The sequence below is a fragment of the Dipodomys spectabilis genome, unplaced genomic scaffold (genome assembly GCF_019054845.1).
Source record: "Dipodomys spectabilis isolate Male_0828 unplaced genomic scaffold, ASM1905484v1 ptg000017l, whole genome shotgun sequence".
Classification (NCBI taxonomy): domain Eukaryota; kingdom Metazoa; phylum Chordata; class Mammalia; order Rodentia; family Heteromyidae; genus Dipodomys; species Dipodomys spectabilis.
The window spans coordinates 20,195,848-20,267,713 of NW_024870694.1; the positions used below are offsets into that span (position 1 = coordinate 20,195,848).

General features: G+C 42.9%; 2 protein-coding genes across 4 annotated transcripts in view; one reads left to right on the forward strand and one right to left on the reverse strand.

Annotated features, from left to right (window-relative positions):
- Positions 1-2,460: 2,460 nt before the first annotated feature.
- Positions 2,461-57,477, forward strand: CUNH3orf70 (chromosome unknown C3orf70 homolog). Its single transcript, XM_042670062.1, has 2 exons — positions 2,461-2,705; positions 55,293-57,477. The coding sequence occupies exons 1-2, from the start codon at positions 2,510-2,512 to the stop codon at positions 55,847-55,849; spliced, it is 753 nt and encodes a 250-aa protein (XP_042525996.1). The 5' UTR covers positions 2,461-2,509; the 3' UTR covers positions 55,850-57,477.
- Positions 57,478-71,281: 13,804 nt separating this feature from the next.
- Vps8 (VPS8 subunit of CORVET complex) overlaps positions 71,282-71,866 on the reverse strand; it is a 229,142-nt gene continuing 228,557 nt past the window's right edge. For 2 of the 3 annotated variants that reach the window (XM_042668229.1, XM_042668220.1), the window contains one exon: positions 71,282-71,866. This exon is cut by the window's right edge and continues 22 nt beyond it. In XM_042668229.1, the coding sequence (XP_042524163.1) occupies positions 71,739-71,866 (128 nt within the window). In that variant the 3' untranslated portion in view covers positions 71,282-71,738. The other variant, XM_042668236.1, reaches the window with a different exon arrangement.

Consider the following 71,866-nt stretch of genomic DNA (forward strand, 5'->3'; position numbering starts at 1 on the left):
AACAAGATTTTCTAAATGCATTAGTACATATTAAAACCAGGTGATAGGTTTAGGGTTTCATTCTACTATTCTCTCTACTTTGGTAAAAGTGGATTTTTTATAACAAAACCTTAACAATTGTATCCTGACAACCCATCCTGAGAGTTGTATGTATGTGCATCTTTAGGGCTAGGAGATGGGATGCAAAAATGTATGGACTTCTCAGCTTCCAACCATGTGGTTAACCTAAAACCGCTATCTGGGTAAATTACCTTGCCTCTTGGCTAACATGATGAATTGCATTCTTTTTCATGCTCATTTTTCACTCCTTGAGATGGTCAATTTCATCTTCAGTGAAATCTTATAACTTGGTTCACCCTAGAGTAAAAGCCAGGGGAAGAATACTATGGAAGCATTCCTGAAGGGATTCTCTTATTAAGGCCTTGTTTGATATACGAGGGAGTGTAAAATTGGAGAAAAATAGGGTAGAACTATTGGAAATCCAATTTGTTAAAAATATTTTTTTGTTGGATTGATGCAATCATGAGGTAGCATGTATTGTTTGGTTTTCTCTTCCTTTTGCTCAGGTTATTCTAAGATAGGTTAGAATATGAGTTGAGCAGCAAGGATGCGTGGAATTTATGAATCAGGGAGGTACTTCTTTTGGATTTAGTGGGAAGAGACACTGCCTCATATTTACAACTGTTTTAATGTGAGGTTAATGAGGAACCAGTTAGATCCTGCTATTTCTTGAAAATAATTTTTGCTGCCAAATTGAGTCTCTCTCCAGCCCCTAATAAATGAAGATTTTGCTACAGTCAGACATATGCAAATCACATTTCCCTTCTCAAGCCAAGGTTAAATAAAAGGGGAAATTATGAAAGATTGCTTAGAGCAGCACGGATTTTCAAGGCTTGAGGATGAATACTGTTCTTTCAAATTTAGGGTGAGTTGCCCATTAGGGCAAAACAGGGTAGGAATTAAATGAAGGAGGAAGGGGCCCTGGGCATAAACACGTTCCAGTACAGCATCTGTGTTGAAAGGTTTTGTTGTTCCCTGAACCTCGGTAATTACAGGCATTTTTCTATGCCCTGAAAAGTGTTTGGCAAATAAGAAGAGGCTGTCCCCTCCTTTTCTGTGTTCCAGGCTGGAATCTGGCACTGTTGCAGGGAAACACCAATTCCCAGCAAGGCTCCCTGGGAGCAAATGCTTTGTTTTCTCTTCACTGAATCCAGCCTAGGGTCCTTTCTCTGTAGCAGAGCCTAGCATGGAAAAATCTATTTGGAGCAACTTGTCGCCAGGAGGGAAGAATACTAGCCAACTCTATGGGGAAGTGGCAGTCATCCAGGCCAGTCACACTGGCTAGCCAGGGTGGGCATGAACACTGAAAAGCAGACAGACATGAGACCTATCTGTGTGCCCACACGTTTCACCACCATCCTTAGGTACCACACACACATGTTCACGATGCCAGTCACACCCACCCCAAGTACACACTGTGTAATAATCATACCCATGCAGATGCTAGTACACTCATTCCACACATGTACCCAACCACACACACACATCACATACACTCAACCATATGCACAGTACGCACACTCCATTACTCACATACACACACATCATATGTACACGTATACACTTCATTATCCACCCGTCCCCCCACGAATCATGGCAAGTGTCTAACACACCCAACAACACACCACACATAGTCTAGTTAAATCAGGCAGGCAGACACACTCCACACCCCGCTGCTGTCGGTCCCCTGGGAGCCAGAGGCAGCCGGCTCTCCCCATAGGTGCGCTCCCCCAGGGACTCGCGCCCGCGGTCCCCCCTTCTCCCCCCCCCCCCCCCCCGCAACCCCGGGAGGCGTACGACCGAAAAAGTGAGTTGTGAGCGCGGACGGACAGGCGGTGTGTACGTGTGAGAAAACCCTGTGAAAGAAGCACGAAGCAGCCCACGGAAAGGCTCCAGGCTCGGGGACCGGGCACGCGGAGGACACAGCTCTCGAGGAGCGCGTGCCCGCGCGAGCCAGTTCCCCAGGCGTCTCCCTGGGAGGGAAGTGTGCGTGTGAGCTGCGCGCGTGTCCGCGCTGCGCGGCCCGGGCGTGCGGGTCCTAACAGTCTCCAGGGAGGTCTGGGCACCTCGGAGCGCGCGCGCCGCAGGAGCTCACCTTGGAGAGCGGCGGTGCTGCTGCCGCCGCCAACCACTGCGCTCGCGGACTGGCTGGGAGGAGGCCTTGCGCACGCGGCGGCGCGCGTACGCGCGTGCGGGTGCGCGCGGGACGCGCCGGCGGCCGGGGGCGGGGCGCGAGGGAGGCCGTAGCCCCGCCCCGTCGCTGCGCCCGCGCGGGGCGGCTCCTCCGCTAGTCTGGGACCGCTGAGCTCCCGCCGCCTGCGCCTCCGCCGCGCGGCGTCCACCGTCCGCCCGCGCTGCGCCCCGCGTGTGCCGCCGGCTCGCGCGCTGCCCGCCCCAGGCGCCGCTCCTCCCGGGCTCCCGGCCTCGGCTCCGCGCGGACGCCGAGGAGATGAGTGCGGCCACGGCGCCGGCGCCCGAGCGCGGCTGGAAGAGCGAGAAAGTGGATGAGGCGCAGGCCCTGGCGCGGAGCTGCGCCGCCCGCCGACCCGACTTCCAGCCGTGCGACGGGCTGTCCATCTGCGCCACGCACAGCCACGGCAAGTGCTTCAAGCTGCACTGGTGCTGTCACCTAGGATGGTGTCACTGTAAGTCCCGCCTCCGTGCGGCCCGCCGCGCTCCCGGGGCGGCCGGGGCTGCGGCGCCGCAGGCCGGGGTCGCGCCGGGCTCCGTCCACCGGAGCTGCCCGAGCGCGCGACGCCTGGCGCCGGCGCTGCCTCGGCAACGCGAGGAAATCCCGGGGGACGGGGGGGGTGGGGGGCGGGAAGGGGACGGACCTGGCAGCCACGAAAGGGGAGCTCCCCGTGCCGGGAAAACCCGAGTCTCCCTTCCTTTTTCTTGTCTTTGGGCCCCGAAATATCATCATCGGGCGGTGGGCTGAGAAATGCTGGGGCCAGCTCTGGTCTCGCTCGGGAGGGGAAGCCTCGCCCCGGGTCTGGAGGCTCGGTGCCGTCGCCTCATGAACTTCTCTCTGCGTTTATAGGAAAGAAAAAGCCCTGGGAAATGGAATCGGGGTCCAGTTATTGTGTTTGAGTTGAGCAAAGCGCTCAAGCGTGAGAGGTTTGCTCCCAGAAGTTATAAAAGGAGCAGCCGTTTTGGAGGTTGGACTCCCTCAGTACCCAGGTGCAGCCTTTAGAGCCATTGTGTGCATCTGCAAGAATAACAAAATAAAGTGAGAGTGAGCTTAACGGGCCGTGATCTAATGTAGAAAACCCCAGAACTAAATGGTCTAGGCCCTATTTATCCTGTGATTTTTAAATAGATTACACTTAAAGCAGCCATTTAATCAGGATTCCACAATTAGATTAGTTCATGGCATTTGGCCTATTCTGATGAATCATTTCGCTTTTCAGGAATATAATCTAAAGTTAGTTTCCACATAGTCTTACAGTAGAGTAGAGAGTTTGGAGACAAATCTTCCAAGTGGTTTTAAGTTAAATTACTTTTTCCTTGTGAGAAGAAAATGGCTCACATACAGAGATTCTTACAAACTGAGCACAATCGAATATTTTAGTTGCATTTATGAATTCAAGGGTAGTAGATCCTTGTGTTTTCTTTATAAATTCATGGTATGTGGAATAGGCACTGATGTTTTTATGTTTCATTCACTGATGTGTTCTTTTCTTCCTACTTCTCATTCTTCCTGTGTTCAGGCCTGGTCCCATTTAGAAAGCTGGGAACAGGGTAAAGAAATGAAAGTAGTAACTGGAAACTTGGGGTGCTGAAGAGCACAGTAGGATATGTCTTTAAGGCCTGTTTCTTGGACAAACATAGATTATAGTATGGAACGAGAGGAAGGTTTAGTGTGGTGCAGGTGAATACTTGTCTTCTTTAAGCAGTGTCCCTTATGAGAACACTGTTACTAATGGGAACTTTGCTGTCTAATCAAATTGCTTCTAACTTCCACAGCCTTTCTTAAAAAGAGCTGATTCAGTTGCTTTCCACCTTCTTTCTGCTGGTACTATTTGTACCTAATGACATCACATAGAACAATTCTTTTTCAGCCCGTGACTGTTTCTACCCTTCAGATATGCATATCTGAATACACATAGGCATTTCTTGCCATTATGGACTATCTTGTCTATCTGTGGACATTTCCAGAATGAAATAAGTCTTCCAGGTGTTTCTTGAAACATGTTTAGACTTCATATTCATTGATTGACTGCACAAAGATTGCCAGCATTTTTTTCTGAAGCCATTGTTTAGAACTATTTTTAAGTTCCATTCCCAGTGCCCTTCCTTGTATAGAATAGTATCCAGGCTCCTAAGCATCCTGGTTCTTTTTCTAAACATGCCAGTGGTAGGATTTTGTGAAGACTGTGCTACAAAGGTCGATGTTATTCCACTAGTGAAGTGAAACTGCTGTCTCCCACCTTTGAGATGCTGTTGAATTTGCTAGGGTCCCATTGCCTTTTCTGGTATCTACATCTTATTGCTATGAGCTTGCAGTTAATTAAGCCATCAGTTTTTTTTTTTTTTAACATTTGCAGCAGTTAAATACCATCTTGCCATCTCAATGTGATAGAAGTATTTTTGGACACAGATACTGATCCCCTGGGTATTTTTCCTAAATTTCATTTTAGGAGATTTAGCCTGTTTTTCTGACTTACGGTGTTTTAAAATTCTGGCAAAGATATTTTGTGTGTGTGTGTATGTGTATGTGTGTGGTGTGTGTATGTGTGTGGTGTGTGTATGTGTGTGGTGTGTGTATGTGTGTGGTGTGTGTATGTGTGTGTGTGCGCGCGCATGTGTGCATGCATGCATGCACTTACACTCATAAATATGTTTTAGATATGTTATTTCCAAAAATTCTTATTATTCACATGTTAGATGCCAGTAGTACTACATCTTTGTTCAAGTTATTGATAAAGTAGTTGAATACGAGAAGACCACATAGAGATTCCTGAAGCCTGCTAGTAGATCTGCCCTTGAAGCTGATGACAATTGAATAATCAGTTCTTGTTAAAGTTGTCCACGCTGTTAACTAGTTGCCCAAATGTATAATTATTCATGTATATTTTTCATGTCCTTGTGAGTATAATGAAAACCTGGAAAAAATTTGTTGCTGTTCTACCAACATAGGACTTTCACTGCTTTTTTTAAATTCATGATCTAACTATACAAATCTATTCTTAAAAAGATAATAGATTATATAATGTAACTCAGGTTGGTTCCACAAGTACTTACTGTTTTCTAAGTCCTTAACTATTTTCTAAGTGGTTAGGGGTTGATTTTAAAGTATCTGAATTTAGAAAAGGGGTGACGTCAAGTGTGCTGGACTGTTTCTTTCTAGTTGTTCAGCAGTCAGACCTATATTCATTCTCTCTTTTCCAGGGTTCCACCAGGCTCTGAGTCTGCTTGCTGCACTTGCAGTGAGTCAGGGATCCCATGCATGAGCAGCTGTGGTGTTTGAAGCAGCCAGATGCTGTATTACTGTCGCCTCACTTGGCTGGGCATCAGTTCTTCCTATCCGTTGTATCCAAATAGCATTATTCTTGAGGGAAAACAGAGTTAACATGTTTGAGAATCATTTTCTTTTTTGACACTAGTGTAACAGATCAGTTGTTATCAGGATTCTTCTTTTGTTGCACATGGCTTGAACATCTTTTGTTTATGACATCTTTTGTTTATGTGTGTGTGTGCGTGTGTGTGTGGCAGTGCCATAGCTTGAACTTAGATCCCATACTCTTACTTGCCTTTTTTGGTCAAGGCTGACACTCTGCCACTTGAGTCACATCTCCACTTTCAATGAGATATTTGTGTGACTGAGTGTGTGAGTCAGCCAGCCAGCCAGCCAGCTAGCTAGTCCTAGGCCTTGAACTCAAGATCTGGATGCTGTTCTTGAGCTTTGTTGCTCAAGATTAGTGTTCTTATCGCCTGAGCTACAGCTCCACTTCCAGCTATTGGTTAATTGGAAATAAGAGTCTCCTAGACTTTCCTACATAGGCTGGTTTCGAACAATGATCCTCAGAGCTCAGCCTCTTCTGAGTAGCAGTTATAGACTTGAGCCACCAGCACTTGGCAAAATGATGAGACATGTTTATGGAAACAGAAGACAGATGTGAATACAGCTGGATCCTGGCCTTTGAGAGGAATGTAAGGGCAGGATCCATGCTGTTTTAATTTTTTTGAAACATCAGGAGTGATAAAGGTGAGAGACTGGTTTGCTCACTGAAGCTGAGGGTACTAAAATGAAAAGCATCCCTTCATTCACATAAAGGCAGATACAGCTGGTTGGTAGAGACAGAGTGGGTAGATCTGAGGTAAAAATCTATAGGCTTGAGTGAACTTGGGAAGAACAGGAAAATTACTAAGGATAACTTTTAGACTTACAAATTTCTACCTTGTGTACCTTGGATGAATGTCAATAAAGTAGGATTGTGAGGAAAATCATGAGCCCAGATTTGGATCTACTGAATTTAAACACTTTACATCCATTCATGGTAATGTGAGTGGGCAATTAGATATGGGAATCTAAAACTCAAAGGAGAGGCCTGGGCTAGAGATAATGTAGAAATCATAATGTAGAATTTATTTATAGGTTATTGTTGTTGCCATGATGAAATGTGAGATTGCCAAGAGAGAGATGATAATGTGAGAAATGAAGAAAACCATAGGCTTTTATTTTAGAACACTAATTTGTAGAGTATAGATATAGGAACATAAGCTTCCAGTGACATCTAAGAAGAGCTACCTAGAGAAGAAAATTCTGCGAGGGGAATACTGATGGCCAAGGGAAATGAGTGCTTGAAAAAAGAGTACTAAGATGGAGCTAGTTTTCTGTGGGTTATTTCTTAAACATTGGTAATTTATACTAGTAGTGATTTTCTTTATTATTAAAGAAATACTAGTAGTGATTTATTTATTATTAAAGAGGGTGAAAGATTTATTCTTGGAACAAAGCACTTTGATACAGGGAATTCTTCAATGTAAAATGGGAATAGAATGTTAGGAGCCAAGAACTAGGACACAGAGATGATTGTTTTAATATTTATTCAGTGATTATTTTGTGCCTATTATGCTGAGTACTTATTACGAGTGATATACTAGTCATTGTGTCCGTTTAAATAGAATTGAGAAAAAGACCTAATGAAGTTAAGTAATAACAACAAAAAAAGAAGTAACAACAACAACAAAATAAGAAGTACCTTTCCATGGCACATAGCAAGTAAGGAGTGGAGCCTGGATTTGTATCCAGGTATGCCAGATTCTGGTTCTGGGATCTAGACTTGGAACCACCATCACACAGCAGAGCAGCATAGTGAACTGATCCAATAGAGCTCAGTTCCATTGAACCAGTGATGAGGAAAATGTTGAAGAACTGGACAAGTTGCGCCAATTGCATAGTGAAATACAGAAAAATGAGAACTCTAAAGGGAGAGCATTGGATGTGTTGGAGAATAAAACTCAAATGAGGCATTATGAAGGAGAAAGTGATGAGAAGGTGACAGGTGGAGTTAAGTGGGTGTACGTGGTATGATGTGGGCGCCACCAGCAGAACTCAGAAGCTCAGTTCTCTTCAGAAGGAATCTTAAAAGATGTCGCTTTTAGGTTGAAAGGAGGAAGAGTGGGACTTGATGTCCTCTAATAGATGATATTAGCATATCTAAAGAAAGATTGACACTAGAGAATGTGGATAGGAGGCATGGAAAAGTAGAAAAAAGGGAGTTGGAGAGGCAGAATGCTAAATTTTCAGAACTGTTTAGAGAAGGTGGTATGCTACCTATGTGTGCACTCCCGTCCTTCTGGCCAGGCTATCCCAAACATTTTTGGTTCCAATTTGGCTTTGTATTTATAGATTTCCTATACAGACAAGAGGTGCTGATTAAAGAATTCAGCTGTCAGGACCTTAGGGAAAAGCACATGCCTTTCTGCTAGTATATTAACATTGTAGTTTTTTGTTATTCTATTTGTTTCGTTTTTCTGCTGCTTTGATACAACTAACTCTTAGGAAATGCACAATGAAGTCCAGACTGCTATAGGAGAATTCTGACTGGTTTTCCTAAAGCTTAGATATCTGGAGTAGTGGCTATAGAAAATGTAGTCAGGAAAGGCTGTCAGTGAAACTTAGAAAAAGAAAGAAAGAGGGGTGGGGAAGGAGGGAGGGAAAGAAAGGGAAAAAAAGGAAGATGATCTGGATTCTAAGAGGAATGGTGTTGTTTTAGGTGGATTTCTTCATAGCTCTTCCAGAGATAGAGATAGCTGGTAAGTGTCTCTCCATTCTTCCAAATGGAGTGCATCAACCTCAGCAATAGCAGTCCACACAGTACTTGTTAGCAGCACAGTAGTAATGTTTTGAATGTTGTGGTTTGAATATGCAGTGTCCCTCACAGGCTCATGTATGGATCACTTGGCCTCCAGTTGGTGGCACTTTTATGAGAAGTTTGTGGAAACTGACAGGTGTGATCTCCACTGAGGAAGTAGATTACTGGGACCTGTCTTTGAAGGCTATATTGGGACTCCATCCCAATCTTGCTTTCTACTTCCTGTTTGCCATGCTGTCTCCATTATGATAGACTAAATCTTTTGAGACCATAAGCAAATCTTTTAACTCGTTCTTCCAGGTATTTTGTCACAGTGATGGGAAAAGTAACAAATACAGATGTGTTAGTAAGCTAGTAATCATTATAATCTATAGGGTAAATACTTTAAACTGTCCTCACTTTTCCATTAGGAAGCTTGCCTAAGGATATTCCAAACCAATTGCCAACAAGGCTTGCTGTTCCACTCAGGATATGGTGAGAATGTGTTCAGCCATTTAAAATTCTTTCTGGAACAAACAGAAATTAAGTAAGTAAAATGAGAATGTTTTCTGATTTTAAGAGATGGACAGTTCTATACATTGTAAAACTTATAAAAAGTTGATATTGTATTGAATAATGTAACTTTTTTAAACAATAGGCACTGGTGACTCATGTCCTGTGATTCTAGCTACTCTGGAGGCTGAGCTCTGAGGAGCTCAGTTTGAAGACAGCCTAGGCAGGAAAGTCTGTGAGATTCTTATCTCCAGTAAACTACTCAGAAAAAAGCTGAAAGTGGTGTTGTAGCTCAAGTGGTAGAACACTAGTCTTGAGTGAAAAAAATCTCAGGGACACTTCCTGAGTTTAAAACCCAAGACTGTCCCCATGGCCCTAGGTTCTAAGTTCAAGCCCCAGGATAGATGTGTGCACGCACACGCACACACGCACACACACACACACACACACACACACACACACACACACAGAGTCGTACTTCACAGGGCTATCGTGAAGCTTATACAACATATAGGCAAAATACTTAGAACAGCAGGGAGTCAGTAAAGGGTGGGACAAGTCACTTATCAAAAATGAAAAAACAAAACAGTGAAAGTAGAAAATGTCCTCTTTTTTTTTTTTGTTGGTCGTGGGGGCTTGAACTCTGGGCCTGGGCACTGTCCTTCAGCTCTTCAGCTCAAGGCGAGTGCGCTACCACTTGAGCTACAGCGCCACTTCCGGTTTTCTGGTGGTTTATTGGAGATAGGAGTCTCACGGTCTCTCCTGCCCGGGCTGGCTTTGAACCGCGATCCTCAGATCTCAGCCTCCTGAGTAGCTAGGATTACAGGCGTGAGCCACCAGCGCCCGGCTGAAAATGTCCTCTTTTGAGAGCAGGCTTTGCAGTTGGACTTTCTTCCCTCTTTTTCCTTGTAAGGTTTTCAGTCATTACTTAACCTATAACAATAACAATAGTAATAATAGTATTAGCCTACTAGCATTATAATTGTCTCTGGACAAAACAAAACAAAAACCCAAAAGAAATGGCTCAAAAATGCAAAAATTTTGAGAAATGACTTCATGGCTGACCATTTTTTTCAGTCCATGGTTCAATACAGGTTGTATCTGTTTATTACTGTAGTTTCTTTATGCTAAAACAGTGATGTTTTTCTTAATGGCTTCACATTTTTTAGAGTCTAGGTTAAATATAGAATATCACAAGTTGTTTCTTCATGATTATATTTCTGCTAAACAGTTTTGTGAAGTTACTACATAGATGACATTGTGTCTTTCTTAATGACAACTCAAGAGAACAACACCTCAAGCTACAAAATGTTAGTTTAATACTGCTAATTGTTAAGGTATTAACTGTTAAGTGCTGCATGTAAACATACAGTTTTCCATTGTTATTTTCTCTGTTGGAAATTATGTTTCCATACTTTCTTGCTAAGCCTGTATTTGTCAGTGAATTGTTTTCTTGTAGGCAATAGGCATGAGACACCAGCAGTATGGCTTCTTTCTGTGGTTGTTTTTGTTTTGTTTTGAGATAAGGTCTCACTAAGTAGTCCAGGTTGGTCTTGAACTTGCAATCCTCCTGCCTCAGCTTCCAAGTGCTTGGGTTACAGGTGTTATGCCATTGATTTTGTATTTGATTTTTTTTTTTCAGGTAGCCATAAAAAAACCTTGTTCTTTTAAAATATGTACCTAGTTGTTATTCCACTGTATTTTTGTTCTTTGTATTTCTTTAAACATGACAGACATGCTTTTTGGGAGAGGGGAAGTCCTGGGGCTTGACCTCTAGGCCTGTCTCTGAGCTTCTTTCGCTCCAGGTGAGCGCCAATTTTGGTGGAGTTTTCTTAGACTTCTGTGATAAGAAGATATAAACTTTGTCCTGAACTTCTGAATCCTGAACTTCAGAAAGCCATTGTTAAAAAAGCTAAAGTTTACCTATCCAACCAAAGAAACATTATGTTCACTTTTCACATATCTTACGAAACTTCCACCATTTGTTTATTTATGTTATTTTATTTGTGCCAGTGCTGGGGCTTGAACTCAGGGCCAGGGCACTGTCCCTTAGCTTTTTTGCCCAAGGTTAATGCTCTACCACTTAAGCAACAGCTCTGCTTCTGTTTTGTTTTTTGGTGGTTAATTGGATATGAGTCTCTACCTGGGCTAGCTTTGAACCCTGATCCTTAGATCTCAGCCTCCTAAGTAGCAAGGATTATAGGTATGAGCTACTTGAAAGCCAGCAGGTATTTTTGCTGAGTAGTCCTTACTTATTTTTGTCAGTTCATCATTGTAGGGCAGAATAATAATTTTTCAGCATTTTTGGTCTCAGCAGGAAGATTAGTCAGGTGTCCTAGTATACCATATGGTCAGAAACAATTCTTAGCATTTCTACTATGATGCATGTCTGTTTTAAAGTTGCTTCAGTGCTTTTACATAACAACATGAACTATAAATACATGTGTTTATGAATCAGTATAATAAGAGGCAATAGCTATATATCTCTTAATGCTCTTTTGAGCCAGTCATACATCAGACTGCAGGCAAACTGTTGTAATGAGACATTATCACTTAGTTAACTTGTTGAGTATAAGCACCTCTACATAGAACACTGGAGAAATTGCCACCTCTTATAGCTCAGGTTAAATGACAACTTCCGTAAAGTTAGTTTGGTTTGGGTAAGGTTGACATTCATTTATTTATGTGCAATTTTTGGATGATCAAACTATTTTAGAATTACTTTTTAGAGTCACATGAGACATTTCTTTATATCTACTAAGATAGCAATAATAAAAATATAGATAATAAAGTTATGAATTGTAGTGGGAATATAAAATGGTGCAAACATTTTGGAAAAAAGTTTGTCAGTTCGTCAAAATGACAAGCATAGAGTTACCTACTGTATGGTTTAGCAATTCTGCCTCTAGACAACCCAAGTGTAATGAAAAATATGTCCACATAAACTTGTATATAAACATTCATAGCAGTGTTACTGATAAAAGCTGAGTAGAAAGACCCTAGATATCTGTCACTTGCTGAAGGATGAACAAAGAATGGAATATAAATACCTAAAGTATTACCTGACAATAGATTGGCAGGGGATGGAATACTCAGATACACAACACATGGATGAGCCTTGAAAACTTGTCAGAGGTGAAAGAAGTGTACATAAAAACCTATGTGGGCTAGGTGCCAGTAGCTATAATCTTAGCTACTCAGGAGGCTGAGATTGGAAGATCTCAGTTTGAAGCCATCCTGGTCTAGAAAGTCCATGATAGTCTTAGCTCTAATTTACCACTAAAAAAAGCCCTAAGTGGAGTTTTGGCTCCAACCTTGAGCAAAAAAGCTAAAGACAGTGCCTAGGCTCTGGCACAAAAAAAAAAAAAAAAAAAGTAAAAACAACAAAACAACAGATACCAAACAAAAACCCACCTATGTGTTGTGTGATTTCACTTGGATGAAATGTTCAGAATCAGTGATATACACAGACAGAAAGCAGAGTCATGATGTTACAACTTGTGTGGGAAGGAGAAACAGCGAGTGATTGCTGGTGTGAAATTTCTTTTTGGGGTATGGAAATGTTCTAGATTTAAGTAGTTGATACTTGTGGAACTTTTTTTTTTGGTCCGGTCGTGGGACCTGAACTCTGGGCCTGGGAGCTGTCCCTCAGCTCTTCAGCTCAAGGCTAGCGCTCTACCACTTGAGCCACAGCGCCACTTCCGGCTTTTTCTGCTTATGTGGTGCTGAGGAATCGAACCCAGGGCCTCATGCATGCAAGGCAAGCGCTCTACCACTGAGCCAACTTCCCAGCCCACTTGTGGAATTTTTAATGATAATAAAATCCACAGATTTATCTCTCTAGAATGATAAATTTTTTTTTTGGTATGTAGGTGATACCATATAAAAAGTTCATGAAAGGGGGTTGGAGATTGAGCTCAGTGGAAGAGCACTTGCCTGGCAAGGGCAAGGCCCTTAGATTAGTCCTCAGCTCTGAAAAAATAAGTTCATAAACAGTACTTTTATCTCATAGCTGTTTTTAGTGGTACGAGGGTTAGAATACAGAGCCTGTGTTTACTAGGCAAGTACTGTACCATTTGAGCCATGCCCCCAGCCCTTTTGCCTTTGCTAATTTTTGGATAGGATATTTCTGCTGGGGTTATCTGGGATTGCAGTCCTCTTGTTACCACTTTCCACATAGCTGGATGACAGGCATGTATCACCATGCCTAGCTTTTTATTGGTTGAGTTGGGGGTCTTGCTAACTTTTTTATCTGGGCTGGCCTTAAACTGTCATCTTCTATATTGCTGCCTCCTACGTAATTAGGTTTACAGGCTATTTTATATCTTCTTATTGAAACTAGTTAAGAAACTAGTTTTTTCCATTTTTTGTTTTTTTTTAGGTGAAGAGTATGCTGGCAATTGAACCCAGGGCCTTAGGCATTCCAACTATGTATTTTACTACTACTGAATTAACTTTAACCCTACATTCTGTGATTACATTGACATAACATGAAGTGACTTCCTAGGTAGTAAAAAGCCTGGAAACCAAAGCTTTTTTTTTTTAAGTGTTTTAAGACATATTTTTAATATATTTTTAAAAGAACCATATTTTGAGAGGCACATGGAAGAGGAACTGGTTGATACCTTAGTTGCTTGCTTAGAGGTGTATCTAAGTGAGAATATCAGTGGCTGCTAGCTTTCATTGTATAACTAGTAAAACAAAACTTGTGCTTTAATCTCTATGTTGAAATGAAGACTTTATTGTTTGGATATCATGTCACTTACTGATTTACACTCTGCTCTCTATTTGGAATGATACGAACAAACTTGTTATCATTTTGTTTGAATACAGATATTTTGGTAGTAGGACAGGTCTCCAGATGACTTCTTCTTTTTTTGGGGGGGGAGGGTCCAGTCGTGGGGCCCGAACTCTGGGCCTGGGCACTGTCCCTCAACTCTTCAGCTCAAGGCTAGCGCTCTACCACTTGAGCCACAGTGCCACTTCCGGCTTTTTTCTTTTTGCTTATGTGGTGCTGAGGAATCGAACCCAGGGCCTCATGCATGCAAGGCAAGCACTCTACCACTGAGCCACCTTCCCAGCCCCCCTCCAGATGACTTCTTAATTAAGCAGTAGATTAATATTGTTGGCATACTTGTTTAAATAATTGCTTTTTGTTGTGTGAAACTGATCGATTTGTATTTTCACTATTGGTCCTGTGTGTGCTCTTTTGCCCTGACAAGTTGATGAGTTTGTTTCTTGATTATCAATTTTGCTACTTGGCAGTTCTATCTTATTAGCAAATGTTACCTCACCTGTATTTGATAGTAGTCATTTTTATAAAATTTTGTTAGATTTACAGTCGTAATTGTGTTAAGTCACTAATTAATATAATGTATCTTGCAAGTGCTTATGAAGAATATTAGCCAGAATATAAAATTGGAGCAGCTTAAAAACCATTGGAGTCTAGCCTGGTACTTCAGATCTTTTTTACATTCATGTTTTCAAACATGACATCAGCTTCTGTAGAGGATTAGAAAGCTGCTGGTTCCACCTCTGGACAGTGTGTTAGCAAGCTATTTCTTATATAAGTGTCCTACTGTTTTTTCTTTTTGTTTTTGTTTTGTTGGTTGTGGGGCTTGAACTCAGAGCCTGGGTGCTGTCCCTGAGCTTTTTTGGTCAAGGTTAGCGCTGTACCACTTTGAGCCACAGCTCCATTACCAGTTTTTGGGTGGTTAGTTGGAGATAAGTCTCATGGACTTTCCTGCCTGGGCTAGCTTCTCAGACTCTTGAGTAGCTAGGATTACAGGTATGAGTCACCAGTGCCAGCTTGAGGGCCTTCTTTTTAGTCTGCTGCTAATATATACTGCCTTAGCTGCTCCCTCCCCCTCTCTTCTTCCTCTCCCCTTCTTCCTTCCCCTTTCCTCCCTCCCTCTCCCCACCCCCCCTTCTTTTTCTGTCTCCTGCTAGTTCTGGTCTTTAAATTCAAGGCACGTGTTCTCACTTGGGTTTTGAATCAAAGCTACCACTCTACCATTTGAGCCACTCCTCTACTCCCAGCAAAGAGCTTCAAATAAGAGTTTCAGAGATTTTCCTGCCAGGTGGCTTTGAATTGTGATCCTCAGATCTCAGCCTTCTGAGCAGCCAGGATTTTAGGTGTGAGCCACTGGTGCCTGGCTGTCCTAGGTCTGTCTATTAGAGTTGCACTGAAGAAGTGTACTCACCCCTCCATACTTTTATCAAACATTTGCTATGTGCAAACCCCTGAACTAGGTGCTAGGAATACAGCAGTGAGGAAGATAGCAATGATTCTACTCTATTGAAGCTTACTTCCCAGTAAGTGAGACAGATATTAAACAGTTGGTTACACTGTTAAGTAATCAATTACAGTAACCTGGAATTACAGTTGCTTACAGATTACAGATACAGATGTTACAGTTGTGGGGGTGATGGGAGACCTGGTTGAGGAAGAGATGCTTGAGTTGAGAGCTAGAGTGTAGGCAGGAGCTATGGACCAGACCAGACTAGGAAGGGAAGAGAGCCATTTATGCAGAGGGAGGGGATGCAGGAAGACCCTTTGAAGGAGATTTCAAGAGGCTATTGTCAGGGTTGGAGGTGTGGCTCAGGTAGTAGCAAAAGCAAGTTGCATCAGTGAGTTTGAGGCTGGTCTTAGACAAAAAAAGAAAAAGGGCCAGGCACTGGTGGCTCACACCTGTAATCGTAGCTACTCAGGAGGCTGAGATCTGAGGATCCTGGTTCAAAGCCAGCCCAGGCAGGAAAGTCTGTGAGACTTTTATCTCCAATAAACCACTAGAAAACTGGAAGTGGCGCTGTGGCTCAAGTGGTAGAGTGTTCGCCTTGTGCTGAAGAGCGCAGGGACAGTGCCCAAGCCCAGAGTTCAAGCCCCACGACCAACAAAAAAGAAAAAGGGCATTGTCAATTGTTATAGTTGTTTTTATTAGTTGGGCATGGATGAAGATTTCCTTTCAATCTATTTGTCTAACTTTTAACTCTTATAGTACAGTATAACTTCTTGTACTCTTACCTCTATTCCCTAAAAGTCAGTTACAGTAGCCTTACACTTCAATGATACTGTGAAAATCTGGCTCCTTGCATTTCTAGTAAGGCCTGTAAATTAAAATCAGATTTCATATTTTAAAAAGTTGTTAATAAAAAGTCAAAGAGGAATATGCCAGAAAGACCACATGTGGTCTACAAATCTTAAATGTTTGCTACTTGGACCTTTATATGAAAAAGTTGGTGCATCATAGATCTGACCAAATGACATTTTTAACTTTTTTTCCCCGACATTTCCCCATTTGTCACACTTATGATGCTCTTTTTGTGGTTCAAAATTACATCTAATGTGTCAAGTTTTATTTAGTGTTATGTCTCATTTAGAGTCTTCTTTAATCTGGAAGGATTCTTCACGGCCTTTTTTTTTTTTCTTTTACTTTTAGGACCTAGGTCCTGTTAAAGTATACTGGCCAGTTATTTAGCAGAATGTTCTTCAGTTGGAACTTGTCCATTGTTTCCTTGATATGAAATTCACTGAATATATAATTTGGTAAATTTGATTTTTTTCCTTAAAAAAATCAAGCATATATAGCTTACTATAAAATTATTATAGAACTAGGGCTGGGAAGGTGGCTCAGTGGTAGAGAGCTTGCCTTGCATGCATGAGGCCCTGGGTTTGATTCCTCAGCACCACATAAGAAAAAAGAAGCCGAAAGTGGAGCTGTGGCACAAGTGGTAGAGCACTAGCCTTGAGCCGAATTGCTGAGGGACAGTTCCCAGGCCTAAAGTTCAGGTCCCAAGACTGGACCCCCCCCCAAAATATTATAGAACTATTATCTCTCAGTTTTCAGTCTGAGAATAGCAAAAATTGTAAACTATTCTTTAATCACAAGTGTCATATCAATTAAAAAAATCTGAATTCTCTTGAGTTTTTTGTTATTAGGGGTATTCTGTCATGGTATTCTGGTATTTTGTTAGCTAGGGGTATTCTGTAATGGTATTCATATTGGTTCTTTGTTCTGGAACTAAGGAGTATATTAATTAGAACTCTTGGCAGAAATGAAGTTTTGCCTTAGTCTTGTTTTCAGAAAATATTACATGTAGTTTTTAAATTAGGGAGCTATTTATAATTTTCCACTTAGTAAGTTTACCTATACAGTAGTGTTATTTTAAACTTCATTTAGTAATATAAACATTATTTCAGTAATGAAAAATTATTCTTAACACTGTTCAACAGATTATGAAGCTATGTTTTAGAAATAATATACAATTCACATTGAGCTTACAAAATTGAGGGTAGAGTTATATGCTTATTTTCATATTTTACTTAAAGGCTGTAACAGTAATTTACTTCTGCATTTAACTTTAATTCTAAGTAGAATCACAGATTCACATATGAGTCTCAATAAAAAGTTTTCACTTTATATAGCTATCATTTTGGTAACTCTTTACCCCCAACACATTGTAAAAGTGATACATTGTTCTCTAATCTCAATCACTGTATCTTTCAAAAATGTAATAATTGAAGGGCCAATATTATATACTCAGAACTTTTCTATTAAAAAGAGATAGATAATTGAATTTAAAAAGTATGATTACCTAGGGAATACAGAGCTGGGAACGTGGCTCAGCGGTAGGTGCTTGCCTAGCATGCATGAAGCCCTGGGTTCGATTCCCCAGCACCACATACACAGAAAAAGCCAGAAGTGGCGCTGTGGCTGAAGTGGTAGAGTGCTAGCCTTGACCAAATGAAGCTCAGGGACAGCTTCTAGGCCTTGAGTTCAAGCCCCAGGACTGGCAAAGAAAAGTAGGGAATACATGGTGATTATTTGTTTAATGTTGAATTCAGACATTATTTGTAATTACTTGATTAAGTACCATGCATTCAGATCTGCCCTAGCCTTTTTTTTTTCTTTTTGGTGGGGGTGGGGGGGTGCCTATTCTTGGGCTTGAACTCAGGCCTGGGCACTGTCCCTGAAATTCTTTTGTTCAGGGCTAGCACTCTACCACTTGAGCCACAGCTCTACTTCTGGCATTTTATAGTCAATTGGAATTTGAGACTCATGGGCTTCCCTGCCTGGGCTGGCTTCAAACCACAATCTTCAGATCTCAGGGTTACAGGCATGAACCACCATTGCCAAGCTCAGCATTTGTTTCTGTTTTTAAGGAAGCCAATCTTACCAGTTATCAATAGTTTATGTAGCATAATAAAACTGTATTATTTCTGCCATGTTATGATTTTAGTGCAAATTTAATGATAGAATATTTTTTTAAAACATACATTCATTTTGTGATAGAAATATACCATTAAGATCTGTGGAAGCTAGAAAATAAAGTACTGACAGACAAGGCTTCATAGCTTTCCAAATGTTGCGTTAGTGAAGGGCTCAGTGGGAATGCCTGAGAGATGCATGATGATGGTGACCTGTTTGGGCCCGCCACCACACCAGTGAGAAATCTGTTTGCTTCACATAGAATAAAAAGCTGAAAAAATGATCAACTTCACCATAAAACAAGTTAATTTTGTCTGGACTTAGCATCCTCCAACATTAACCAGATACAAATTTTCACTTTCGAAAAAGTAACTTCAGTGTAGGTAGGTAAAATAAGTAGAAACTTCTCTGAACCCTCCTTTGCTTTTCTGTTTATATGCAGTGATGAGGCAGATTAAAGGAGACCTGACATTCCCTAAGGGAAGTCGTGTAAATCCAAACATTATTTAATACTTGGATCACAAAGGAAGAGATTCTCCAGGTATGGAAAGGGAAGATGGTGTTTCTCTGTATGGATGCTTTGTGTTTCCATCTGAGATTGTATATATAATTTGTTATCATTCCACTTGAGAAGTGAAATAAAACAGTTTGGATTGAAGAGAGAACCTTTAGACAGCATCTATATTCTGTTCTATAATTAGACTCCCATTTTATCAAATCATATGTTTTTTGAGCCATTTTTGGTGTTTTGATGGCATGTCATAGAAATTGATTATGTGTAGCAGGTTCTGCGTTAGTGATTTTTTTCTTACCTTATTTGAAGTTATTGAACGTAAAGTCTTATTGGCAAGTTGTTTCTTGGTTTAAGAATTTCTAAGGATAGGATGGGGATACATTATCAAATAAATTTTAGGCTTAATGATCCTTATATCTGTATGGATCAACACAATTTCTTCATGAGTTTATTTTAAAATGTTTTCTAGAGGCATTGTTTTTATAGGTAAGTTATTGATTAGCTACCTTAGGCCATTTATTATAAAATATAATTTAAAATTAATCTCAGATTAGGCTTTGGTAATAAGTTTTTACAGATTTGCAGGTCATGGAGGAATAACTAATATTTTCAATTTTTTTTGTCACTACTGGGGTTTGAATTCCAGGCCTTGCTAGATAGGTGCTCTGCCACTCAAAACATACTCCCAGTCTGGAACCTACCTCAGATTATGATCCTCCTACTTATGCCTCTTGGGTAGTTGGAATTACAAGCATGTCCCATTACACTTGGCTAAAATTTTTATTTCTTAAATTTCTTTTTTTTTGGGGGGGTCCGGTCGTGGGGTCTGAACTCTGGGCCTGGGCGCTGTCCCTCAGCTCTTCAGCTCAAGGCTAGTGATCTGCCACTTGAGCCACAGCACCACTTCCGGTTTTTTTCTTTTTGCTTATGTGGTGCTGAGAAATTGAGCCCAGGGCCTCATGCATGCAAGGCAAGCGCTCTACTGCTGAGCCACCTTCCCAACCCTCTTAAATTTCTTAAATCATTGTTCAATTATGTTATAAAAGCACTCAGGGAAGTCTTCAGAGCTGATAAACTAAAGAATCTATGTTTGGCTGTAAATTGATTTCTTTGGAGGTTAACATAGTTTCAGTTAAATTTTAAACAACCATTTAGAAATAGCATTATTTGCTTTAAATTAGTATTTGATTATTGCTAGTTTGGTTGCTTGTGTACATAGCTAGAAAATTGGTTTCTGATTTGTAGTTGTATGAGAGGTGTAATCTTACAAAGTACATATTTAGTTTAGTTTGGTTGTTGTTGTTTTGCCAGTCTTGGCGCTTGAACTCAGGGCCTGGGTATTGTCCCTGAGCTTCTTTTGGTCAAGGCTAGCCCTCTACCACTTGAGCTATAGTGCCACTTCCAGCGTTTTCTGTTTATGTGGTACTGAACTTCATATATGCTAGGGAAGCACTCTATCACTAAGCCACACTCCCAGCCCTCTATCACTAAGCCACACTTCCAGCCCTGGCTTACATTTAGTTTTATGTTTGCTTTTTTTTTTTTTTTTTGCCAGTCCTGGGGCTTGAATTCAGGGCCTGGGAGCTGTCCCTGAGCTGCTTTTGCTCAAGGCTAGTACTCTACCACTTGAACCATACCTCTAGTTTAGCAGTTTGGTTTTGAAAAGAAAAAAAATTTAAAGGCTGGGGGTCATCACTCAAATGCTAGAATGCCTCGTTAACATGAGGAATCCTTGAGTTCAAACCCCAGTGTGAACAATAATGAATGAGTAAATAAATAAAGCAATGGGTTTTAAGACCTTAGTTCTTTAAGCTAACCTATATCATAAATATTTTTAGGGTGTTAGAAATTATGGACCTTTGTTAAAAACAGATGACATTGTAAAAAGTTACAGTGCTACTATATATTTGGCTTTTTTTTTTTTTTTTTGTTAGTCGTAGGGCTTGAACTCTGGGCTCAGCTCTTCACCTCAAGGCCAGTGCTCTACCACTTGAGCCATAGTCACTTCTGGTTTTCTGATGGTTTATTGGAGATAAGAGTCTCATGGACTTTCCTGCCCCAGCTGGCTTTGAATAATGATCCTCAGATCTCAGCCTCCTGAGTAGCTAGGGTTACAGGCATGAGCTACCAGTGCCTGGCTTATATTAGCTTTTCAATGGCACTTTATAATTTACCTCATTTTTGGCGTACTCTTTCATGTTTTGTTTTTGTTTGTTCATTTGTGTTTTTGTTTTGCTGGGCTTTTTGGAGATGAGATCTTGCAGTGTTGCCCAGGCTAGTCTTAAACTCACGAGCCTAAGTGATCTTTCTGCCTCAGCCTAGGAGCTGAGCTACAGTGTGTGCTACCACACTCAGCTTTGCCTATACTTTGAATCGATCAATTTCTCCTCCCATCAGTTTAACCTTTGTTAGTTCTAATATCAAAATGAATTCCTTTTTTTTAAAAAAAAAACTTTTTTCTCTTATGATTCTAGATAGCACATGGTGGTGGTCTGGACTATAAAATGAACATTGTATTTTATCTGTTTTTACATTATACTTCTAGGCAACTCTAGGAACTGGAATTGCTTAGAAAATTCTACTGCCCAGCCAGGTGACAAAGGGATGTTTTATAGGAGATGACAGAAAAGTATTTTCTGATATTTCTGGGCATGAGATGAGGGAGTTGGGGAATTTCAGTAGAAAAGATAGATGAAAAATACCTATAAAACTTTCCTAAGATAGAAAAATGGATTTATAGAAGTTTATAGAGCCATTTTCATGGTGTGGCATTGAGTGGTAGGGGAAGGCAAGAGATCTGGGTAAAGTTTGTCAGAGGTCTCTACCTTCTCTTCTGAGCTGGTTTTTGTGGCCAGACATCTGTGTAGTTGGGCAGACTTGAAGGGCCATATGCTTGGTTTAATGATCAGTTATCACTACTGTCAGTATCATAAACATTTGTTAAAGCTTTTGGATCTGAAGTATCTGTGAGAGGCTCATGTATTTAAAGGCTTATTTCTTTGGATAGTGGGACAGGGAGGTTGTAGAACCTTTAAGACATGGATTCTAGTAGGAGGTCTTTGGATCACTGCAGCATGCCTTCAGAGATTCCTTTCTTTCTTTGTACCACATCTCACCACATGTGTTTTACCTTGTAGTCCTACCATGATTGCCATGATAGTTCCAAAGCAGAAAGGCCAATCAATAGTGAACTGAAATCCAGCCCAAATTTGTCTTCTTGCTGCCTAAATTGATTGATTGATTGAGTGTGTGTGTGTGTGCATGCATGCATGCATCCTGCATGCATGTATGTGTGTGCGTGCTCATGTGTGCTGGTCCTGGGCTTGAACTTAGGACCTTAGCAATGTTTCTGAGCTTTTGTGCTTAAGCCTAGAGCTTTGCCATGTGAGCCATAGCTCTACTTTCAGATTTTTGGTTTTTTTTTTTCCTTAATGGATCATTAGAGATAAGAATCTCACGGACTTTCCTTCCCAGGGCTGGCTTTGAACCCTGATCCTTATATCTTAGCCTCCTAAGTAGCTAGGAATACAGGGTGAGTCACTAGCACCCAGCCTTATGTTAGGGTTTATTTATTTATTTGTTTTTATTTTTACAGTAATAGGAAATAGATTGACAGTTTTGAACAAGGGGCCTGCATTTAAATTTTTGCACTAGCACCCAAATGTAGACCTTTCCTCATAAATGTTTCACTTAAGGCAAAGAAACATACAGACTTTAATATATAAGAAAATAGTATATTGAGTTGAGATGAAAAGTGAGTTAAAATGTGTTCAAATCCAGCTGAGCCTCATCTACAGTGTAACTTTCCACAAAATTTCTCTTGTCTGTCTAGCCCCATGACCTGGAGGCATCCAGGCAAATTACTTAATACTGCCCCAAACTACATGACTCTGTACTCTATAGCCATTTTGTCATACATCCCTGAACTTCATTTGTCTCAGAAGACAGCATCTTCAGTCTGTGACTTATGTGTCCATTTTGTCATCTGGCAGCAAGCTATAAACTATTTTATTGGGAGAGGCCCTAGAGCTTTCAGCATCAGGAATGTTAAGCTGTGCCAGTCTCTGTTAGCTTGAATTTAGACCACTGTATTCAGTTATTGGTTATGTTTTAACTTCAAGAAAGTAAGAGTAATCTTAAAGAGAAATTTATAGAAAACTTTAGAAAATCGAATTTGAGAAAATTGGAAGACCTTTAATCATTGCAACCTTAATTTTTCATTGACATCCTGTTTTCTTTTTAAAAATTGGGTGTGATGGTGCACCAATGTAATCCCTGCTACTTGGAAGCGGAGGTACAAATATCTAGACCATCCAAGACCATGTCTGAAAAATAAGTTAAAGCACAAAGGGCTGGAGGTATTGCTAAAGTGGTAGAACAGTTGCAAGGGCTGGAGCTCCTGCTCCAAGACCACAAAAAAGTTGATTATTGCTTTTGTACAGTAAAATTTGCATATTTTATATGTATAGTTCTATGCATTTGAAAGAAATGGATGTAACCACCAGGTTGTCCAAGTATAGGATATCTCTTTCACCCCCAAGATTTCTCTCATGCCTCTTTGTAGCATGCAGTCTTTTATCCTTCACCCTATTCTTAGCAACTGATGTGCGCTCTTTCTCTCCATCTCTCTCTGTCTTTCTCCCTCCCTCTCCCTCTCTGTCTCTGTCTCTCTCTCTCTCTCGTCTCTCTGTGTCTGTCTTTTTCTCTCTGTGTGTGTCAGTATTAGGGTTGAACTCAAGGCCTGGTCTCTGTCCCTTAGCTTTTGTTTTGTTTTGTTTTCTTTCTTGCTCAAGGCTGGTACTTTACCATTTGAGCCATAGTTCTACTTCTGGCTTTTTGGTGGTTAGAGACACTCTTTGTTGGCTTATCTGCTCCAACAGCTGCTGGACTTCTCCTGCCACCTGGAGTTCTCCACCCTCAGGTCCTCTGCAAAGTTGTCTCTGTCCAACTTTAATGTCATCACCAACTCTTTTTTTTTTTTTTTTGGGGGGGGGGGGTCTGGTCGTGGGGCCTGAACTCTGGGCCTGGGCACTGTCCCTCAGCTCTTCAGCTCAAGGCTAGCACTCTACCACTTGAGCCACTCTACTACAGCGCCACTTCCGGTTTTTTTCTTTTTGCTATGAGGAATCGAACCCAGGGCCTCAGGCATGCAAGGCAAGCACTCTACCACTGAGCCACGTTCCCAGCCCTATCACCAACTCTTTCATGTTGTCCAGGAGTCTTTTCAACTCTGCCTGCTCCACTAGTGCTTGTTGAAGCCTGTTAATTTGGTCTTCATGTTGGCCTTCGGTGTCAGGAGCATTTCCAGACTCTCCTGCAGCTCAGTGTTCTCTTCCTCCAGGTCATCATAGCTTCTGATCTTTTCCTGGAGCTGCAGCTTCATGTTATTCAGGGCTTTCATGAGTTCTAAGTTGTTCTTGGTGGTCTTATTCTGCGTGGTGGAGACTGCAGACTGTGTCATCTTTAGCTCTGTGACCTGCTGCTCTGAAGCCTGCAGGCTTCTGGCATGACCTTCCAATTCTCTTTCATTGGCCACCTGCTGCATGTGGGCAAGGGCAGGTTGTAAATTGAATTTTTCTAAAACCTACATCTGTATTGATAGCTTGAGCTCCAGCTCTGTTTTCAGTGCTTCCTGCACACAGGCCATCTTCTCATTTTCTTTCCCCTGTTGATTCTGCAGGTCTTTATTTTCCTGCTTCAGTTGTTCAATCTTACTACCGAGCTGCTGACTTCATATTTGCTGGAGTCCAGGGCAAGCACCAGGTGTTGGTAGCGCTTTTCCAGGTCTTCAGTGTTATTGGGTCCTCTGACACTCTTGATCCTGGCAGCTCTGGCAGTGCCCAATGGAGGGAGAGGCTTATTTGCATGGTCTTTGGTTATACCTTCAGTTCAATTACAGTCCCCAGTGGGACTAGGATGGGGAAGGTGGTGGGTGGCGGGGAGTACATTTCCAGGCTTTCTGAAACTACCTGTTCTTGCAGCCACCACCAATTCACTACTTCCTATTTTTTCTCCTAAATCATCTGGGTTTTTTTCTTTCACCATGTAGCACCTTTACTTCTCCCAACTGCTGTTAGTGGTGTAAAGGAATAGAGGGGAATACCAGTGCTGTTAGGCAGCATGGAATGTGGGTGTGGCCTCAACTCTTACATCCGGTTGGTCAGAATGAAACATGAAAAATAAGAAAGGTGGCTAGAATCTTGTGATCCAGGCAGACTGGATAAAGGCCCAATGACAGCTGCATCTACAGCCCTTCCGTGTCCAGTTAAGGACAGTTAAGGACCAGTTCTAGCTAGGTGCCTGCCCTGCTCTACTGGAGACTGTTCATGACCATGACCTCCATCACACAGTTATAGTCACTTAGTGTTCCTGAGAGGTCACTCTCAGGCCACTACCCTGGATCCTCTTGTGCTGCAGACTCTCATGACCAGGTTTTGGGGGATCAGACCTCAGAATTCCAGGTAGTGAATAAAGAAGGGATGACAGGGACGGTGCATTATTGTACAGTTCCTTTCCTCACTACACAACTCGGCTCCAAATATTTATGTCTTAGAAATCCCTCCATCAGGGCTGGGAAGATGCCTCAGTGGTAGAGTGCTTGCCTTGCATGCCTGAGGCTCTGGGTTCGATTCCTCAGCACCACATAAACAAAAAGAAAAAAAGCCGGAAGTGGCGCTGTGGCTCAGGTGGTAGATCGCTAGCCTTGAGCTGAAGAGCTGAGGGATAGTGCCCAGGCACAGAGTTCAGGCCCCACGACCAGACCCCCCCCCCAAAAAAAAAAAGCCCTCCATCAGAGGTAATTGGATTGGTAATTATCTTTCCCTGTGAATTCATGTCTTGTATCACCTGAAAATTGGCTCTCTGGAGTTCAGCCTATCCTTGTTCTAATCCTTTGTTGTATATGGGGAAGCATCTTTTTGTGGCTTTCAGTATGGCTTCCTGGAAATCAGTGACCTGCTGCATGATTCCCCTGCTTCTTGCCATTCTAGCTATTTTAGCTAGTAACTGTAATCTAACTTTGTAACCCTATAACTCTGTAACTCTTCTTCTGCTATTTTCTGAGCCTGATGTGAGCCCTACCCAGCTGAACCATCACCACCCCTGAACTCTGGGTCTGGGCGCTGTCCCTCAGCTCTTCAGCTCAAGGCTAGCGCTCTACCACTTGAGCCACAGCGCCACTTCTGGCTTTTTTCATTTTGCTTTATGTGGTGCTGAGGAATCAAACCCAGGGCCTCAGGCATGCAAGGCAAGCACTCTACCACTGAGCCACCTTCCCAGCCCCCACCCTTTGTTCTAATCCCCTGCTTCCTGCCAGCAAAACCCTGGCTGGAAATTTAAACTTAAGGTGTGCATTTCTTGTAACAATCATTGGCTAAAACCAACACCCAGCCTCCTCTTTTCTCAGCCCTAGCCCAAAATGCTTAAAAGCCAATGTGGGCTGGCTGTCGGGGCTGTTTCCTGGGATCCTGACTCCAGGTGCAGTCCTGGTACATTAGCATTTTTCACTCAATAAAATGTTTTACATTTTCACTGCGGACTGAGTGGTCTCACTTCACCTCCCCACTACAGTCAACTTCTGACTGTGAGCCATATCTTCAGGAAAGTCAATCACAAACAGATCCCAACTCCATCAAAGATAAAACTGCGTTCATTTCCAAATGCTAGATGGCATGTTGGCTTTGCTGTCTTTCTAATGCTTGCTACTGTTTCCTGAAGCTGGAAGTTGCATGTTAAGATGATCAGCCTCAAAACTGAATCACTGTCCAGATCTGCTAAGGTCTGCAGTGTGAGTGCTTCATGGCTATGCCTTTCATACAGTCTGGCAGGATGGAGAGCAGCAAGACTTATCCAGAGGAAACAGTACCTGGAGACAATATATGGACTTGCCTGTCTCTGGTCTCATTAGGGCATTTAGGTTCCTCAGCCAGAGTTGATCTACCTGCTGGGGCAAGGCAGAAACTGTTTCTGTCGTTGGTTTCATGAGCAAAGATCCATGCCCTGAAATGTTAATATTTCTGTTTCATCAGTTCTACCATCTCCATGATCATTCCTCTGTCGTCTTTCTATGATATGTATTGGTGAGAGCAGTATCATGCAAATATAGCTTCTCAAATCTCACAAGTCTTATGAGAACGGAATTGAAAGGAATATATTTCACATGCTAGAAGTGATTTGGCATTGCTCCAAAAATAACACTGAATAGTGAGTGGCAAAATCATCCAGTACTGAGAATCATGGCTTAATTTGAAGCATCAGTATAGAAAGGCATGTGTGTGAGACTGCTATACAACCCCAAAATAAGAAAGGCTGAGTTAGAATTTATATGATAAAAATTTGAACCTTCAGGATTCTTTAGTCAGATGTATCTTAATCTTGGTTGCTAAGTGGAATCAGTTAAAAAAAAACCTTTTAAAGAAATACTGGGGCTGGGAATGTGGCTTAGTGGTAGAGTGCTTGCCTAGCATGCATGAAGCCCTGGGTTTGATTCTTCAGTACCATATAAACAGAAAAAGCCAGAAGTGGTGCTGTGGCTCAAGTAGTAAGTAGAGTGCGACTTTGAGCAAAAGAAGCTCACAGACAGTGGCCAGGTCCTGAGTTCAAGCTCCAAAATTGGCAAAAAAAAAAAAAAAGAACTGATGCCTAGAATATGATCTGAGTCCACTTTAAAAAAAGGACAGAATTTGAACGTGGTTATTTTGTAAGAAGATCTCAAGATTTTGCTGCACAGTCAAAACAGAATCACAGATCCAGCCTGGGAAAAAAAATATATGTATTATATATATATTTTCTTCCAAGGGCCATTTGGATACCTGTAACATTCAGAGGTCAAACAAGACTATAAATAAAGGCTGACTGGCCTCAGATAGCCAAAAGAAACATTGAACATTGTATCATTGTGTGCCAAAGGATTTTGAAAGCCTTTGTAATGCCTACCAGCTGGACATTCCCAGCCCTGAACAGTACCAAAAAGGAAGAATTAAGCTTTTAAAAACTCCTTAGGTAGGGGTAATTGATGTTATTTTCATTTTTATTCCCGTTAGAATTAAGCTTTTAAAAACTCCTTAGGTAGGGGTAATTGATGTTATTTTCATTTTTATTCCCGTTATCTTGTGCTAGTGATTTAGCTCAGTGATAAAGCGCTTGTGCACAAAACAACAAAAAACAGGAACACGATTATCTGTAATTGCAACTCTAGGTGCTTTCATTTGCATTTAGTCATTTTAATTAAAACATTAGGATGTGTTTCTGATGGATATCTCACCATTTAAAAATCCTGATAGTAAGCCAGACGCTGGTGGCTCACGCCTGTAATCCTAGCTACTCTGGAGGCTGAGATCTGAGGATTGCAGTTCAAAGCCAGCCCGGGCAGGAGAGACCGTGAGACCATGAGACTCCTATCTCCAATAAACCACCAGAAAACCAGAAGTGGCGCTGTAGCTCAAGTGGTAGAGCGCTCGCCTTGAACTGAAGAGCTGAGGGACAGTACCCAGGCCCAGAGGTCAACCCCAAGGCCGACCAAAAAAAAATAAATAAATAAAAATCCTGATAGTATTAGGATTATAATGTCTTGAATATCTCAATTTATTTCCTTTGTTTTATTAATTTACTGGAGATGTGGACTTGGAAGACATACATGATAGGAAAAATGCTACTAATTCAACTTGGATATAACCAAATATCTGATTAACTATTTGAGTCCTTTTAATTTATTTCACAGTAATGTGGCATGACAGAATTACTTCATCAGTGTTCTTTTAGTTATTTTTGTATTCCCTTAATTATTTTCTTATAGCAAGCACTTTGCCAAGTATTATTTGAAATTTAAGTTAATAGGCTCTCCAGACAAGGTCTATTATATTCTAGGGACTAGGCAGTATACTTCCTCTTTTCCTCTCAGACAGCTCTGTGCTTGGCACTTAACACAAGCTTAATAGATTTTGATGGGATTAATTACCCTCATATGAATAGCCAACTCTTTTCCCAGATATATCACAACTGTACTTTTCTTTTTAGTGCTTTCCAGCAATGAATTATAATTGGAAGCACTAAGACTTAATAGAGCTATGTCAATAAATGTTTATACTAGAGTTTGTTATTTATAGGCATCCATGTTTATGGTTTTCTGACTGGCTAAAATTTTCATACTTCCTCCTAAATTAACCTTAAATGAAGCAGAAATCAAGACACTACCTTTGTTTTTTTTAACCACATTCCAAGGAAAGTAATACAGGTTTTTGGTTGTTGTTGTTGTTGTTGTTTTTTTAATGCCATTGCTGAAGCTTGAACTCAGGGCCTGGTCACTGTCTCTGTTCTTTTGTGCTCAAGGCTGTACTCTACCACTTGAGCCACAGCTCCTGTTCTGGCTCTTTGGTGGCTAATTGGAGATAATGTTGAGGTATAGCAAGAAAACCGAGAAACCACATTTTGAGAGGTCAATCGGGAGTTTTTATTAGAAGGCCAGTGACTGCAGGCGGACTTTTGTCACAAACACCTACAGACCTGTGAACACACTACACTGTCAGAAAACTGAGCCATGAGAGCCAGAGAGGAAAGAAAGAGCAGAAAAACAATACCAACAAACCAGATCAGCTCCAATGGAGAGCTGAAGTGAGACACCATGTTGACTGGGAAGAGCACCAGGAAACAGAATGTAAGGTTCACTGAAAGGAATATGCCGGGCAGAAAAGAGTTCATTAGGAAGAGAGCAAACTGCTGGCCCACCTGTAGAGAGGGTCCTCAGAAAAAAGAGCCGACCCCTGGCAGGGTTGGAGTTAAGTTGGAAGGGAGGAGGTGTGATGGGGGGGGGGGGGTCCAGGATGTGGCCTCAAAGAAAGGGGAGGTAACTGGCCCAGGTGTGTCAGTCACCTAGGTAAGTAACATAGGTGCTGGGTGGAGACTTCATGGAAAATGGGCGGGGACTGGGGGGGTAGAGGGTTGGAGAGAGTCTACTTGCAGATTTGCACACAGACTGGGGCAACTTAACATTCCCTTGAATCCACTGTATTTCAGTTAATACGTTTGTATACACTTGTGTACCACTCAACATATTTACTTGCAAGTTTATAAGCTAGTTCTAGCTTCTGCATATAAAGGAAAACATGAATCCTTTTTCCCTCTGGGCCTGACTTACTTCACTTAACACTTTTATTTTCAGGTCTTTCCATTTCTTTACGAATAGTATAATCTTTCTAGTGGATGAGTAAACTTTCATTGTGTATATATACCACATTTTCTTAACTTTTTTGTCCACTGAGGGGTATCTGGGCTGATTCTATACCTTGGCTGTGGTCAGTAATTCTGCAGTAAACATGGTTGTGCTGGTGGGGGAATTTTTCTTAAGTATGGAATTCCTTAAGTACGTGAAAATTATTGATCATTAGTTATTGATAAATTAAGAGTTTGACAGCAAAAGCAAAAATAAGCTTATAGAAGTTTATAGAGATAGAAAGTTTATATATTAGGTAAAAATTCAAAATAAAGGTTAACTCTTGTGATGAGGGGATGAAATTGGGGAACGAATGTAAAGAAACTTTAACTGTATCAGTTTCACTTACTGGGTGGTCAGTATATATAATTTACTATCTTATTTATACTTTCATATAAAACAAATGTAGCATTTTAATACTAAAAGCTGAATAAGAATATGCCAAATATGCAAATGTGTGATTTTCAAACTTACTGAGGAGTGCTAAATTTTTTTGTTACAAAACTTCAGAAAAATGATGGAACTATTTTGCAGCAGGAGTATTTGAAGTCCAAAAGACAAAGATGGTAGGGAGCTGAACTAGGGATAAGGGGTAATTTCTGGAAGTAAGGAAATGGGCAAGTGATAAATGGTAAATACTTTCTTTTTATACTCAAAATACTGTCACAAAATGGCACAAAACGTTAGTGATAGTTGTCAAAGTCTTGGGAGTAGGAGGAGTTTGAAAGGAAGGAAAAGCAAACACACTGAACTAGCAAACACACTGAATTTTCAATAGAAAACACTGATTTGCAAGGGAGGAGGCTGCAATGCTTGGTAAGAAATGTATGCATTATCCTGCCCATGTAATTGTAACCCCTCTGTACAGTATGTTCTCAAATAAAATAAAATAAAATTTAAAAAAAAAAAAAAAGAAAACACTGATTTGTAGGAAGCCAAACTTAAAAGTGATAGACCATCTTACTTGGTAGAAGAAATCTCAAGGCAGCCTAACATCCTTGCTGGTATTACTGGCTCCTTTCAATCAAATAAGAACCAAGTATAAGAGAAACAAAGTAGAAACTTTCAACATGGCCCAGAAAGGAAATACATGCAAAAGTGTGATTGATTGAAGGTATAGTTACTGAAGAGATAAGCACGGATTTTTTTTTTAAGTCAAGTGATTTATACTAGAACAATAGGAAAGATGACTTGAGAAAATCTGGGGGCAGAGGGGAGAGGGGAAGGGGGGAAGGTAAGGCCACAGCCATCATTGATTCAGAAATGTAAAAATATCAGTGTGTTTCTAAAAGTTTTCTAGGCAAAATCATTGCAGGAAAGATTCCCATGGGTTTCTGTACCCAAGATTATCTTAGGATTCACTTCCCAATGTTTATTCTGCAAAGTAGTTTGAGGCTACTATTTCTGGTACCTGGCCCAGGTACCAGATACAGCATGTGCTTGCTAGAGGCATTGGTGTTAGCCACATGATGCTGCTTTTGTAGAATGTAAGAGTTATTACAGTGTTAATGCTGCTTTCACCAAGATTTCAAAGGATAGCTAAGAGGCCAGACAATGTGTTGTGGGATCAGAGACCCTACAAGTACACTCCCAATATGCAGCGGGTGATGCCTATGATGAACTATGAGTGTAAAGCCAAAGCTGCAAGAGAGACTAAAATGGTTAAGGTGCCAGCAACATGCAGTGCCCCTCAGGGAAAGCTACAAACAACCTAAGAGAATGGCCATGTGGACTACAACCAACAGAGTAGAGTTTGGGCTGGCCAAGCTCCACAGTGTGCCCCTGATGCCAGATACATGGAATTTTCAAAAATTATTATCTTTAGGTAGTTGTACAAAGGAATCGCCAATGTTGGTCCTGCTGGCTCTTGGTTTTATTTTGGGCAGATTCTTTTTTACTGTAAAAAACAAAACAACAAGAAACCGTTCTTTTAAAATAGGAATATATACCTTATACTTGTCCTAGTATTGTATCTTACAAGTACTGTATGTAACTTTCTTTTTTATTTTTATGGGAGGTCAAATCTTACTTTACCTTGAGTCTAAGAGGAAACTTTATGTCAAACTCAAGAAATGCTGAAACAGATGTTGGAGACTTTGGGATAAACCAAATTCATGTTATGTTATGAATGGTTTGAGTAAGTGTCCCTTGAAGGTCCATGAATTAAAGGACTGGTCCTTTGTGTGGCACAAGTCGGAGGTGGTAGAGATATTAAGAGGTAGGCCCTTGTGGAAGCCTTTAGGTCTTTTTTGTCAACTTGATGTGTTTTGCTGTTGAACCCCCCTAGTGAAATTTTTAGTACATTATTGTGTTTTTTGGGCTTTGTAATTTTATTTTCACAATTTGTTTAGTTTTTTGAGGAACCCCCAGACTGCTGTCCAGAGTGGTTGAACTAGTTTACATTCCCACCAACAGTGCTTTCCCTGCATCCCTACCAGCATTTGTTGTTGCTCAAATTCACATTGTTGGCTAATCTAACTGGGGTGAGATGGAATCTGAATTGTTTTGATTTGTATTTTTTTAAAAAGATTTTCTAATTCTGTTGAAATCCTCACTGTATGCTTTGTTTGCTTTAGTAAGCATTTATTCATGACAGTTATTTTAAATTATATCTTAGGTAAATAATATGACTTCATTTTTATTAGGATCAGTTTCTGGAGATTTATTTAGTTTCTTTGTTTTGAACATCTTTGCCTGAGTTTTCTTTTCCTTGTCTCTGCACTGGAGTCTGGTTACTAGACTAAAGGAAACCTTCTCTTTAGTCTTTGCTGACTGGCCCCAAAGGAGACCACCACCAATTAGGTTACACAGAGATTTTGGGGTAGTCTTCCAACTCTTCTCAGCAAGGAGTAGTTATTATGTTGGTAGTGTGTGGCTTGAACTCTGGGCCTGGCTTTTTTGCTCAAAACTAGCATTCCATCACTTGAGCCACAGGTCCATTTCTGGCCTTTTGGTGGTTAAATAAGAGCCTCTTGGACTTTCTCCTTCCCAGGCTGGCATCCAATCTCAGTCCTCAGATCATAGCCTTTTGAGTAGGATTATAGGCGTGAGCTAGCAGTAACTGGCTAATCTGTAGAATTTTATTTTTTGTGCTAGTCCTGGGGCTTAAATTTAGGGCCTGGGCACTGTCCTTGAGCTTTTATACTCAAGGCTAATGCTCTACCATTTGAGCCACAGTTCCATTTTCAGCTTTTTTTTTTTTTTTAATTGGAGCTAAGTCTCATAGACTTTTTTGTCCAGACTGGTGTTGAACTGCAAGCCTTGGATCTTGGACCTATGCTTACAGACTTGAGCCACCAGTGCCTAGCTATCTGGATTTTTGTCCATTCTATCTGTGAAGACTCAGGAGGTTGAGGAACTATAGTGTTTACCAGTCCAAAACACAACCTCCATTTTCTCTCAAGAAGGTAGAATGTGCTTGTCCCATAGGAGATCTGGTGCTAGAAAGATAAAAGCCAGTCATCTGGAGAGTACTCTCAGAGAATTGGGGATACTATGCATAAGAATTAGCTTTTTCCCCAGGAAAATCTGGGAGGTAGGAGAGCTCTTCTTGAGCATACTGTATTGTACTGGGATTAGAGATTCTGGCAGGAGAGGTCCCAAATACTCCTTCCTGATCTGATGAATCTGGTCTTGTTTTTGCTCTGGGCACAGAATCTTTTACTTACTTTTGTTGTAATCTTTTACTTATCTTTTGTTGATATTTCAACAAAAGGAATTTGTCTAGGTATTACTTCTGAATTGATGTTTGTTGGTGGAAAGAGGGCCTGGAGCTTCCTTCTCTGCTATCTTGTTCTCTGTATCTGTCTTTATTCTGGCTGTTTAAAAAAAATGTACTTTTAAAAAAAAGTACATCTTGCTAGGATTAGTAGCTCACACCTCTAATCCTAGCTAATCCGGAGGCTGAGATCTGAGGATCAAGGTTTGAAGCAAGCCCAGGCAGGACAGTTCACAAGACTCTTATCTCCAGTTAGCCACCAAAATGCCAAAAATAGAGCTGTGGCTCAGGTGGTAGAGCACCAGCCTTGAGCACAAAAGCTCAGGGTCAGCACCAAGGCCCTGAGTTCAAGCCCCAGGACAGACACCACACCATCTCTCTCTCTCTCTTTCTCTCTCTCTCTGTATATATATATATATATATATATATATATATATATATATATATATATATATATATAAACATATATGTATTAAAACATGTAAACATATAAAAACATATATATAATATATGTATGTATGTATGTATGTTCAAGCCCCAGGGCAGACATCATTATATATATATGCGAACATTTTTTTTTTTTTTGGTGGTGTCTATCCTGGGGCTTGAACTCAGGGCCAGGACACTGTCCCTTACCTTCTTTTGCTCAAGGCTAGCACTCTACCACTTGAGTCACAGCACCACTTCCATCTTTCGCTGTTTATGAGGTATAGAAGAATTGAACCCAGGGCTTCATGCATGCTAGGCAAGCACTCTACCACGAACCCACATTCCCAGCCCTCACTTTTTAAAAAAAGAGTATTTTCATAGTTATTGAGTATTTAGGCTTGTATTTCACAGACCCTTTTTTTTTTTTTTTTAAAGAATAGGGCTTTTTTTTTTTTTTTTTAACTTGCTCTAGAAGCTGGTTAAGTTCTTAATATTGAGGGGCTACATATGGTGAGAACCTTCTTGCTGAATCATCTCATCGCAGGGGGAATGAATTCATAGCAAGTCACATAACCATTTCCACATTAATGACTACTCCATTCATGAAGCTCTCAGGACTTAATCACCCCTTATTACGCTCTACCTCCTACTGCATTGAGGATTAAGTGTCCAACATAAGAACTTTGGAGAAGACATTCAAACCATAGCAATGATCTAAGTTAGTATTTATGTGTGTTGGCTGATTTGGGGAAAGAGAACAAGTAGAGATTAGTGAAAATATGTGAAATCTTGTATATGTCTTTTTAAGTTCTGTATTCTGGTAATTTTTTTTTAAAGAAATCACAAAAGTATCTATAACATACTGGAAAGTAAAAATAACAACTTTTCCATGGGAACATGTGAGATTATTCAAGGGTCCCTTTAGCCTCCTGGGCTACTTTTTGGGCAGATCTCTACTTCATAGTAGATATCTTTAGCCCCTGGACTTTTGGTTTCATCTTATTATTTCATAGAGTGTTGTGAACTTCACTTGGGGTTCTCCTATCTATTCTGCTTTCTGTCTCTCAGAGGTAATTGTTTTAGTTCTCTAATATAATGGTCTTGCAAACCATTGTTTAGTATGTTTTGTCTATTCTTTTTATTTTTTGTTGTTTGTTTGGTCCCTGTTATTCTCTCTTTCCAAGAAGTAGTATGTATGTATGTATGTATGTTTGTTTGTTTTTTTTCGGTTGTGGGGCCTGAACTTTGGACCTGGGTGCTGTCCCCCAGCTCTTCAGCTCCTCACCTAGCACTCTACCACTTGAGCCACAGCACCATTTCCGGCTTTTTCTGTTTATGTGGTGCTGAGGAATCCAACCCAGAGCCTCATGCATGCGAGCCAAGCATTCTACCACTGAGCCACCTTCCCAGACCCCAGAAGTAGAATTCTTTATGTTATTTATTAACTGGGCAAATGGTACTGCCAGTGGCTCATTTGCTGTAACCATAAACCTGGGAATCGTCTTTGACCTTTTATTTTTCTTTACATATCCAATTATTAACTATACAGAGTTTATGCCCTTTAACCTGCTTTTTTTTTGGGGGGGGGGCATTGCCTGCATTGCCTTAGTTCAGGTTCTTGTTCATTTCTCTTCTTGCAAACCAATTTGTCTTCCTGACCCCATAATCCTTCTGTACTATTGGAAGTAGTCTTTCTAAAATACAAATATGCTCTGACTTCTCTCTTCTGCACCAACTCTGCCTTTTCCCATGGATAAAAACTTCGATCCAATCTCCATAATATAGCATGCATAGCCTTTTGTAGCATAATCTCTGCCCAAATCTCTGGGCTCTTGTCCTTCTCAAACCTACCTCTATGTCAGCTCTAATGAAGGACTTTAGAACTCACTGAAAGTTTTGCTCTTATGTATTCCACACCACAATCTACTTAGAATTACCTGTCTTTTCCCAGCCTAAGCTTCTAGCCATCTGACTGTTTAAACATCACCTTTTACTTATTCATTGATTTTTTTTTTTTTTTTTTTTTGCCCCTGTGCCGCTCCTAAAGTTGATCCTCTCCTTTATTCCTCTTTTTCTGCTCTGTACTCTCTACTTAATCCTATTATGACACTTATCTCCTTGTAATTGTTATTTCTGAAGTATTCTCCAGTAGAAATGGCAGCCATTTCCTAGGGATGACCCTGAGCTATATAGGGAATCATATAAATAGAAAAGGAATACAAAATTTGGCATAAAATTATATGGACCTCCCTATAAAAACTCTGAATACCTAGAGGAATAATTGGAAATGAATGAAACAAGCTCAAATAGTTAAATTACTTAAAATTCTTTTCATTTGAGTTTACCACATTGAATTAGAACCTAGGGCAGTGTAGTTTGGTCTTTATTCAGTCACAACCAAAATGAAATGGCATAAAGAATAATCCTAATCATATAAGCTTAAAAGAATAGTATCTTGGGCTGGGAAGGTGGCTCAGTGGTAGAGCGCTTGCCTTGCATGCCTGAGGCCCTGGGTTCGATTCCTCAGCACCACATAAGAAAAAAGCCAGAAGTGGCGCTGTGGCTCAAGTGGTAGAGCGCTAGCCTTGAGCTGAAGAGCTGAGGGACAGTGCCCAGGCCCAGAGTTCAGGCCCCACGACCAGACCCAAAAAAAAAAAAAAGAATAGTATCTTAAAATGATACTTAAAGTCTAAAGTGTTGGTAACTGTAAGGTTTGGAGATAGACCTCCATGTGGTTGTTCAGGCAGAGGAGTTTATTAAAACAACCAAACCTGCTGGCCCACACAAGATGGAGGTATGCAGAGGGCAGAACTAATGATGGAGACAGGTTCTATAGAGGGATGGTGGGGAAGAGGTGTGGCCATAGCAAATGCAGAAATGATCTCAGAGCCTGGGAACCCCTCATGGGTCCAAAGGAGGTATGACTAGGATGGATGAGGAAGCAACCTTAGAGCCTGGGGACCTCCCACTGTTCCCAGTTGTGCCAGTTACCTGGGTTATAGATGCTGGGCAAAGACTTGTAGAAGGCCATGTGTAGCCTCTCATGGAGGGAGAGAACAAAGGGGAAGCCCCCCCCCCTAAACCTAACATTCCAGCCTTATGATAGTTATAAAGGGCATCGACTCTCCGGCTACTTCCTGCTGGCAAGAGGCATCAACATTAGGAGTAGGCAAAGATGCTCTCCAGAGGTTGTCAGAGCGAGTGAACGAATGAGCATGTGAGCAAGAGAGAGCTATTGGAACTGTTACAAGGAAAGTTACCTTTCTAGAGGAGATGGCTTAAGAGGCTTATACCCATGTTTATCCTACGTCAGCCACACAGGCCTAACAGGTGCAGCAGTGAAGGTTGACAGAGGGAGACAGGAGAGAGAAGGATGAAGAAGGAGAGCAAAGAAAGCCTAACCATTTACCATTGCGTTGATAGAAATTGTTGTAATAAAAATAAGGCATTTTGGCTTTATAGAGTCCTTTAGAGGGAATCTGGTGAGGAGGACATAGATCCCTGAGGAGGTAGAAAATAGGGCAAAAGGTATAAGGGTTCTCTCTGGCTTGGGGAGAGAGGGGGGGAGGGAGAAAGGGAGGGGAGAGAAGAGAGAGAGAGAGAGAGAGAGAGAGAGAGAGAGAGAGAGAGAGAGAGAGAACACACATATGCAGATGAACAGAGGGACCCAGAGACAGGAAACAGTGTAGTGAATGTGTGGCCAGCAATGGTAAAGACAAGCATGGGGCTCCTTTGGCAGTACAGGTCCATGGAGATGGGCCAGGAGGTGGACTGACCCTAGGAAAGAGAGAGAGGAGGAGGTCCAGCAACTCCTGACAGTATCCCCTCCTGGGTTTCCATACCATTATGTAAGGTTTGGAGAAAGGGGATTGTCACATGGTTGTTTAGGTGGAGAGAAGTTATTAGGAGAAACCAAACCACCAGCCCCCATGAGATGTAATGTGTTGTGGGGGGGGGGGGGGGGGACTTATGCCAGGGAGACAGGTTATATAGGGAGAGGGCAGGGAGGAGGTGTGGCTGCAGCAAATGCAGAAGAGACCTCAGAGCCTGGGAACCTCTCATGGTCCAAAGAAGGCATGACACATGACAGGGGTGGGGGGAGGGTGGGGGGGGTGGATAAGGAAGTGTCCTCAGAGCCTGGGGACCTCCCATTGTCCCTAGATGTATCCTTTACCTGGGTTACAGGTGCTGGTGGGGACTTCTAGTGAGGGCCACATGTGCATGGAGGGAAGGGGCCAGGTAGACCTAACAGTAACTTTCCATCTCTAGTACCATAGACACAAATAAATCAGTGGATGAATGAATGTATAGAACAGGAAAGTGAAGGAAAAGGTCTAATGGAAATACTTCAAAGAAAATCTGATGTAAGTGGATTTTTGTCATTATAGGAGTATTGGAATAGGTCTAGCTGTATAATTGGATCTGTTTAGTGTATAAGATATATGTGCTTGTTTGCCATTAAACAAGGAAGATAGGGGTTTCTCATTGCTGCTTCTTCTAGCTGATAGTTGGTTGGTTGAAGATGAGGTAAAAACTTCTCTTTATGAGTGGTCTCATCAAGGAAAAAGAACACTGGACCTTAAGAGTACATTTTTTTGACTGGTAGCAGAAGTTATACTGTCATGCAGTATCTTGCAGGTAAAACAAGTCTTAGTGTTAGAAACAGGAGACAGAGAGGAGAAAGAGAAACAGTGATAGAAGGAAGGAGGCCAGCTAATTTATTATAAGGAATTGGATCATGTGATTATGGAGACTGGCAAGTCCAAATCTTCAGTGTGTACCAGTAGGCCTGAGACCCAAGAGAGCCAGTGATGCAGATAAGGTCCATAGACAACATTTCCTTCTTGTTTGGGAAGTCAGTCTTTCTGTCTTTTCAGGCCTTCAATTGACAGGATGTTGTTCATTCACATGGAAAGCAATCTGCTTATTCAGAGTAGACTGATTTAAATGCTATTCTCATTCAAAAACCACCTGCCATGCATTAAAGTGAATAATTGAGTTAAAAAACAGTTTACTATAAAAGAAGCTCTTTTCTCCCTTCACATTTGGTAAGTTCTTTGTGATTTTTACAAAACTATAGATTTTAAGTTATCAGCATCAATCAAGGGCCTTTAGGAGATATTTTTTTAAATAGAATATGGCCTGCTCCTCCCCCCCCAATCAATAATAAAACTCTCATGAATTTCTCTGAAATCATCAAGAAATCTCACCTAACATTTTCAGACTGTAGTCTGAAAAGGATTCACAGGAACTCTATTTGGTTCTTTATTAGCAACTTCTACAAGATTCTGCAGTTGGTTATGTTGTTTTCAAGTTGGGGACCTTGTTGATCTTCTACCTAGTTAGACAATTTCCAGGGTATTTTCTTTGCTAGATCCAGGGCCCTGCACAAGCTTCCTCCTTGCTGTGGGGCTTGTGGGCTTTTATTTCTTTGTAAGCGTCATACTTGGACAGTGGTGTTTCCTTGTCATCACATTCTCACAGACAATATTTAAAACCCTCATCGGATGCACTGCAATACTTGAAAGGAATCCCCGTACCAAATGAAAGGAAACCTTTACATCTGTCCCAGGGGACCACGCCGAGGCAGGCAGGCACAGGAGAAAGATTATTACAAGGTTGATTAGAGGAGCCATATTTCCCTGAGCATATCGCAACTGTCCCTATTCAGGTAGCAGGAGAGTCTGGGGGCAGGAAGTGAGGTAGGTGGATGCTCAGGTGGATCTGGGTGGAGAGAGGGAGTGGCCAGCTGTATGGTGGGAACTCCTATCAATTGAAGTCCTGAATAGACAAACTGGCTTCTCAAGCAAGAAGGAAATCTTGTCTATGGACTTTATCTGCAATACTGGCTCTCCTGGGTCTCAGGCCTACTGGTACACACTGAAGATTTGGACTTGCCGGTCTCCGTAATCACTTGATCCAATTCCTGATAGTAAATTAGCTGGCCTCCTTCCTTCTATCACTGTTTCTCTTTCTCCTCTCTTTCTCCTGTTTCTCCAGGAGCTCAGGTCTGGGTAGAGCTGAGGACCAAAGGTGTGCATAATGTTTACAATATAATTTAGCCTTGAAAAATGTATATTGTCTTGTTACCAAATCTTGTTGATGTATTTAACAGGTATCTCCTAGGTTTTAGCCATAATCTTAAGTTTCCACACAGCATCCAATATGGACAGAGCTTTACAGTGCCTGTCCCAGTGCTTAGACCTATCTGATAGGTTGCTGCAATTTTGTCTAAAACGTCACATGAAAATCAGGATTCAGTCTTTTAGGTTCCCCATGGTTTACAGGCACAGATGTGCCTCTTCCAAGTCACCCTCCAGTGCTCTCTTCGGAAGCATTTTCTACCCAGGCTTGGAGGAAGAGCTGTTATCCTTAGCCGGCCGCCATGCTCCATTGTCATTAACAAGATGCTGATGTTGCTCCAGCCATCCTGCTGAAGTTTTTCATTCTGGAAATAGATGAGTATATGCTCATCCATTTTGAAGGCTGGATTCAAAAATTTGTCGCTGCTTATTCTTCAGGGAAAGCATTTGTAGTTGCATATGACATTCTTTTGGGAGCAAATAATCAAAGATATGCAGTAAGTTCTCACTGGTCTTCTTAGCTGCTTTTGACATTAATTATTGGTGTACAAATATTCAAGCAGCAAAGCCATGTTTTTGTTTTGTGGGTTGTGGAGCTTGAACTCCGGGCCTGGGTGCTGTCCATGAGCTTTTACATTCAAGGCTAGTGCTCTACCACTTTGAGCCAGAACACCGCTTCCAGTTTTCTGGGGTTAATTTGATAAGATAAGATAAGATAAGATAAGAGTCTCCCAGACTTTCCTGCCTGGGCTGGTTTTGAACCGTGATCCTCATATCTCAGCCTCCTGAATAGCTAGAATTACAGGTGTGGGCCACGAGGGCCTACATTAATATTGAATTTGTCAAATTTAAACAATCTAAAGAATTACTAGAATATAACATCTAACATTATTTATATATGTTCCTTATGTATAAGTTAATTATTTGTCCTCTTCCTCATTCTTTTTTTTTCATGGTACTGGGTCAAACTATGTCACTTACTAGGCAAGTGCTTTACTACTGAACTGACATGCCTAGCTCGAACTGCTTAGTTTCTTTTTATAAATTATTTTTATGTAAATTGTACAAAAGCATTGCATTGTGATTTCTCCATATGTACATATGATGTACTTAGATCAAATTTACCACCTCTTTTACTCCTTATTATCACTCTTCTTTTAAAACAATTTTTCTTAGATTTCATTACTCTATACATGTGTATGAAACTTTGATCCTGCTGTACCCTCTTCTTTTCTCCTTCCCACTCCTAATGACTCCCACCCCAAACAGTCCCCCTGTTCTACACTTGTGCCATTCTTTTTTTGTGTAGGTCTTGATACTGCCTAGAGAGAGACCATGTGACATTTGTCATACTGCCTAGAGAGAGACCATGTGACATTTGTCTTTCTCAGCTTGGCTTATTTCATTTAAGATGGTTTCTGTTTTTCACCAATTAGTATAACGTTGGCTGTGGCTTTTTACTATGTTGAGGTATATGCTTTTATTGCTAGTTCATTTGGCTTTTATCATGAATTTTGTCCAAGACTTTCTGCATCTATTGAAATGATAATGTGATTCTGTTTATGTGCTGTAGTATGTTTAATATTTTGAACCCTTTTTTCATTTCTGGAGCGAAACCAACCTCATGCTTTTTAATGTTTTGAATTCTGTTTGCAAATATTTTATTGAGCATTTTTGTTCATCAAGAAAATTGGCTGTAGAGTGTAGAGCTGTGGCTCAAGTGGTAGAGCACTAGCCTTGAGCATAAAGAGGCTCTGGGACAGAGCCTAGGCCCTGAGTCCAAGCCCTACAACAGACAAAAAGAAAAAGAAAAATTGGCTGCAGTTGTTTTTTTTTTTTTTTAATTGTGTCCTTTAATTTTAGTATCAGGTTAATGTAGGCTTCATAGAACAAGTTTAGTAGTGGTTCCTTTCCTTTCTGTTTCATTAAATAGTTTGAGGAGCCTTAGTTCTTCTTTAAATGGCTGTTAGAAGTTGGCAGTGAATCCATTCGCTTCTGGTCCTGGACTTTTCTTCATTGGGAGACTTTATTACTAGTGTAATTTCATTGCTTCTCATATTTTTATTTAAGTGGTTTATATTCTCTTTGTTTTGAGAAACCAAATTTGTCCTTTTTTCTTAGACTTTCCAGTTTATTAGACTGCTTTTTAAAGTTTTAAAAAATTCTTATTTGCTTTATTGTTATTATAAAGATGAGTACAGAGGATTACAATGGTATGAGTTAGGTAATGAGTACATTTCCTTTTGTACAGTGTCTTCCCTTCCTTTACTCTCTACTAGTTCCTCCCTGTTAGTATTCTCTGATGATCATTTGAATTTCATTGATACTTGTGATACTGTTTTTTTTTTTTTTGCCGGTCGTGGGGCCTGAACTCTGGGCCTGGGCACTGTCCCTCAGCTTTTCAGCTCAAGGCTAGCGCTCTACCGCTGGAGCCACAAGCACCACTTCCGGCTTTTTCTGTTTATGTGGTGCTGAGGAATCGAACCTAGGGCCTCATGCTTGCAAGGCATGCACTCTACCACTGAGCTACCTTCCCAGCCCCCTGTTTTTTGTTTTTTTTTTTTAATCTGTAATTGTACGAATTTGGTCTTCTCTCTTTTTTTATTTTGGTTTGGCTAAAGGTCTGTCAGTCTTGTTTATCATTTGGAACAACCACCTTTTGTTTGATTCATTGTAGTGTTCTTTTAGTTTCCATTTTGTTACGTTCTGATCAGATCTTTGTTTTTTGTTTTTGACTTATTCTTGTTTTTCTAAGAGCTTGAAATACATCAGTAGGTTATTTAGGATCTCTTTGACTTTTTAATGAAAGTAGTCACAGCTATAACTTCACTTTTAGTACTGGCCTTTGCTATGTCTCAAAGATTCCATTAAGTTTTATTTTATTTTCATTTGATTCTAGGAATTTTCATTTCCTCCTCTTCTTGGATGACCCACAGTTTATTCAAGAATGTTTTCTGAGTCTGATATATTGGGAAGTGAAGACTGGAATTGTAGTTTGAGGCTGGTCTGGACAAAAAAGTGATATTCCATATCAACCAACCAGCCTCACATCTGCATGTCTATGATCCCAGCTATGCAGGAGGCTGTAAAATAAAGGATTGAGGCTGGACCCAGGCAAAACAAGACCTGAAAAAACAGAAGCAAAAAAGATTTGGGGACATTGCTCACGTGCTAGAGTACCTGCTTAGTCAGTCTGAAGCTCTGAATACCCTAGAATCCTAGTACTGCCCCCAAAAGGTTAATTTTGAATTGTTTATTTTCTTAATGCCTTTTTTTTTATTTCCAGAAGACAATCAGAAAATCACTACCTATTAGGAATCCTACACCAGTTCTTGGTCAATTTGAGTTCAGTCAGGAGATAGAAATCATACAGTAGACTAACTGAAGGCATTTAATAGAAAGTAATCCTAAGGAATAACTTAATGTAAGATATAAAATAATGTTCTATGGCTCCTTGGGGTCTTGGGAGGATTCCAGCTGACTCTGGGGTTTACACTTGCATGGAGTAAGTTTGGTTCAATCCCAGGGATACCAGAGAAGATTGCTGGTTTGCCCTGCTCTCTTGGGCTACAGTTAGGTGGCTTATAATCAGCAGCCCTTGGGAATACAGATGGGCACAACAATCAACAACTGATGGCTGGTTGTGTGGATGGAGTTGGACTTAATGTGGGCAGGAGACCTTTGGAACTCTGTTTTCTGATTGGAGATAGTCTTGGTTACCACTATGCCAGATCAAAGCTGTGAGGTTGTGGAGGAACCACATGTCTTGGATACATGGCTGGGATAGAGTTCTGATGGCCCCTCTTACTTGCAGTGGCAAGAGCAGGAAAGCCTCTTGCTCCTGCAGTGTTTTTCCAATACACTGTGCTAGGAAAGGTCATGTCATGTGTAATAGAAACATGTTTAAAGGAACTCTGTCCATTACAGTATGGCATATGTTATTGAAGGGAAAGTTTGCAAGTGAGCTCCCATACACTTCTTGACAGCTAGTGCATTCATAGTATCAACTGTGGAGTGATCTCCTCTATTAGATTTTTTTTGAGGGTGGGGGGAGGGAACAGCCCGGGGCTTGAACTTGGGGCCTTGGTGCTATCCCTGATCTTTTGTTTGTTCAAGGCTAGCATTCTACCACTTGAGCCACAGGTCTACTACATTTTTTTGCTGGTTAGTTGGAGATAAGAGTTTGAAAGACTTACCTACGGAGGCTGGCTTCAAACCATGATCCTCAGATCTCAGCCTCCTGAGTAACTAGGATTATAGATATGAGCCACTGGCGTCCAGCCCTCTTTTAGATTTTATACTCTAACCATGGACAAAGAGGTAGTCCTAGAACAGGCTTAGTTATGGTGCTAATATATGAGCTTTGTCCTCATTGACTCAATAGTAGAGATGTCACTTAGCTATTAGCTACTAAATTTGTTATTCTTACCCCCAATTCTTGGGATTTCGGGATTTCTCCAGCAACACCAATTTTGAAATTGGCTGACCTATAGGTCCAAGAGAAATGAGAGGTAATTATTTATAAGTGATGGCAGAAAAAACATTATAAATATATTTAAATTAGGAGCTATAATTCATATACAGAAATGTTTTAAAACTGTATCTCAGTGTTAAGAGTGTGTTTCACTATTGTGGCAGATTATTAAAAAAATAAAGTTCCAGAATACTATATTAGTTTGTTTTTTCAAAATGAGGTTCTTGAATAATAAATAGACATGATTCCTACAAAAAAAATTTTTCAGTTACTTTAAAAATTCAGTAGGCATTTCCTGAGTCCCTGCTGAGCCCTGTGCTAAGCACACACACTTTCAGACACTTCAAGATCTTATTGTTCTTGGATCTGATTAGCTAGTTAGCATTCTTTACTTGTGAATTTATGAACTTCTCACCCGTAGATCAATAAATAAACGTGACAGATGTCATAAGCCGTTTCCTTTGCTTCAGTCTGTTAGCAATATCTGTCCACAGAATGAATGGGTACTGATAACATGTTCAAGATCTGTAGAACTCACAGCTGTGTGCTGGGAGGTGGCAGAGGGCCACACCAGCGCTGTGATACCCTGGGTTCTCTGTTTTGCTGCAGAGCATAGGAATTTCTTTGTGTACAAATGGATTTTTTTAGGGTACAGTTTCAGAATTCTGTCCAGTCTGGTGATTCAGTTCGTGCATAGTGATTTTGGCAGAGAAAGGTAACAGTCTGAGATGGTCTTGTGAAATACCTATAAGGTCAAAGTTTACTTAAAAAAACGTTCATTGTTGTTACTAAAGCAACGATCAAAAGAGGTGTTACTCACCTTGTGATGAGTTTATCATCGACAATCAATCCCTCCTCCGCAGATCTTCAGTCACTTAGTATGTCCTGTCAGCAGTCCTTTTTTTTTGAACATATGGTTTTCATGCTTCACACTACCCCCAGTGACCCATCATGGACAAAAAGGCTCCCTCAGCTCTCTTTCTAACCAGTTACAGTATTCCACTAGTTCTGCAGAGTAGCTCCAGTATTAAGTAGGACTTTTCCTGCTTAAGTGGAAAAAGGTAGACATAGTCACTATATGAAACACTTATTTAGCCACTGCAAAGGACATGGAAGGGACTTCTCATTCATTATGCCCTGTCCCTTTACCCCCAGTGTGGTAGTTCAGCTAAACTTACGTGTCAAGATGATTTTGAACTGAATTGCCTGTGTGCCCAGACAGGATCAAGAGTTCTTTTGTGCCAATTTATTCAGCATAGGCTCTTCCTATATCCCACTTGCTATCCGAGGGAAGGGTCCTGCTCTTGGTGGAATATCTGAGTGATGAGACTAGTGTTGAAGAACCCTCTGCTCCAGTCAAGTTGCTTGTCTCCCCATCTGTCAGTCATCCCACACTACTTTACCCCCCCCTCCTTTTTTTTTTACGTGAGGAATGCAGAACTCTTCTGTTCAAGTCCTGCTTCCCTTCATTTTACATTACATGTTTTCTGTGACCCTTCTAGTCCTCACTATTCTTGGAACGCTTACACACTGTATGCTGGCACCCACAACTTAGTACTTACCTTTCCTCTGAGTGTTTATAGATACTTACGTGAGTAGGATGCATTTTGCGCTCTGCCTTCCCCCTAGTGGTTCACTGGAAGTTTCTTGTTAAATTACGCACGGGTTTGTTGTGTATATCTATCTTACCTAAAGACTTGGCTTTAGGTAAGACTTGACAAGGTTTAGAACCTTCATTTTCTCTCTTTTCTAATTGGCTGCTGTGAATTCATAAGTAGGGTGGACAGCTCCTTTATTCTTAGCTTACTGCACTTCCGGAAATGTTATACTTTAAAGCAGGTCTCACTGTACAGGCTGCCATACTTCAAGGTATTGAAATGTGCCCTGAAGCAATGGGGATTATGGTCATCTATTAGTAAAGGGCCACTGCTTTGTACAAGTCGCTCCATGGTGTTTTCTATCTCCTTCATTCTATCTCTTAGCTGTTTGATTTAAATCCATACCTGAGTAAGATACTGGAAGAGGATGATAGCTGGATTGATGAGGTCTGCTGAGTGTGTTGGATTATTTTGACTGCTGAAATAGGAAGCGAAGCAGATAGAAATGGAAGACAATATAAAAGTAGATTGGATTTTGTCACTTCTCTCTGTGTAATGGCTTTCTACTGCCTGCCTCCACCGCAACCCTATTTCCTTCTTTTCCTATCAAGCTCTGGCCACTCTGGGCCTTCCTCCATTCTTCGTTGTTTATTAGCTTACATTAGTTATACAGGGGGATTTCATTGTTATCGCTCCACACACGTTTGGACTGTAACTCCAATCACTTTTATGCCTCTGTCACTCTGTTGCATTATCTCTATTCCCTGGCCCTATTGCAAGCATCCCAACAGGTTTCCTTGTTCTATTTTCAGTTTTAAATGATCTATTTTTTTTGGGGGGGGGTCCAGTTGTGGGGCCTGAACTCTGGGCCTGGGCGCTGTCCCTCAGCTCTTCAGCTCAAGGCTAGTGCTCTACCATTTGAGCCATAGCGCCACTTCCGGCTTTTTTCTTTTATGTGGTGCTGAGGAATCGAACCCAGGGCCTCAGGCATGCAAGGCAAGCGCTCTACCACTGAGCCACCTTCCCAGCCCCATATGATCTATTTTTTAAAACAAAACAAAAATGGTTTGTTTACAATACTCAATGCATCTTACAAATTACATTTTCATTTCCTAAGTAATTACAGTGTGTGCAATGAGTTTACAGGAAAATATTAAGATATCTATTAGACATCTTAAACCTCAATCCTAAAATTTGAACGATATGTAACACTACATTAATACAAGACTTTTTAATTAAGAAAAACTAAACTCTGTAGTTTAATATTTCCCTCTGGTATCTTAGCACAAACTAAATGATCTATTGTGATAGTATTCAACCTCTCCTTTTTTTTTCCCAGTCGGTCATGGGGCTTGAACTCAGGGTCTGGGCACTGTCCCTGAGCTTTTTTGCTCAAGGCTAGTGCTCTACCACTTTGGGCCACATTGCCACTCTGGTTTTCTGGTGGTTAATTGGCAATAAGAAAAGTCTTGCAGACTATTTTTCCTCGGCTGGCTTCAAACTTCTATCCTCAGATCTTAGCCTCCTGAATAGGCATGAGCCCTGGGTGCCTATCTCTATGTCTCTATTTTTACCTGGTTAACCCACCCATTCTTGAGGTGAAATGCACTAAATACTCTTTCCGGAGGGATGTCGTCCTGGCTTCTCAAGTCCAACTCAAGCATCCAAAATACCTGATTTCTATTTCTGATTTTGCTTATCCTTCCTATCACTTTTTGTTTACCACTTTGAATGGCTTGTAATTATGTATCTTATGTGATGATCTGTTTTAAGCGTAAGCTCCAGGACCAGAGAGTGATTCATTTCACTTGCTCTTTTAACCCTTGTCCCTAGCAGAGTGTCACCGTGTAATTGAAGTTCAGAAATACAAGTTTGAAAAGTGGAATGAGGGCTGGGAAGGTGGCTCAGTGATAGAGTGCTTGCCTTGCATGCATGAGGCCCTGGGTTCGATTCCTCAGCACCACATAAACAGAAAAGGCTGGAAGTGGCGCTGTGACCAAAGTGGTAGAGCACTAGCCTTGAGCATAAGTAGCTCAGGGACAGCACCCAAGCCCTGAGTTCAAACCCTCAGACTGGCAAAAAGAGAAAAAGTGGAATGAGAGCAGATGTAGGAGTTGGAGATGGGTAATGCAGGTGGTGGCAGAGAACTGGACCAGAGACAGAGAGGAATTGACAGCAAGGGCTGAATAAGAACTTTGGTTTCATTTAGGATGTACCTGACATACTCAGGTTATAGGCTCTGCTAGAAGGGTTGGCCAGATAGTGATGGCAAGCTTCCTGAGCTCATGTTTGGAAGTGTTTTCATGGTGTGTGTGTGTGTGTGTGTGTGTGTGTGTGTGTGTGTGTGTGTGTGTGTGTGTGTGTGTGTGTGTGTGTGTGTGTGTGTGTGTGTGTGTGTGTGTGTGTGTGTGTGTGTGTGTGTGTGTGTGTGTGTGTGTGTGTGTGTGTGATATCCCTGAGATTTGATTTTTTTTTCTCAAGACTAGCGCTCTACCACTTCCAGTTCCACTTCCAGTTTTTTCTGAGTAATCTATTGGAGATAAGAGTCTCATGGACTTTCTTGTCTAGGCTGGCTTTGAACCATAATCCTCAGATCATAGCCTCTTGAGTAACTAGGCTTTCTGATGTGAGCCACCAGTGCCTAGTGCATTTTCATGTTTAATCCTTCAACCACCCTACGGAGTGTAGCGTTTACTGACCACTTTTACCCTGAGGTAAATGAAAATATGAGGGTATTAATAACTTCATGAAAGCCAAACAGCTGATGAGCTGAGTGGTGGGATTCATATTGGTGTGTCCCTTGACCTCCTGGGGTTGGCCATATTCATATGGTGCATCTGTTTTGTTTCTTTTTTCACTGAGCCTAGATGTGTTTTGGGTTTGATCGGAACATCATGTCAGAACAGCTGTGACAGCCTCCATTAAACTCCCATTTCTCCTCGTCCATCAGCACGTTTATGACCATATCGAGTCTCTCAGATCAGATCTTCCTTGAATCCTTGTGATCTTCAGCAGTTTACTGTAGTACCAAAACCTGAACTCCTTGGCTATGTACTCCAGGCCCCATGCAGCCTCAGTCCTACTTTCTCTTCTTTTGCTCTCTCCTTTGGTTGTCTGAACCCTTATGCTGACCTGACATGCCCCAGCTCTGAAAGCAGCCTGGAACAGTTCTGCTTGCTGCCACTAAGCTCCATGACTTTAGGAGCCAGATCAGATCCTTCACTGAAGCCAGGTCCCCTCCCCTGACTGAGTGGTACCTGTCTGCATGCCTGAGCTTTAACCAGTTCTGTCTGGTTTTGTTTTACTTTTTCACCTTCAATACCAACTTGTAAGCTCCCAGAAACAGGGCTGCATATTGTACTTCATTTTATTTCCCTGCAGCGTTTGATTTAGTAGTATAAACAGTAGCTATATGTAGTCAATATTTACTAAATAAGTAGATAAACCATACTTCTGGTGGTCTGTTCCACCAGGAATTTGTATATATTAATGTGTGAGACACTCTAAGAAGTTACACTGCTCTCAAATTTAAAAAAACCGAGTGTCATGCTTATATTTCTGATAGGGATTTCAATATATTAGAAAATGTGCAAACTGTAGTGTTCTCCTAGGTCAAAGTGGAAAAATATTGATGTACTGTCACTGGGGCAAGATAGGCCATGAAAATTTCGTAATACTGTTTTATTTTGCTTTTCATTTATGATATCTACTCAACCTAATGACTAGTGTACTTTGCAGAAATGGCTAAAATCATTTGAGAATTTCTTTTACTCCATTGGGAGTAAAAGGAACATAGTAAATATGAAATCAAAGAATTAGACTGTGCATTCAATTTATCTCAGGCCACTCCTTAGTATCTCAGCATATTTACCTAATTATATTTTGCATAGGCTAATATTAAGGTTTTTGTATCCCCTGAGAGCAATATATTTCCTGTGTCAAGGGGACATACATTTAACAACCATAAAACTATCTGTGAAAGCAAAAATCTCATTTTCCTCCTAGAGGATCTTTTGAAAGATCAAAATATCATGCCTGGCATTATAATTCTAGCTACTCAGGAGCCTGAGATCCAGGATTGAGGTTCAAAGCCAGTTCAGGCAGGAAAGTCTGTGAGACTCTTATCTCCAATTAACTACCAGAAAACAGGAAGTAAAGCTTTGGCTCAAAGTGGTAGAGCACTAGCCTTATGCAAAAGAGCTCAGGGACAGTGCTCAGACCCCAAGTTCAAGCCCTGTGACCTGGGGTGGGGGTTAAGGGGAGATCAAAATATATAACTGATTATAGACAAACATTTTAACAAGGTGCATAAAATAGCCTAATGAGTATTGTACATTTATTTGGCTTGCTTTCTATATTTATTTTTGTGCTTTTGGTTCCCTTTTTGCTTTACAACTGAAAGAAACATCTTCAGGCAATTGTGTCAACAATGTAATTACAGTCGACTACAGTTGTGGGATGTCAGCTGAAGCAGTGGTAGGGAATGGCTGTGAGATGTTAGGGTATTATTTAGGGCTGAGCTAATGGTTTCCTCCTGCATGCAGAGCCCAGAAGGTCTCAAGGCCTAGGTCTGAGAACTAACTCTGTCTTACTGTATGAGCTTGAGTATGTAACAACTCTCTTATATCCTTATTCTTTTCTTTAACCAAAGAACCAAGATACGGATATAAATCTTTGTGGTTTTTTTTCTTTTTTCCAGTACTGGAGTTTGAACTCAAGATCGTGTGCTTCCTAGGCAACCACTTTTACCTCTTGAGTTACTCCCCTCAACCCTTTTTGTGTTAGTCATTTCTGCTAGGGTCTTGCACTTTTTGGCTGGAGCCAGTCTTGGACCATAATTTTCTACCTGTGCCTCCTTGTATAGCTTAACAAACAAGCATGTTTGTTTTTTGCCCATGTTTGCCTCAAATCACAGTCCTCCCAATCTCCACCTCCCAAGTAGTTGGCATTCCAGTGTATCCAGTCTGAGAATATAAATCTAAGTCTCATTAACATTTTTTTATTTTTTTGGGTCCAGTTATGGGGCCTGAACTCTGGGCCTGGGCGCTGTCCCTCAGCTCTTCAGCTCAAGGCTAGTGCTCTAGCACTTAAGCCACAGCACCACTTCTAGCTTTTTTCTTTTTGCTTATGTGGTGCTGAGAATCGAACCCAGGGTCTCGGGCATAGCAAGGCAAGCGCTCTACCACTGAGCCACCTTCCCAGCCCTCATTAACATATTTATTATGAGAAGTGTGTTATAAATTATTGCCAAATATCATAAAGGGGAAAATCAGAGCTATTGTCAATGTAGAACAGTGGAAGCTACTTATTTATTGGCTTGAATAGGATTTTATTTGAGAAATACCAGAAGTATTGAATCACGGCTAGGCATAGTAGCTCAAGCCCTGTAATCTTATCTACTTGGGCAGCAGATATAAGAACATAGTTGTTTTTTTTTTGCCAGTTGTGGAGCTTGAACTCTGGGCCTGGGCGCTGTCCCTGCACTCTTCAGCTCAAGGCTAGCACTCTACCACTTGAGCCACAGCTCCATTCTTGCTTTTTTCCCCCCTGCTTATGTGGTGCTGAGGAATCGAATCCAGGGACTCATGCATGCGAGGCAAGCACTCTACCACTGAGCCACCTTCCCAGCCCAAGGACATAGTTTTGAAGGCAGTTCAGGCTAAGAAAAAAAATTTTTTTATACTTTATCTCAATCAATGGCTGAGATGGTACTATAGGAGCTATGGGTAAAGCACAGTGGTTGGGCATAGTAGTATACTCTTCGCATTCTACTGACTCCAGGAAACACGAATAGGAGGATCCTAGTCTGGGTTGGCCCAGGCATAAAGTGAAATAAACCTTCCAACACAAAAAAGGCTGACCAAGTGGCTCAGGTGGAAACGTGCTTGCCAACCATTGCAAGGCCTTGTGTTCAAATCCCCAATACTGTTTCTTGGGGCTTAAATTTAAGGCCTGGGCTCTGTCTCAGAGCTTCATTTGCTCAAGGCTAACTCTCTTAAACTTGAGCCACAGTACCACATCTGGCTTTTGAGTAATATCAGTATCAAAAAAAAATTAACAAGTCTTTAACTCCCATTTATTGGGGAAGCAGAAATGTTTCTTGTTATGCTAAAATAAATCCTCTGTGTGTACACATACGTGCATGTGCATACGCTCTCCTTTGCACCAGCTTGAACTCAGGGCCTGGGAGCTATTGTTGAGCTTTTCTTGCTCAAGGTTAACACTCTACCACTTGAGCCACATTCCACTTCCAGCTTTTTGGTGGCTAATTGGAAGGAAGAGACTCACAGACTTTCCTGCCTTGGCTGGCTTTGAACCTAGATCCTTGGATCTCAGCCTACTGAGTAGTTAGGATTACAGGTGTGAGCACTGGCAGCAGCCTACAATAAATCTTTGGTAGAAGATAGCTTCCTAAGCTCAGTAGCCTTTGGCCAAGAACAGAAACAACCAAACCTTCATTCCTGTCATTTTTTTGACACTCCAGCAGGAAAGGCTAATCTTTTCTCTGCCCTATGTCCAAAGGTGTCTCCTCTGTTCCCAAGTCTGGGCCTTGTAGGGTTGAAGGCCTGCCTCTTCTATGCCTTCAGTCTTGGAGGTGAGGGTCCCCCCATGCCAGCTGTCAGATCTGACCTACCTTCACCTCTGCCTGACAAGTGGTAATATCTCCATCCATAGAAGCACAGAGACACCTGGTAGATTTTAAATAGACTTCCCCAGGCAGTGTGACCAGCTTCTTCTGACTTCCAACTTTATCAGACCATATGGCTTGCATATTTGTTCCAAGCCTGGGAACCCAGAGGTGTAGCCATTTTTAAATATGCCTTTTCTGTGTGATACTCCAGGATGAAGCTGAAGATATTTTTAGAGTAACTTAGTTATGAAGAAATTGTGGCATCTTTTTTTTTTTTTGTATAGGAGTCAAGAAACCAAAATAAAAAATATAAGCAGGCTAGATTGATTTTGGTAGATTAGCAGTGGCGTGTGATTTGTTGCTATTCTTTCATGCTTCATTAATGTTAAGAAAACAAGACCCTAAGTTTGATTTCATAGGAACTTCAGTATAACCAAGGACTCAGAAGCAGGAGACACAGGATGAATGAGTGGTTTGCTTTCAAAAAGGGTACCATAAATCAGTGAGTTGACTGACAGGGCTTGCTCCTTGGACTGCTAGACAATGTCTGGGTATATTTTTGTTGTCTTGCCTGGGGAAGAGCTGCTACTGGCACCAGTTGAGTGGGTAGAGAACAAGGATGCCGCTAAACAACCTGCAGTGCCTAAAACAGCCTCCACAATCGTGTTTACTGGAGCACAGTGCCAGTAATGCTAAGGTTAAAAACCTTTATCACACGGAGAGCCATCAGCTCATTTCTGTAACCCTAGTGACTTGAGAATAGGAGAATTAAGGTTCAAGGCAATGAGACTCCATTTCAGTAGAGAGATGCTAGATGTGATGGTTTGCATCTGTCATGTCGCAGTGACAGGAAGCCTAAAACGAGTGCACTGCAGACCAGGCTACACATCTAGGCATGAAGGGAGACCTGTAAAACAACCAGTGAAAACCAGTGTTAGAAGTGTGTCTTGGTGGAAGAATGCCTGCCTCAAGCCTTGAGTTCAAAAGTTCAAACCCCAGCACTGCACCCCCCTCCAAAAAAAAGAAAGCTCTGTCACAATATGTGTAGCCTTGGATTGTTGATGTAAATGGGGAATCATGTGAATTAGGAAAATCCCCAGGTGATACCTATTACAGTAGCTGCTACCCTGTCTTCTTGGGGGGCCATTTTCTCCTGTTAGCTTTTTTTTTTTTTTTTTTTAATCATTTTATACTTACAGACTGGGTAACTTCCATCACTTGGCATGTGGAAATTTTGCTCAATGAAGTAAGAATAAGGAAATGGACCCATTACACATTTCACTTACCTGCAACTGAGAAGCAGTGCTGAGAGCAGAGGGGAAGACTCTCTGGGAAGATGGCAGCTGGCTGCGTGTGCTTGTGCCCCTGCCTGTCTGAGGCCACTGCACACCAGTGGCTTTTGGGTCAGAGAGAACAACTTTGAGAACACTGGCCACTAATGCACTTTGAGTCTTTAGAGGCATCGTGATAACTTCAGCCTTCCCCAAGCATGGAGGCTTGCTGGGACAGTCCACAACACTCTTGCCCATTGGATAAGTATTTGCATGTGTTCTGATTAAAGCCCAGAAAGTTAGGCATAGGAGGTGTAGCTCAGAGACATTGCAAGGCTCTGGGTTCCATTCCAGCACTGCAAGCAAGACAAAAAGAAATCTACTAAGTGAATGTTCTCCTGTAATTCTGATGATGCATTTTTAGTCATCCAGTTTCAAGATGTATTAACTTAATAAAGATAAGGTAAACATGGGGTTGTAGAGCCAGTGTGTCTCACTTCTGTAATCTTAGCTACTTAGGAGGCTGAGGTTTGAGGTTTGAGGCCAGACTGGGGAAGACAAATCTTGAGACTCTTATCTCCAATTAACCAGCAAAATGCTAAAAGTAGAGATGTAGCTCAAGTGGTAGGACACCAGCCTTGAATAGAAAAGGCTAAGCAAGAATGCAAGACCCTGAGTTCAAGCCCTGGAATCAACACACACACACACACACACAATTACAATTTTATTGTATACTATTTTACAGCTTGTGTATTTTCCCATACTATACTGTAGTCATTCTTTGTTCCAATATGATAAGACATTCAAGATTGATTGTAAAGACAAAACAGTATCTACCACATACCTCCTCAGAGCAATTAGAATGACTTAAATATAAATTTCAGAACATACACAGATTCTTTTTTTTTTGTCGGTCATGAGGCTTGAACTCTGGGCCTGGGCACTGTCCCTCAGCTCTTCAGCTCAAGGTGAGCGCTCTACCACTTGAGCTACAGCGCCACTTCCGGTTTTCTGGTGGTTTATTGGAGATAGGAGTCTCAAGGTCTCTCCTGCCCGGGCTGGCTTTGAACCGCGATCCTCAGATCTCAGCCTCCTGAGTAGCTAGGATTACAGGTGTGAGCCACCAGCGCCCGGCTACGTATACAGTTTCTTATACTACAGTTATTTAACTGCAATGTTGTTGATTCTATTCCTGTTTTCTTTCTCGATGTTACTGAAATGTTTCAGGAAACATAAGTCTTCAGAACATACTCTTGACGTTTCAACATCTCTTTTGTGTCCCACAGGCAAATACGTGTATCAGCCTATGACCCCTGTGGAGCAGCTACCAAGCACCGAGATCCCTGCCAGGCCTCGAGAACCCACAAACACCATTCAGATCTCTGTCTCGCTCACAGAACACTTTCTGAAACTTGCATCTGTCTTCCAGCCTCCCCTTCCCCCTGACTCCCCGAGGTACTGTATGATCTCAGACCTCTTCATCGACAACTATCAGGTGAAGTGTATTAATGGGAAGATGTGCTATGTGCAGAAGCAGCCAGTGCCGCACTCCCACAAGCTGAGCCCCGAGGAGGTCTCTGCACACGATGCCTTAATTTCAAAAGAGAGCAATACACCAAAAATAGATCACTGCTCTTCTCCCTCGAGTTCTGAGGACTCCGGGATCAATGCCATTGGAGCCCACTATGTGGAATCGTGTGATGAGGACACGGAAGAAGGAGCAGAACTGAGTTCCGAGGAAGATTACAGTCCTGAGAGCAGCTGGGAGCCGGATGAGTGCACCCTTCTCTCCCCTTCCCAGTCTGATCTGGAAGTGATTGAAACAATAGAAACCACTGTGTGAGTCCAGGGGGGCCTCGGCCTCGGCCTCGGCCTCTGCTCCGCACTGGACTCCTTACTTTTGTCTGTTGGATCCTTTTCCAATGCTATTGGTATTTTCTATCCCTTCTACCAACCATAGCAGTTCAGTGGTCTGCTGATTAGTGTCACTCTAAATCAGGCTGATAACTTAGACAGTTTTTATTGTAATGGTTTTCTTTTGTATCTTTTTATGTAGCATCTGGTGTCAGGAATTGTGACCCAACCTTAATTTCACTGGGAACTTTGAAAGCAGCGACGATCACAGAACACACTGGATTGGATGGAGGAGCTACCCAGACTGCACAGCCAGTCCTTTGCAGAAAGGCTCCTGTCTTTTTGGCATGGTCACTGCACCCTTGTCCTGCTAGTTCCCCAGGGGAAGCAGTTTGCTCCCTCGGGGAACAGTGGTCCATGTCGCTCTCCCCTTCCCCCTTGTCCCTACCACCTGTCCTGGGTCAGCTGCCTCAGCATACTTCTGGATTTTGATAGAGGCCAGTTTGGCCTCTGTGTCCACACACACAACCCTCTGCTACACGGGCTGAGCTACATCTTCACATGGGACGAGATACCACCTCAGTGTCATGTTCAGTGGAGCTTTAGCTGAGCGCCAGATACAGAACGGACAAGACCTAATTCCCACCACGAAGGGGTCTGCATTTCACGGGACACGCTCATGGAGATCATGGTACCCAGGGACAGAGTTAAGGACTTAGCTAGAGGCAGGTGCTGCAGCGTTGGAGCTGGCCTCATGGATGGGTTTCCCGGCATTTCTCTGCTTTTCCTTATTTTTCAAACCTTGGGAAACATTTAAGAACTTAGATCGGTATTGTAATTATGAGGCAGTCACATCTGACATCTTAAAAAAATCAATAGTTTTTAGTTAGCATGGAAATGCTAAAAGATGAAAGTCCTTTAGGGATTAGGAATGAATCTAATAGGTTTGATTAATTCTGCTTCATTTGGTTATATGAAGCATTAGAATGGGTTAGATGAGAAATGGATTAGAATTCAGTTTATGATGCATGGATTTTTTTAATGAAAATGGAAAAAGTTGAACTAGTTCACTTCTAAGGAGAAAATATTTTGTGTATTATTCACTTTACCACATGAATGTTCACGGTCCGCATAGTCCACGTATGTGCCCCTTTCTCACACACACGATAGTGAACACTTCTTCCTTATACAGCTCTCTTCAGAACGCTCGTCTCCGTATTGCCAGAGATCCTCATGTGAGTTGCATATCCACCACTTCCCTAAATCTGTCTGTGAGGCGCAGTGAACCCAGGAACTTCCAAGTGCCACCTGATGACATGAGAAACGTCAGCCGGAGCGGAGCGTGTCTTCGTCCCGACTCTTCCTAGCATAGTGGCATTGTCAATCTGTGTTCGGGTGGTGTCGCAGCACATCTTTGTCACATTAGTTTGTATTTTAGGAGAGTAGATCTAGTTCCTTTGGGATCTTCTCTGAGGCCTCCATTTTGTACCCTCCACAAAGTACTCAAGGAGGAGTTTGTTTTCTGCATTGTGTAGTTTAATGTTTACTAGAAATTTTTATTAGATTTAGGTGTCCAAAATATCTGTAGGACTTCAAAGGCAGAGTATATATGCCTTTCTGTTTGTGTGTGTGCTAAATGAGAATGCGGCATACATCTTCCCCTCACTTGAAATGTAGTAACTTGTTAAACCAAGGAGGTGGTATGAGGAGCTCCAGAGACGACCAGGCATAGGTGAGGGCAGGTGTATGGGCCTGAGGGACATTCCCCTGGCCAGATGTGGCCCCGAGGGCCTTTGATGAGCCCAGCCTCAGTTTCCTAATGCTTCCCTTGAACCATGGCTGGCTGAAGGCAGCATGGAGGCCCCGAGCCTGTGAGCTGCTCAGCATCCACCCTGCACTCAGGTCTGGCAGGTCAACACCAGGGCCTCCCTCTGCATGTGCCTGGGGGTGAGCTCCTTGAACCCTGGGGAGTGGGAGTGGCAGGGCTGCTTCTCTATCCCCATTAAATCTATTAGGGACCCACTGCCACCTAACCTAATTGGAGTCTACAACCAGTGATCCAAAGCCACCGACTTGTGGCCATGGGTCAGGCCTGGGCCCCTTACCAATAGTAGCTGACTTTAGTCAGCTTCCTGTTTTATAAACTCCAGAACTGCCATTCAGATTACCCACTGTTTTAATGCAATTTTTGGATATAATGGTTAATAATCACTTTAAATATTTGCACAATCTCTTTATAATTACTAAGCTTCACTTACTATTTTATAGAATTGGAGACGTTCCATTGTATTCTAAGTATCAGATACTCCTGGATCTCAAAACAGCCTTTTCTAAATAAGCACAAACAAGTTTTTTTGTTTTAAATTCTAGCACTGTTCATACTAATAATTTACTAAAATATGATTGAACCAGAATTGTTTATGCTATGTTATGAAATAATAAGATATTAAAATGTAATTTCAACTTAAATTCTAGGCTTATTCTGTTCTATGTTATATGAAAGAATTTCTCTGTGGTCCTGATATTATACTGCTGATTTGTATAACAATATTTATAAGCACTTTAGGAAATACTTAGATTGAAACATGTACTATAGACATTAAGCACAGCTATGTGAAATAGGCTTTTGACAAATGACTTGTGCAGTGACAGAGACGCAAGCTTGCCAGTGTGGACCTCGGCAAGTGCTGTCTTGGGGAGGGGCCAGGCCGGCCCAGGTAAACTGCTCTCTGGCTGTAGTAGAAAGCTGGAATGATTCCCACGTTCGAAAAGTTAGTAGAAAGGGTAGAAGCTTAATTCCACTAAATGTGGAATTGGCTTTCTTACCTAACCAAGATACTAATTTTCAAATACATGCATAACTTTTCTGAGAAATTTCAAAGGAATTTTGAAGCTTTTGTGGTTATGACTATTTGCTATGTTGAAAAACAAGGTTTTACTATCACATCTAGATATTTTTTTTACCTTGTAATTTTTATTTTTCTTGGTGGTACTGAGTATTGAACTCAGGGCCTCACACTTACTAGGCAGATGCTTTTCCACTAAGCCATGCCTCCAGCCCTTTTACCTTACAGTTTTTAAGATATAAAAAATTTGAAGGCAACCATCAAACAGTTGCTTTCTTGGATGGGGAGACTTGCCGTTTTAAGACGACAACACAAAATAACAAAAACACCACCACCAAGACCAGAGCAAAAGCCCAGTTGTTTCCTGATATACCTTATAGATTTGATCAAGGATTTGATTATATTTTGGGAGTGCTAGTTTTTCTTTTTTCTTTTTTGGCCAGTCCTGAGGCTTGAACTCAGGGCCTGCGCACTGTCCCTGCGCCTCTTTTTTTGCTCAAGGCTAGCCTTCTACCACTTAAGCCACAGAGCCACTTCCAGCTTTTTCTATTTATATGGTACTGAGGAATCGAACCCAGGGCTTCATGCATGCCAGGCAAGCACTCTACCACTGAGCCACATCCCCAGCCCTAGTTTTTATTTCTTAAACTACTTCTCTTCATTGATTTGAACTATCATAATTCTTGGGGGACTTAACCTGAACAAACTCCTCTTAGGCAAATTTAGTTTTCTAGTTAGAGAGTAGGTCCAAACAGCCACTTTAAAAAATAGCCAGATGACTCTGGAAGTATAGATCTTATTGGGCAGGAGGAAAACACAAACCAAAATACTATTTATGAGGCCAGCTCTGGGTTATTCCCACATTCTCTTTGCAAACTTTCCTTGTCACGGTTGGCTTTTTTACATGAGGAAAAAAGGTTATTGTTCTTTCCTATCTCCTGGTCCAGAATTGCTGGGGGGCGGGGGGAAGAAGGCTGGGTATGTGTTGTGCTTTTGGGGGAGTGTGAGCAGGGGGTCAGGGAAGGCAGGGGGCCCTACTTATTTTATTAGTGTGACAGGGTCCAGGCCTGCCAATTTTGCTCAAATCCAAATGTAACTAGAAGAGAACTTCTCAAACTTAAGTCACCGTTGTGAAAGGGTCACTGCTCCTTGTCATGGCTGGTGGCTGAGTGTTGGGGGCATGGGGAATGGGCCCCATTCTACTGGGGCAGAGCTTTGTCCTCAGAGGAAAGCAGGCTCCCGGCAGGCTGGACAGATAGCTCGGGCTGCCGGGCTCTTGTGCTCACCACACACACTCTGTTAAGGCGCTTCAGACCTTGCAATATTCACTTACTGTGCTATTCTTTTTAAACCTGTCTGTTTTAAAGTCCTAAGCACAATGTTGACTCTTCTGTAATTTCCTAAAATTATATTGTTTTCCTAAGACAGCTCAACTTTCCTTTTATGTGTAACACTTTAGGAAATCACTGCATTGTAAAATAAACGTGAACTTCTTTTCTACCAGAACAAATGTATTGTTTTTCCAGTGTGGGAATTCCCTCCCCCAAGGTAGAGAGTTCTGTTTCATTTAAGCAATGACCACAATGTGAGCTAAAAGCAAAAATGCACATTTGCAGTTGTGAAACGTTCAAGGCAGTGTTTACTGTGTGCTAGAAAAGGAGCACTTTCCACCCATTATCTCACTTAGCCTTTATAAAAGCCTCCCAAGGGCAGGTCAGGGCTGTGATCCACTACCTGCACTCATGAGCAGACCCTGTCAGGGAGGTTTGTGTTTGTGTATGAGTGCTGGTCCTGGGGTTTGAGCTTGGGGCCTGAGAGTTACCCCTGAGATTTTTTGTGCTCAAGGCTAGCACTCTACCACTTGAGCCATACAGCTCCACTTCTGCCTTTTTGGTAGTTAATTGGAGAAAAGAGTCTCATGGACTTTCCTGCCGAGGCTGGCTTTGAACCACAGTCCTCAGGTCTCAGCCTCCTAAGTATCTAGTGTTATAGACATGAGCTACCAATGCCTGGCTCAAAAAGAACTTTTTGATGGTCCATTAGGTTTACATCACTTAAAACTTCCAATCCCCATCAATAGCATTTACTTTGCAGGCTTTGTATTTGGTTTCCATGTGCATCTAAGTTCTAACTGCATGGCAAGTCTGGGAGTTGATTGAGCTTATTTGTTATATCAGAAAACAACGGTTGCTCAGGTTGGCTTCTGTGAATCACCTCTCTAGGGACTGCTAAAGAAATCTGTTATTTATCAGTAATTATATCACTGTCAGTAGTCATTGTGGTCAGTAGTCTGTGGCTACCTTCACAGCAACCTGTGGCAAGGTTTCAGCAGCCTGTGTTGCAAGTCAGAAAAGCTTATGAAGTGCAGTATTGTTCACGGTTGCACCATTGGTCAGTTGAAATTGGAATTTAAACCCAGAGCATCAGCTCAGGAGTCCATATTCAGTCTGTATTCTTGTCCCTAACCCAGCAAACACCTTCCCATAGTCTGACAACGCAACTCCTCACCATTGCACCTGTTCCCAAATGCTCGGACCACCACCACCAACAGGCTGCCTCCTACCTCCCTCTTCTCTGAACGCCACAAGTACACACAGCCAAGGTTGCACCTTGCCTGCATTCGAAGCAGGCATCACTGCCTCCATGCTGATCACCTCCTGGCTCACACTGTCGGTTCTTTCTGCCATCACAAAAGGTAACTAACTCCTCTTTTAACATGACAAAAGGTAACTAACTCCTCTTTTAACATGACTTTTGCAGACAGCGAATCCCATCAACTGCACATTCTACTAATTTAACTCTACTTAATTGTACTGCCAAGATCTGGAAGTGCTTTCTAGTAGCCTCTTAAAATGCTGACTATACACACTTTATTCTGCGACAAACTTGAGTTAGCATTTTGTCTTCATTGCATTTCAGTCATGGAAACTGGCAGTGCCTTTTGCCATTGGTGTTCACTCAGGACCGTAGCATGGTTCTCACGGTACCATCTGAGGAGAGGGTAGCAGGGAGGAGAGTTCAGGAGTCAGGGAGATATGGGAACTTGATGGAACTCAAGTAAAAAGCAAGGCAAAGGTGAAGTGCCAGGGAATTAGAAGTGTTTTTCCAATTGCTTCTCTTGAGTTTTCTGGTTTTTGGACCAGAAAAGAACCCAATGAGTTTGAAAGTGACCAGTCCTAGGCCAGTGAGCATGGGGGGAGCTCCATTCCATGGGCCTGGAGTGGAAGCAGAGTTCCGGCATTGGCCATACCACTGTGCCTGTGCTAGGAAGAGATGGCCCGGCTGGAGGGCACACATCTTGGACTTAATTGGCTTCCATGCTCAGTGACCCCCATCTCAGGGCCCAGTGTCTGAATGCTATGAGCTGGCTGCATTCCCAGCCTTAGATTTTTCTCCCTGTGAGCCTGGAGATGGGCGATCGGAACGCTTTGGGGGGATGTCTTGGCTTATGGGACTCCAAATGCTATAGAACTCCAAATGACGTCTCCCAAGACAAAGATCTGAATCTTTTGGTGAGATGACAACCAAGCAGAGCATCCTGTGCTATGGTGTGTGGACAGTGACCCGTAGTTCTCCCAAGGTGTCTCTCCTGATGGCAGGGAGGCTGCCATCCCCAGCAACTCTGCACGGTGGCAGCAGGTCTGGTTTTGTGAGTTTATAGCTGAAGCAGCCAAGAGTTACAGACCTGTCAAGGGCCCTCGGCCAGGGCTCTGACCCTCACCATTCCTAGTCCAGCCTGAATCACTCTCCCACCAGTGAGCGTTTGTTTAGGTTGAACTCTGCCTGGCCCCTGCTTCCCCTCGCCTGCCCTTTAGCACACAGCCGAGGCCGATGCCTCACACCCCGCTTCCCGGAAGGAGACCTGGCCGTGGCTGGGGTTGGGATGTCAGGGGAAACACAAATCAGCCTTGAGTCTTGCCAGGTTGCTCTGGCTTCATGCCGGCCTCGCTCGGCCTGGACTGGTCCCAAGACTGACTCTGCCTGGTGCCTGGTCCCAAGATCTAAGGACGTGTCTTGAGAATTGGAGTCCAATCTTAGCTCTTTGGAAATCAGCTGCTCCCTTGTCCCCAACAGCCTCACTGGGGCACTGGGCTAGCAATGCGGTCAGCAATGCTCTCCGTGCTGCACACTGGATCTGAGGTCAGACTGCTTTCTATCCTTAGCTTTAGAATCTACCAACATTTATTTATTTATTTATTGTTGGTCATGGGGCTTGAACTTTGGGCTTAGGTGCTGTCCCTCAGCTCTTCAGCTCAAGGCTAGCAGCACTCTATCACTTGAGCCACAGGGCCACTTCCACTTTTCTGAGTGGTTTATGGGAGATGAGAGTCTCACCGCCTTTCCAGCCCAGGCTGGCTTTCAAACAGGATCCTCAGATCTCAACCTCCTGAGTAGTTAGGATTACAGGTGTGAGCTACCACGCTCAGACTCTGCCAACATTTATCAAGCCATATATCCATCGTAAGAAAGGCCTGGAAAAGCCATCTCAGTCTGTGTTGGTCAGTTTTGTCTTTGTGATAAATGCTGGTTTCACTCCCCAGCCAGCTCCTTTGCTTTCAGACCTGCTGTGAGGCAGAGTATCACAGTGAAAGATGCAATAGAGAAAAAGCTGCTCATCTCATTGCAGCCAGGAAGCAGAGCAACATGAAAATTTTGGGAACGAGATACAGCTTATTCCAGCAATCTACTTCTCCAGCTAGCCCCCACCACCTACTCTCCATCTTCTCCTAGTAATGCTACCCTACTATGAATTCAGCATTGCTAAGGTCAGAGCCCCTAAGAGCCAATCACTTCCCAAAGCCCACTTGCAACATTGCTGGAGCCTGGGGTGTGGCCTTCTAGGACTATTAGGATCCACAGCTGACCTTTGAGATGAGGATGGTGCAGAGTTCTTACAGACAGATGATAGGAATGGGTGGTGCTACCGGCTTCTCAGTGATGGAGAAGTCAGTGCCTCGTGTGAGATCAAGCCCACCTCAGAGCCCTTGCCAGGCCTGACCACCCCTGCACCACCCAGCAGCTTCAAAAGATCCTGCCAGGGTTCTCAGCAGGAAGTGAATGACAAAGCCTTGTGCATAAGGCCAAGCTCAGGCATGAACTCTGGAGGTGACCTGCCCTTCTGAGACTGAACATATTCACCTGGTCATGCATACATTCAGAAAAGCACCAAGTTCATCTGCTCCTTGACCCTGTGACCCTGCAAAGTTATTGCCAAATTTATACCCATACAGATACATACGAGAGTAAGAATGACACCATGCCTGGAGTTGGTGGTGCATGCCTGTAATTCTAGCTACTCAGGAGGCTAAAATCTGATCATTGAGGTTTGATGCCAGCCTGGGCAGGAAAGTCCATGACTCTTATCGCTAGTAAACTACTAAAAAAAGCCAGAAATGGTGCTCAGGCCCTGAGTTTAAGCCCCAGGACTGGCACACACATACAAAAGAAAAAACAATGGCACCAGGCCAGCCCAAGAAGCACCCCTCTGTGCTCACCAAAAACAGGGTAGATGAAGGACTATGAAACTCACACAGTGGCATACTGCTGGGCAGTGAGAAGGCATAACATGGATAATGCACACCAGCTATGTATATAATCCCCTTTGTACAAAGTTCAGAACCTGCAAAACTGCTGTATGTGGTGGTGCACACTTAAAATCCCAGCACTTGGGAGGTGAGGCCAGAAGATCTTAAGTTTGAGGCCAGTGTGGGGTGCAGAGTGAAACCCTATCTCCAAAAATCAAAAACCAAATCAAACAAATCCCCTCAACTCATAAACTGTGCTGTGAAAAGGGTTCTGGCTGACTTTGGTGGGGAGAGCTGGAGAATTTAGGAGGATCTGGGGGATAGGTCATCTCTGGGCTTGATTTGGGCGTTGGTTTTGTATCTGTGTTCATGTTATGAATGAATGTAGCTATACTTTGGTTTGTGAACATTTCTGTCCATAAAAAGTACTTTTGAGCAAGGCACTGGTGGCTCATCATGCCTGTAATCCTAGCTTCTCAAGCGGCTGAGATCTAAGGAACTTGGTTTAGAGCCAGTTCACACAGGAAAGTCTGTAGCCTTGTATCTCTAGTTAATGACCAAAAAAGCCAGAATTAGAGTTGTGGCTTAAGTGGTAGAGCACAAAAGCTCAGAGACAGTGCCCAGGCTCTGAGTCCAAGCACCGGATACACACACACACACACACACACACACACACACACACACACACACACACACACACACACACACACACACAGTATTTGAAAAAGATAATGCCTTCGAAGACAAAATAGGGACACTATTTCATTTTGATCAGCACCTGGAAGATACTTGGCACTCAGTAAACAATTATTGACTGTGCCAGAGAGATGACAGGAGTCATCTCCCTAGATGGAGTGTGTGTGTGTGTGTGTGTGTGTGTGTGTGCGCGCGCGCGCGTGCGCCCCAGCACAGCTGTGCAGGATGCTTCCCAGCCCACAAAGGTGACAGGCCAGTTGCTAATTGCTCCAGATTTGAGAAGAGTTTCCTAGAGGGCTGGGTGTGGAGGAGGCTGGGGCAGGAAGTTGATCCCTGCCATCCCAGAGGAAAGAAGGTGATGGGCTGCAGCTAGACACTGCTCACCAAGAAGAAGACAGCACTGTGGGAGGCCTTCCTGCGCCCTGGGCACAAGCTTTGGCAGACCGCACCTGCAAGGATCCCCAAGCTCTCTACTGATTCAAGGATGCATTTATCATTGATGAAGCCCTGGTCTGTCAGCTTTCCTCGTCCACAAACTCCCTTCCCTGAAGCCCTGCTGGGCTCCAGATGGCCTTTGCAAAAGGCCTGGTCCTGTGCTGCGGGGGCCAGCTGCTTCCCCAGCTCATAAGGGCATTGGGTGGGTGATGAGGGGCTGGGTCTAGAGCCCAGCCTGACTGGCAGCCAGTGCTGTCCCCAGGGGGATCCACTCTGCTGCTCCAGGAGAGGAGAGATATGAGGGGCTCCTGACCCTCCATAGGAGGGAGCTCTGCTCGCCATATCCCTGGCCAGGGTGTAAAGACCAAGCTCCTCCCGCCCCATGCTCCTGAAAAGTCCATGGTGAGGAATGAAATGGGAGAGTGACAAAGCAGCACTTCCTGTGGGCCAGAGTTCAGGATGGTCACTTGGGCTGCCTGCTGACAGGCGCTACTGAAGCTGCTGTCTTTCCACAGAAACTTCTGTGGAAGTTTCTTAACCCTCATGTGGTCAATTCCTACTAGCCTTGCTTTTCTTTTTTTTTTTTTCTTTTTGTCAGTTGTGGGTCTTGAACTCTGGGCCTGGGCGCTGTCCCTCAGCTCTTCAGCTCAAGGAGAGCACTCTACTACTTGAGCCACAGCGCCACTTCCGGTTTTCTGGTGATTTATTGGAGATGATGGACTTTCCTGCCTGGGCTGGCTTTGAACTGTAATCCTCAGATCTCAGCCTCCTGAGTAGCCAGGATTACAGGCATGAGCCTCCAGTGCCTGGTTTAGCCTTACTTGCTGAGACTCCCCTAGCTACCGGGGCTGGCTTGAGCAGGGCTCATGGCACTCTGGCTTGGGGACAGTGCTGTCTCCATTCCGCAGACTTCCCTGCAGGACCTAGGACGCTGCAGCTCCTCTCAGAAGCTCTTTCCCAATGCCTCCCTTCCCTCCTCGGCTCGGGGTGAGCGGAGCTGGTACCCACTGGGCCCCAGCTTCCCTGTGATGCTGTTTCTTGCAAGGGTCTGATTTCTGTGGGGGTAGTGACTAACAAAGAGCGTACTAGAAATGAGGTGGGTGGGTCAAGGATAAAAAGAAAGGCAAAGTTCTGAATGGACTAGTGTGCCTTCTGCTCTGCACCCCACTCCCCTCAGCACCCCAGTCACAAACTTAACCTGGTCCTCATGCTAGGAGCGTACAGGGATTTCACCTGTCCCCACCTTGAGATGGGGGACCCAGGTCTGCCTTGCTTGCTCTCCCTCTCTGCAGTGGCCGGGCTTTTATGGGTGACAGTCAGGAAGTACTTGACACCAATGGGTCAGAATCTCACCTTCAACAGGAGATGCCACCCCTGACACACTGCACAGTACTTCACTTTGTGTTAACCTCGATAGAAAACAGCTCATCCTTTGGACCAGGACTGTGTCCCTTCACGGAGGAGACATCCACACATAGCCAAACAGGCATCTACATCTTTTAGGATGCATCCACCACCCCGGCCTGCCCAGAACCTGCCCTGCCCATGTCCTAGTCTGGTAGGAAAAGTCCTTTCCTATCTCCTGGCTGTTCCAGAGTCTCTGCTGTCCCCCAAATGTGATACAAATGACCAGTGGCTCCACAGAAGTACCCCAAGAAGAGCCTCCTAACCCGCTTCCTGTCTGCAGGAACAGACATAGTCCCGGAAGGCTACTGTTCTTCAGGAGAATCTGCAGTCAGCACCAAACATCACTCCACAGCTGCAAAGCCCCCAAGCCTACTGCCTTCCTGCGGAGACGGGATTACAGTAGCAGACCCCAGCCCAGGCTACTGAGGACCACCACCACCACACCCGCCTTGGAGGTGAGGGAGGCCAGCGGGCTGGGCTGCCTGAATTGCCTCAGTCAGGCTGGGCTTGTACCCTGATTCACCCACAGGCAGGTTGGGACAGTGGTGATTCTCAACCTTGATGGTGCTCCCCACCCCCACTCCCTCCCACCCCCTCCGTCCTGGGCCCTGCACATACACCCATCCACAGCTAGATGGATTTGGCATAGGCTGTCCCAGGTAGAGGCTTGCCAGATGCAGTGTCCAGGCAATGCCCACTCAAGACCCTGCCAGGGCTGGGAGCCCCATTATCTCCACAAGCCTCAGCCCAGGTCCTGAAAAAACCCATAGCTGGCACTTCTTTCCAGAAGGAAGCCAGGCTGGAAGAGGTTTACTTTTTAAAAAAGAATATTAGTAGCCGGGCGCTGGTGGCTCACGCCTGTAATCCTAGCTACTCAGGAGGCTGAGATCTGAGGATCATGGTTCAAAGCCAGCCCGGGCAGGAAAGACTGTGAGACTCCTATCTCCAATAAACCACCAGAAAACCGGAAGTGGCGCTGTAGCTCAAGTGGTAGAGCACTCGCCTTGAGCTGAAGAGCTGAAGGACAGCGCCCAGGCCCAGAGTTCAAGCCCCACGACTGACAAAAAAAAAAAAAAAAAAAATAAAATAAATTAGTGTATATTAATAGTACACAGAGGCTTAATTGTGCTATTTCCAGACACATATAATGTACTTTGATCAAATTCATCCCCTCTATGCAACCTCACCTTGGGGGGGGCTTCGGGGCAGTCCCACCCCACTCCCTCTGCTCCTTCTGCTCCCGTCAGCAGTGCCCAGCACACCTGGCACACAAGATAGAGAAGGGGACCCTGAGTGGCTGTACCCTGGAGAATCCTCCTGGCTGAGCACAAGCAGAAACCTCCGAAAACACACGTGCTGTGTCCTAAGAACAGGATTATTTGGAAAGGATAGGAATTTGATTTCTCACAGTTCTGGAGGCTGGCAGTGTGTGTGTGTGTGTGTGTGGGGGGGGGGTGTCCAAGATCAATGCAGCCACAGACCGGAGAGGGCTGCAGTCCACGTTCCAGGTGGCACCCTGCTGCCGAGGACTCTGAATGCTGCATATGACATCAGGTCAGAAGCTAGGTGCAGCAAAGCTCTTCTATGCCAAGCGTTTTCTAAAGGCCCGCAGCCTGCTCCTGAGGGAGGGGCCTTGTGGCCTTTAAAAGGCTTCACCTCCTAACCCCAGCGCCTGGGGCTTTTAGTCAAAACACCTGGCTGTGGAGGCAAGGCTGCAAGCAAAGCATGAGTCAGGACTACTGGGCCAGTTTTATTCCACATGGAGAAACACACGTGGCCACTGAAGAGCACATGGTTGGTTTCAGCATGTGAAAAACCCAAACCTCTCTTTGGTTAAAATGTAAAGAGCAGAATTGGGGCTGGGAAGGTGGCTCAGTGATAAGAGTACTTGCCTTGCATACATGAGGCCCTAGGTTTGATTCCTCAGCACCACATAAGCAGAAAAAGCTGGAAGTGGCGCTGTGGCTCAAGCTGAAGAGCTGAGGGACAGCGCCCAGGCCCAGAGTTCAGGCCCCACGACTGGAAAAAAAAAGACTTAGGACCTTGAACCATCTCTTAATAAGAATTAATTGCAAAAGTGTTGGTAGTGTTTTCTGCATTGCCTGTGCTCCCCCGTGGATGGGTGGTCCTCTGGGAACAGGGCCTCTGTCTGTTGGGTCACTGGTGTTGGTGGCTGCCAGCAGTGTCTGGTTGGGGGGTGACTGTGTAGTTTGGGAGCTTCAGGGGAGGGAACTAGGGGCAGTGTGGCTGAGGTAGGAGCTGGGGAGAACTGTTTGCAGGTGTGATGCACACAGCTGTCACCACTTCCATTCATACCAGAAGCGAAGGAGACAGCTGTGCCAGGCACCACTGGTTCTGGCCAATTTGCATGTCTGCCCCTTTCCTGCTAGGGACCTGAATCTACTCAGGAGCTTAACACCCCAACTCTTATCCCCAACAAGTCCTAGGGAACAGTGTAAGAAGTTCAGGACAGGTACCTGCTAAAGCATCTTAGAACCCCCCCTTCCCACCTGTCACAGCCAAGGGGGGCATGTGGCCTACAAACAGTCCTTGGGCTGAAGCATGCTCCCAGTGGAGCTGACCCAGAGTCTTGGAAGCACCCCACACCCTCCCAGAAAACTCCACAGTGGGCGGAGCCACACAACCCGGTGTTTACTGACCTAAGGGTTCATCTAGGCAAGTTGTGCTTTGAATTGGAGGCACACATGTGCTGTGTGTTTATTCAAGCGTGTTGTGACATGAATGACAAGGTACTCTTGGGGACTGATATAGGACCAGGCCGGGAAGAACATTTTGTTGGTGTTTACTGCTTGGACTTGAACCTGGTTCCAAATGCAGTGAACTGCCTTTTTTTTTTTTTTTTAATTAGCTTCAAGTTGACAAGGAAAAATTGTATTTCTAGTGCACATCATGATCCTCTAACATAGACAGACTGTAGTTTAGTTAATCAGACCATTAACATGTATTACTTCTTTTTTGTGTGTGTGGTGAAAACACTGAAAATCAGCTCTTAGGAATTTTCAGACACATAGCCTACTGATGTCACCTCCTGAGCATGTTTCTCTGAGGGATGGAGGTTGAATCTTTTCATAAACAGCTCCCTGCTGAGCTCCTACCCATCCCACTTCCTATACCCACAGTCTACTTGAGTTCCACTTTTTATACTCTGTATATGAGATCACGCAGTGTTTGGCAGAAAGAGGCTTGTGCCACTTAACCTGATATCTTCCAGGTTCATCCATGTTGTTATAAACAAACAAGATCTCCTTTTGAGAGCGGAGGAATAGTCTATCATGTATATCTCCCATGTTTTCTTCACTCATACACTGAGGGACACTTAGGCTAACTGCATATTTTGAGTACTGTGAATAATGCTGCAGCAAACACTGCAAGGAGTGATTTTCTGCAGAAGTAGGTTTTGATTCCTTACTTTTAGTCTTCTGCATATCTATACAGATTGTACCTTGTGGGCACTGATACTAAGAAGTTTGAACAAAACAGTTACAAAAGGCTATTTAACTGATAATAACTTTACCTTGATCACATAAAATACATTTACTACATCCCTCCCATATATATTTTGTGTTTAGAAGTAACACGTTCCATCTTTTGTTTTAGGAACTTTCAATCCTCCTGCCACAGCCTTCCAATTAATGGAATTATAAGTGTGCCCTGCACAAGTGATTTCTTTTTCTATTCTGTTCTCCTGTTTTAGTTCTTTAGACTATTGAAAGGGAGACGACCGAATTGTACCCTGAGTTGATCAAGTTCCTCTGCTTTAACTGCAGGCTCACTGAGAACCTCCTGTGGCTACCCTGAGAAGACGGCTTCAGTGACATCACAGGTCAGAGTTCAAATCCCTGCTCTGCCTCTGCTTCAGCAGGTGGCCTGGTTAAATTACTTGTCCTCTGAGCTTGGGCTTGTTCCACCTGTACACTGAGTCTGTAGCTGCCATGGACTTCTAAGTAGCAATCACTTAATGCTCATCACTGCCCTCAAAGCAGAGGTATCCTCACATCCTTCTTCAGAGGCAGGGCCTGTGCGGTCATTCTCAGGAGATGCCCACATACATGCCCAGTTCACATCTGGCCATCCCCCAGCCAGCTCAGCCTGCTCAGCATGACGTGTTCTAGGCCTGGTCTCCCTCCACCTCCCTAATGGCTCTATTTCATACACATCGAGGCAGACATGAAAACCCACTCGATGATGTCTATTTACACATCCATTTCCTGTGGGTTTGCTTCTTAGCATCAGGCACAAGAGCTGGATGGTCCCTGAGTGGGCAGACACAACTGGGCATGTGAGCACGTGAGGAGGTGTCGGGGACTGCCCGGGACTCAGGACTGAGCATGTCCATGGAAGTCCGGCCATGTCACAGGAGCACCTGGGTGGCTGGCCTCTGCGTGGTGTCTGTGGTGCAGCTGCTTTGTGAACAGAGCCAGGGTCTCTATAAGTAGGAGATGATAAAACCTGACTATGGCCGCAGGGCTGTAAATGCCTCCCACGATTTGATGGATCAAGAGAACTGGTTAGCCGGCTTGCAGGACTCCAACAGACATTTATTGCTAGGAAGGAGAGGCCTGCTGTCGCAAAATGCTTCAACAGGTGGTGTGCTCTCCAGGCCTGCGTCTGACACCCTGCAGCAGCCTGATCCACCTCTGTTCTCCAAGGCTGGTGCCCTCCTCATGATACCTACAGATGCCATCTCTGGGACTCTTATCTACTTTCCAAGCTGCAGGGAAATGGGAAAAAGTCCCAAGGGAGAGGTGACATTCCAGTCTGAAGGCCTTGAAGCTGTGGCAGGCAGGGAGTCCAGACTGGGGACTGTGGGTGGAAGCTGCGCAGAGAGGTTGGTTGATCCTGGATCCCTTAGTGGGAGTGTGGAGCAGTAGAGGCTAAACCTTCGGGGACCAGAGCCCTACTGTGTCCCTGGAATGGCTGTCTCTCACAACCACTCCTCCAGGCAGCCTCAGTCCTCCGTCACGGGTGGGGGGATGAGCCGCAGCTGGAAGTTCTCCTTCTGGAAGACGCTGTTGAAAGCAGGGCTACTCTGGGAGCCACTGAACGGCCTGCAGCTGTCACTGCCGCGGTTCTGGG

What these genes read in the sequence shown, in the direction of transcription:
- CUNH3orf70 (XM_042670062.1), top strand. Translation starts at nt 2,510, where the DNA reads ATGAGTGCGGCCACGGCGCCGGCGCCCGAGCGCGGCTGGAAGAGCGAG. An exon ending in TCACCTAGGATGGTGTCACT is followed by an intron (nt 2,706 to 55,292) that starts GTAAGTCCCGCC and finishes TGTGTCCCACAG; the next exon opens with GCAAATACGTGTATCAGCCT.